Source organism: Stegodyphus dumicola, chromosome 7, assembly GCF_044657685.1.
Source record: "Stegodyphus dumicola isolate Sdum_Otavi_A_Nest chromosome 7, ASM4465768v1".
In the NCBI taxonomy this organism is placed as follows: Eukaryota; Metazoa; Arthropoda; class Arachnida; order Araneae; family Eresidae; genus Stegodyphus; species Stegodyphus dumicola.
Genome location: NC_140774.1, coordinates 9,494,785 through 9,566,873, shown reverse-complemented (window position 1 = coordinate 9,566,873; position 72,089 = coordinate 9,494,785). Strand labels below are relative to the sequence as shown.

General features: G+C 32.8%; 1 protein-coding gene across 1 annotated transcript; it reads left to right on the top strand.

Annotated features, from left to right (window-relative positions):
• The first annotated feature begins 30,042 nt into the window (after positions 1–30,042).
• LOC118204645 (elongin-B-like) lies at positions 30,043–63,296 on the top strand. Its single transcript, XM_035376949.2, has 5 exons — positions 30,043–30,164; positions 42,030–42,173; positions 49,968–50,067; positions 56,796–56,953; positions 60,876–63,296. Exons 1-4 carry the CDS (start codon positions 30,162–30,164, stop codon positions 56,903–56,905), a joined length of 357 nt encoding a protein of 118 aa, XP_035232840.1. The 5' UTR covers positions 30,043–30,161; the 3' UTR covers positions 56,906–56,953; positions 60,876–63,296.
• The last annotated feature ends 8,793 nt before the right edge of the window (positions 63,297–72,089 follow it).

The following is a 72,089-nucleotide window of genomic DNA, read 5'->3' as shown; positions in this document are numbered from 1 at the left end:
TTTTGTATACTTTTTTTTATTACTTTATGTATTTACAGGATCATTTTGAGGAATCTCAATTTGAGTCACTATGCAAAGATAGTTAAAAACTAAGAAAAACTGCAGTACCAACACTCTTTAGCATTCCAAATCCACCACCATCTGTAACTGACAAGAGGATAAGAGAAGTAAGATGTCCTAAGCCAAATACTGAAGTGGTAAATTATTTAATATTCTCCAAAAAAATTGTTGAAAAAATCATTGTTATTACAAATATATTAATTCAGTCAACCATTGTTTAAAAAAATAATCACAGCATAACATGTTTACTATTTCTTTTTGAATTTAGGAAACTCTACCTGCTTCAAATGAAGAGCTGTTAAAAAAAAATAGAATTCCTTGAGCAACAGCTTCAAGAAAAAGATGCAAAATTGACATCATTTTTGTCCGATGAGCAAGTAGGAACCCTTGCTGTGCAGTCAAAAAGGAACTGGTCAGAAAAGTCCATTATAAAAGGACTGAAGATGCGATTTGCTTTGAGCAAACATGGATATAATTACCTCAGAAGTACTGGATATCCAGCACCATCGTACAGTACCTTGAACAGGAGGATTAGGGACATAAAAATTAATTTCGGCATTTTAGAAAATTTGTTTTTTTTCCTCAAGACAAAAGTTCATTCATTGGATGCTCTTGATAGGAACTGCTGCCTTTTAGTTGACGAAATGGAAATAGCTTCATATCAAGATTTTGATACATCGTCTAAGTCATTCATTGGAAATGTTACGTTAGGAAGCTAAGCATTACACTATTGTAATGCTTAGAGGCCTTAAAACATCATGGAAACAGATTGTTGCCAATGAATTAACAGGGCCTTCAACATCAGGTTCTGACATGAAAGATCTAATTCATAGAACTGTAGTAGCAGCTACAGAAATAGGTTTAACTGTAAGAGCCTCTGTTTCAGATATGGGAAGCAATAACAGAGCAATGTGGTCGTCATTGGATGTGTCTGTCTCTAGGAGAGATAGGAAGACAAATTACAACATTGGAGGACCTGATGTTTTCATTCACAGTATTGCAGATGTACCACATCTCATTAAAAATATGAGAAATACATTTCTTTCAAGTATTATAATATTACCACAGGAATTTCGCCACCAGCATGCCTTGCCATCGAGGATAGTATCTTCAGTGTATGTGAAACGACTCTGGTCAAGTGAGATAGAAGCAGATGCTGCCCTGAGATCTCTACATCACTTGAACAGAGTTCATCTCTTCCCAACACACTTTTCCTCGATGAATGGGGCATCTGCTGTGCAATTGTTTTCTGTAAAAACAGCTGCTGCTATTGAAAAAGCAGGTATTTTACACCAAGTTGCAAAAGAAGCATTAACTTCTGCATGGTGGCTGAGACTTGTAGCAGAATGGTTTACAATTATGACTACAAGGCATCCAAAAAAAGGCATCACTATCAAAAATCAAGATGAGAAATTTAATATTTTATTGAAATTCATTCATGTGACTGAAACTGTTCAGTTTGGGAAAGCATGGAAGCCATTTCAAACTGGCATTATTATGAGCACATTGAGTGTTGTGAAACTCTCAAAAGAATTATTTTCCGAGGGGTTTACATTTTTCTTACCAGGCAGGTTCACACAAGATGCGCTGGAAAATGCCTTTTCACAGATTAGACGAAAGCTGGGTGCAAAGCCTACTGCTTTGCAAGCCAAGAGAGCACTGAAATTAGTGTGCCTATCACAGTTCATTTCAGATATCAATAATCCAAATTATTGTTCTGAAAGTGACCACAGCCTCTTTGATGCTTCTGAATTAGAGGTTGCTATCAGAAAGGAGGTCTTGCATCCTATCTCCAATTCTTTAGTGACATCTACCTCTTCTGCAGTGGCAGTGAAACGTCGCTTGCCCCCAGCTGTGGAAGAAAATGATATACATTACATCGCAGGAGCCATATATAATAAGGTGTTGAAAAAAAAAAGCATATGTGAAAATTGTAAAACAGCTATGACCATTTCAGAGGACATGCTGGAACCTGACATACCCGAGCATCGCACAATTCTTACAAAACATAGCAATAAAGGTGGACTGAAGGTCATCTCTTCAGGAATGTATCAAATATGTAGGGAAGCTGAACGAGAATTTCAAAAATGTAAAGATGTACTCCTTCGTTTACAATCAGCCATCACAAAAGAATTAGTTGAAAGAATAATTGATAAATGTACGCATGTGGCCATGCCAGAATGCTGTAATCTTAAGAAAGTAATTATTGATAATTTTTTTATTGCTAGATGCAAAGGCCTTACACAGCATCTTATCAACAAAAGAGCCCATAACGTTTCATATTCATCAGCATCGGCCAATAAGAAACAAAAAGTAAAATAATTTTAGAAGGTATGTATGTTTTATATTAAATAATTTATGTGTTTTATGTAATATGTATTACTTTTTCCTAGGCTACGAGTATATAAATTTCTGTGTTTGATGTTATATATGTTACTTTCTGCTAGGCTATGAGTATATTATTATGGTATTATTTTCTTGTTTCTAATATATAGAAATATAGCATATTTTCCAGTATAAAATTTCAGTTCAGTTTTACTTAAAAGTATGGGAAAGCAGATTTGTTTCATGCATGATCTTTATAATACTGGTATGAAATGAATGAATTTTAATCTGTAAACAATTTTTTGTTAATATTGAAATGTGTTTCCTTGGGTACATTTTTTTAGGCACTTGTGGATCATGTCAGACAACATGCAATAGAAAAAAGATGTCCGTGTGCATAAATTTTTCATTGTGTTACTTCATTTTATCTAAATTTCAAGGATAATTCTTTTCATTTTTATATGGCATGTTATTAGTATAAAGGCTAGTGAAAATAAATTGGTATGTGTATCTGTTTTTGAAGTGTAATGCTTAAATAAAAAGATGGTGTGTGTTTCTTCATTTAAATAAAATTTCAAAGATAGTATTTTTCAGCGTTGTACTGTTTGTTATTTCTCAATGTAAAGGGTAACAAGGGGAAAAAAACTGGTATGGTACATCTGTTTTTTAAGCATGATAATTTTATTTATTTCTTTAGTGATGCATATATATATAGAGAGAGAAGGTATTTGGTCCAACTGAAGTTATAATAAATCTAATTTTACTAGATCTCTCCCTCCCCTCAGGTGTAGAAAATTTTCAAATGCAGAAAGTTTATTTGCAGAATTAATTCATTTCTGAAAAACTTATTATCATTAATTTTTTATATACCATGTTATTAAGTTACACGTATGACTACTGTGTAATAAACTTGTATTTAGGGCAAAAAATTAACTGTTTTGCAGCTGGTGACTAATATCATATGCTTCTAAGAATATTACTTTAACTTTTTTCATAACTTTTGTATTTCAGGAACATGAAACTGTTATTTTGATATACTTAAATAATAAAAGTGTGTATCTGAATCAATTAATGGATACAAATATTTTACAGTTATTTTTAGAAGATATTTGCCATATCGCTTCTAATAATTCATAAAGTATATTAAAATATAGGTAAATAATTTGGTGCAGAATTCAAATTTAGGGTTTGAAATATAGTGAATCATGAGACTAAATGATTTTTATTGTCATGATTTGCCTGGGCTTAAGAATGTACTTTTCGCCCGGTGGAAATTGTCATCAAACTGTCCTGAACAGGCTTTTTGTTGATAATAACTTCCAGGCTTATCAGTACCTCCTTTTGAGTGGAGGGTATACAAATATAGTACCCAATTTAAATTACATTGTGATTGTAATAATATTGTGGTATTAAATAAGTGATTATAATTACAATTTAGATAATTGCTTTGTAATTATATTACATTGTATCTGTGAACTCTTAATTTCATTACTTTATGCAATTATGTTGTAAGTGCATAATCTAATTGCAATAATATAATCTATTCACAATTACAAAATAATTATAAATGCAGTTACATCTTAAATAGAGGCCATTTTAATACTTTTAAATTTTTGCAAGATAACTTCCCATTAAGGTTCATTTGGAGGAAACTATGCAAATACTAAAAAAGAAGTTATGTTAAATTTACATATTTTGTACAGTAGTTTCTTGTTATAATGCTGTTCAATATATCTTCAATACTTTTGTAAATTTAACGACATTCTTTGCAATTACTGTGGGGCTTTAAAAAGAAGTTTCTTAGTTATGCTTTCTAATAAGAATGTGTTAAAAATTAAGTATTACGTATAATAACTAACAATTAAAAAAACTTGACTGCATGAAAATGCTGTTGCTGTGTAAAATAAAAAATAAGCTTTCTTTTATGCTTTGAAATGAATTACATGTGGTTAAGTCGTCCTTTTACAATTTAAGAATGTGGTTAACACACATTCTTAAATTGGACAGGTTTTATCTAAATTATTAGTATAAAATATATAAACTATGAATTATTTTGTAACATAACTCAAATTACAAAATTCATTCTATATACGTTCAAATTTATTATCTTTTATGGAATAACTGTTTTTTAATTTAGGTAAAAATTGGATTTTTAGAAGTATTACAAATACAATGCAACACAAAGGTGATCTGATTGGAGAGGAAGGACTTTTTATTACGGTTTCTAGTTCGTATTTATATTACATTTGGTGAAAGTCATCCAAAACACAGAATGCTGTACTTTCTTCTTCCATATATGTTATGAAATATTTCACACATTTAAAAGAAAGTGTTTCTTCAGAGTCTTGCACAATTATTTCCATATACCTCAGACTAAAATGACAACATATTCTTAAGTTATTTTTTTAGTATGAATTTACAGTGTTTTTATGGAAATTTTTGTTAAAATGTCATTAAGATAAATTTATTTGCACACTCTACGCTTTAACTATTTCCCCATTTGACACTATTGAAAGTTTTTATTCATATCTTATTTATTTTAGTCTGCTAACGAAACTGAAACATCTAAAGAATAAGTTATTTTGAATATGTTTACAAAATATACGCGAAATTTTTATTTAAGTGAAAACGTCTATATACTATTCGAGAATTAATTAATTATCCGAAAAGTTTATGTGCGCTGAATGCCGCGCGTCTATAAAATAAATCTTTAAAAAAAAAAACAGCAGGCATTCAGCCAGCGTGTGCGATAAACGCGCCAAAATTGGTAGCGCGTTCCCTCCCTCGCCAAGAGAGAAAAGTTGGTGATTCAGCCTGGTTTAGAGGAGCCTTAAGCTAGCCCTTCTCTTCTAAGTCCTGAGCATGCCCCAAGGCGTTGTAGTGTGACTGCGGGATTACGTTTTATGCTAAGTTTGGTTCACTATTTGCATTCCTCTACCTCATATGTAAACTGTATGTTTTAATTGCACATTTTACATTCGAACCTTTTCTTTTAGCGTTTGTTGCTTATTTCTTTAGCACAAGTGTACGTGCTATTTTCACTACCATTCATAAAGCACGCGATTTTTTTTTTTTTTTTTTTTTTTTTTTTTCGCTATTCAGCCTGTCTGTGACGCCGCTCTTCATGCCTTTTATTTTTCATTACTAGCTGCGTTTATGAAATTTATTAAAATAAATTAAATTAATAGATTAATTAAAAAATAATAAAATCAAATTAATGGATTCATTGTATATTTTCTTTTTACCTGCCACCAACCTATATACAAAGGGAAGGGAAGTAATGTTTTCGGTGCAAAAATTCAATTGTGAGTTTCGAAAGAAAAAGCACGCGTCAGGAACCATCACAAGGAAAACACAACATGTTTTTACTATTTTTACTTTACAGTGATGTCTGTCTGTGTATCTACGCGTGAGAATTTTTTCATGCGTGATAGTTCTTATATCAGGTATTTCCCTATCAAGTATTTACTTCCAAATACTTCCCTTTCAAGTATTTAAGATATCTGCATTCATATAAAGAGCTGATTAAATTTTTGGTAAAATTGGGCAATCAAAAGTGGTACTTAAGCCCATAATAGTTTTTAATGAAAACCTATATTAAAATCTAAAACATTTTAAGTTTAGTATTTAAAACTTTTATATCAATGGGAACAACATATTAGATTTCAGTTAAAATTTATAAATCGGAAGTAGTACAGTACTTGAAGCTCATGTACATATTTGGTATCTAAAATTCGTATATGCGTATACAATCACGATTGAGAACAATGTGTGAGATTCTAACTATGTGAGACACATCGGAAGTAATCATTTCCTTGGGAGATTTAATAGATTTTCGTCGAAAAATATAAAATCACTATAAGTGATTAATCTAAAATAATGCAAGACATATTTCTATAGATATTTAGCTATAGAAATAAGTTTATTATTTAGATTTAAATATAGCTATTTCTATTATATCTAAATATATTTATCAATATCAAGCCGAAGAGGAAAATGATTTTTTATAACAGCGTTTCATTTACAGAACTTCAAAACTCTTGTAATGTAGGCATATTACCAAAAATGCGCACTTGTTATTAGCTTGCACTGTGGACGATGACGAGGCCCAGTAGCCAATTCGAAAACACCTATTTATTTACATTTTACTGATCGTGAAATACTCCTTAGCTATTACTCAACTGTAGTTATGAAAAACTAACGAGCATTTTTTATTGATAATATCGCGGAGATATATGTGCAGATCGAAATGAATTTAGATTTGTTGATACTGTAGAATTACTTGGAATAAAATTTTAAAATATGGTATTCTTTTCAAAGTATTTATTTAAAATATAGACTAAGATTTTAATTATCTTTAATTAAAAACGAATTAAATTATACGTTATTCAATTGCCCAATAAAATATAATTTTTAATAAAGAGAAATGAAGGAGAAGACTTGATTGAGAAGGATTTATTATGTTGATAAAAATTTAGAAAAACTGGTTTTTACGCACGGCCCATTATACTTAATAAAACATAATCAAAAACTCCGTATTACAACCCTTCCTATTTATTGGGACTACGAATTAATAGATTATGTTTTACAAGTCAGAAGTGATACTTTACTGTTGCTATTCGACATGGAATATGCTGCAAAACATGGAAACTGCGGGAAGTCACGTGCTGGCCACATCAGAATTTTATATTAACTCTTTCAAGCGGCTAGCCGCCATGTAGCTAGTTAATCAAATAATAAGTTTGAAAAATTGTTATATTTGAAGAATCAATCTTAGATTAAGTATCTGAATTGGTTTAGATTAATGAAATACTGTTTTTATCTATTCCAGTAATTTAGCAAGCTAAATTATCTAATTAATGAAGAATTATTTTGAAAAGCCATCATATTATTTTATTTTTTATAATATATAAATATATTTGTTGTGTGATTATTTTGACAGAAACAAGTGAAAAGGGTTAAAGTAATACTGCAGTTAAACGATGAAAAGTAAAAGTTTCATAATGCGTCGGAAATTTTCAGAAGGTTGAGCAAAATCTTCCACTTATCTTGTACGGTCGTTTTGTGAGGCCTCTCGAGGTATGAGCTTCGTAAGCCCGTAGGTTAAAAAGAGCACGTGCTATGTTTAAATCATAACGGAGGGTAACAAGGCTGGCTCCCTGAGACTTGCAGCAAGCAGCCAACCATTTCTGTGGCAGTTTGACGGATATGGAATCTCTTTCGGCAGCTATATCAAATTGCATTCGGGCTAAATTCACGATCATTCAGCTGATGCGTCAGAATTTGTTACAAAATGAAAAAAATTGTATCAGCAGAACAAAGACTATTTAAAACAAATTTAAAAATTTTCCCACTAAATATTTATCTAAACGTACGTAAACAATAATAAAATATCACAAAAGAATTCAAATTTATATTTATTTTCTGTCTGAAAACTGAAGTTTTTACCGCAAAATGTCCAGTCGGTAAAAACGATCCAATGGTCCGATGTGTTCGTGATTTAATTATTCTAGCATCTACGTATTAAATACTTAGACTGACATTTATTTCAAGTATTTTTTATATGTTAAATTAATCGTTAAATAACTTACTGAAATTAAATTAAAAATAAACAATTATGAAAACTAAGTTTTCAGAAAAAATTACTCGTTGGGCAAAACTTGAGAATAAATAATGACATCCTAGTCGTTTTCTCTCTTTATTAAATTTTACTTTGGCGCATAAATAAAAATACATATGTATGTAAGTAATTTTAAACTTCTTTACTCTTTACTGCGCTTGAATTTTAATGGCTTTTCGATTCTCATAAAACTAGTATCCTTAGAGAAAATGTACTAGAAATTATCTTCATCACGGATTATAAATATTAGTTGGTCAACTGGGTTCTTTTTTTTTATTCATTTTAAACTGTGTGGAGGGGGAGAAAGATTTTTCTCTTAAAAATGCATTTCGAAACAAAGCGATTATTCTTAGAGCGAAAGTTCATAATATTGCGGATTTATTTTTTGACAAGTACAAATAAAAATCAAATCAGTTCTGTATAATCTAACTTTTGACTAAGATTTATATCACGCTATTAAGTAATTAGCTCGATGTTATAGGCTTTCTAGTGCATTATTAACGTCCTTTTTTAAATATAATGAAAATACCGTTAACTCGAATTTCAAGTAACTAAAATCTTGAAATCTTTTGCAGTGCCATATTTACAACAAATACATAACAGAAATGTATTCACAGACGGCATGAAATTGCTGCGGGGTCCGTCAGTTTGAGATCACTGTTTTAAGCCAGCGGTTCCCAACATACCCTCTTTAGCTCACTCTTTAATAAAACTTTGCAATTTAGGGTACTCCCTTTCACAAATATGACCTCTCTTCCTCATCCTCTTACAGTATTTCCGCAATATATTACGCTACTGATTATTTTCATACCATAAAACTAATAGACTGCAATCAGTATGCGGTCCGAAAACATGACGAAACAAAGAATGGCTACTACGTTATTTATCTCAAATAAATACAGTGATGACACTTTCTTAAAATTAAAACCTATCGTTATTAAAGTACCATGTTTATACTAAATATCAGTTTTTTAAAAAGGAAATGAAAAAATTAATCAGTTGTTGAATTTATTGGGTATTGATGATATCTAAGTCTATATTAAAACTAAAAGCATTCTTCTAATGGTGTTGTAATTATCAGCAAATAATAAACCAGTCAGTAAAATAATAAACCAATAATTATTTTAAGTGAATTAATATATAATTCAAGTATTATGAAAACAAAAATTAAGACTGGATAACTAAAGGTTGTGATGTAGCCGTTCCTCAATAAACACTAATGCCGGCTAGCTTTAAAAGGATTTATTAACAGAGCACACAGGAACGGTTACAAACAAAAGAAATATACATAAAAATGAAACATATCAAATGGAACATCAAACATTTGAATAACATAGTAAACGATCATCATGGCGTTGAATAAAATAGTTCAGTTACACTTAAATAGTTCTGTTACATCCCCCCGTCTGACTTCGTAGACGTCTCGGCAAGAAGTCAGAAACTGACATTTGTCTACTTTGTGCAGCGGGCGGAGAATCAGATGAATGGGCTCCAGTTTGACGAGCACTAGATTTAGCGTCACCAGCATCTTGTGCAACAAGTGCAGATTCGGGTGGTATTACATGTTTTGGGCGTCATCTTTTCTTTAAGGGAACCACTGGAGTTGCATGAGCTGAGTTCTGAAACTTATTTCGATCTTGATATTGTTTCAAGGCTGAAACATGATACTTGCCGAGAATTTTGTCTGGTTCGTGAGGATCGGCAATATCGTAAGTGGTTGGAGATCTTGTAGTCACTATCACATAAGGATCATCTCTCTTTGGTATGAATTTGGCAGTTTTCTTCAGTGGACCTTTGCTGATTGGGTGGAGGGTAACCCAAACTTTATCTCCAGGAACGAATTTCGGTGTTTCTCTTCGTTTTTTGCCAGCATAACGTTTCTGTTTATCTTGATGCAATTCGACTCTTTCTCGTACCTGTTGTACATTTCTTGCAAAACGTTTCAAATATGGAGTAATTTCGGGAACAAAATTATCGTTCTCAATTATGGCTTTTATATCATGCTTTACATCATCTAAAGTTCGTAACTCTCGTGCAAATTGAAGAAAAGCAGCAGAATGTCTAGTTGAATCACATTTGGCTGTATTCAAAGCAAACCTTATTAATGGCAGTTTATCCTTCCATGACTGATGATCGTTACCAACAAGTATTGCTAAACATGGTTTCAGATCTCTATTCTTCCTTTCAACTGAGTTAGATTGTGGGTGATAGACAGGAGTAAGACTTTGATCAATGTTCAAAATATAGCATAGTTGTTGCATAACAGCACTAGTAAACTTGGTACCATTATCACTTATTATTTTCCTGGGTAACCCAAATCGAAGGGCGACTTCCTCCAAAAGAATAGTGGCACATTCTCTGGCCGTGGCTTCCTTTAAAGCAAATAGTTCTGTCCACTTCGTGGCACAGTCCTGCACAATAAAAATCCATTTTTCACCAGACGGTGTTTCAGGAAGGGGACCGAAAAGATCAATTGACAAGGTCTCAAAATGTTGAGCATAGACTGGAGTTTGAAGTAAGCCAGATTGCTTTTGATTAGTGGCTTCTCCCCCTACTTTGAAGACAGTGTGATATTTGTTAAGCAATGCATCAGTTGCAAGCCGTTGGGCTGTAGTTAATTGTTGTCCTTATTTTCTCGTAGTCGGCAGTTGTTTACAACAACTGGGGTTTCTTCCAGTACTTGGGATTGATGAGGTTTCACGAAGCTATATTTTCTTTGAGGTTCATCAGAAAAGTTCCACTTATTTTTAGCAAGATTTAAAACAATTTTAGCTTTTTGAAGAAAGTCAATTCCTAACAGAGTCGAGTTATTTTTGGCGTCAGGCAACACAAGAAGCGGAGTTTTGAACTCTCTGCTTTCGAAAAGAATAATTTGTTCGGTGCGAAGTACCTCTTTTTCAGACACCAAACCATCAGCGAAAGACACCTGTAGTGTTGTCTTTTCAAATACTGCATCTTGTTTCTGCAAAATATGATAGAGGGATTCACTTGCGATTGAGTGACTAGCACCACTGTCGGCGAAAGCTGTACCGGAAGCACCACCAATACTAATTGGAAATACAGCAGTCCGAGTGAAAGATAAACAGGATCGGATTTGAATAGTGTCAAAATTTGATGAATTTGAAGTCTTTGGGGGGTTACAGTCTGGACATTTAGACTTGATAAAGCCAGTTTTTCCGCACCCATAGCATGTTAAAGGAGGTCGCTTTTCCTCTGTTTGTTGCTGACTACGATTTAGAAAGGTTTTATGAGTTCCCTGTACGTCACTTGTTCGATTTTCCACTTTGTGTTTGGATGGATTAGTCGGTTTGTAAGAATAGTTCCGCCTGGCAGGAAGTGGAGTTTTGTAGTTCGTATTTTTAACACGAACAGCTTCATAATCATCCAATTTCTGTACTAATTCAGATGAACTCTTTATTTTTCCCTAAGTATCAATAAAATGCTCCTTAACGTCACTGCTGACTCTTCTTTTAAGCTGATCCGTCAGGACCGAGTCTTTGAGAGATTCAAAGTGTGTAACATCGAGACTATGAAGCCACTCTTCGAGATAATTGTTTAATTCGTAAGCAAAATCTTTCCATAAGGACCCAGGGTGTTTTTGGTGTGTGGTAAGTTTAATTCGAAATGATTCAGCATTTAATTGGAATATTTGTAGCAGATTCTTCTTGATGTAAGAATAATCTTCTAATTTGTCTTTTGGTTCTCTTAAAATAATTTGAGAAATGTCTATAGGCAGAAGAGGTAGGAGATGAGTGATGTAATCTATTTGTTTTACATTAACTTTCTCACATTGTCTTTCAAAAATTTGCAGGTAGGCTGCAATGTCAGAAGTTCCTGTAAATAAAACCGAAATAACAACAAATTCAACTTCATCTTTTCCCTCCCCCCTGACCTCTCATATAATTATGGCTTACCTTGCCAAAGCACGAAGAGAGGATTTAAAAACTCTCGCTACAGAACTGGGTTTCACTGTAAAAGACACTATGCGAGTAATAGATCTTAAAGATCTTATCGTCAATTCTGACACTTATGATGAGGCTTTTACCAGGAATCTTTTGGAAACTTTAATCGAAACTAGACAACGAAAACAACGTGAAAGCAACGATCTAGAGACACGTCAAAGAAAAGAACAAGAACTTTTATTAGAATTGGAACGTTTAAAATTAAACCTGGCAGCTGCTAGCTCAAATCCTAACTATGCCGCCTTTGCTTCAAATTCCTGTAAATAATGTAAACGAAACTTATCTTTTCCGTTGAAAGTGTCCAGTTGATGATTCGATGTGCTAGCACCACGGCACAACAATTTTAATTCCAGAATTGGTTTCCAGAATTTTTTACCAGCAGTCCACACCTGAAAAGAAACTGAGCCGATCTCCAGCAACTAAAAGTTAAATTCGGGAGTAAGGGCTTGTTAAAGCCAAACAGAAATTCTAAACATTTTGTTGCGCCATTTTGGATTCAAATTTAGGGATTAGGTGTTGAATATTTGTTTCAATAGCTGCATTTGAAGCAAAGGCGGCATAGTTAGGATTTGAGCTAGCAGCTGCCAGGTTTAATTTTAAACGTTCCAATTCTAATAAAAGTTCTTGTTCTTTTCTTTGACGTGTCTCTATATCCTTGCTTTCACGTTGTTTTTGTTGTCTAGTTTCGATTAAAGTTTCCAGAAGATTCCTGGTAAAAGCCTCATCATAAGTGTCAGAATTGACGATAAGATCTTTAAGATCTATTACTCGCATAGTGTCTTTTACAGTGAAACCCAGTTCTGTAGCGAGAGTTTTTAAATCCTCTCTTCGTGCTTTGGCAAGGTAAGCCATAATTATATGAGAGGTCAGGGGGGAGGGAAAAGATGAAGTTGAATTTGTTGTTATTTCGGTTTTATTCGCAATACAGTATTTTAGAATTAATAATTATACCTTTAAGTAAAATGTATATAACCCTATTAAACAGCTTGTATAAATGTAAAAAATGTTACTCGTACATTTACATACCACTATTAAACAACATTTATAAATGTAAACAATAATACTATCAAAGTTTATTATTTCTGAGTCGTAAAAATATCATAAAATGCCCTCATAAATTCAACTTGTATCAAGAAAATAACGTATAATAAATTGCTCAAAAATTGTTTACTACTTAGCAAAGCATACAAAAACATACATAAATGTCTTACTATAAACTTTTATATTCAATCTGAATACTTCGAAATCTTAATCTTAACAAAATATTAAGCTAATTAAGCAACACACATTTAGTAACTCTTTTACTTTAATTAAATAGTCATTCGATTTTATTCATAAATATTTTCTTTCTCTTCAAGAAATATTTTTCAAGACATGCATTCATTAAAGGAAAACAATCGTATTTTCGTAAAGTATTATACTATAATCATTTTCTCAAAATATTCGTCGAAAGATAAATCAACAAGTGTATTTTGTTTTATGTAGAATAAAACATTTAATGAGGAACAACAGCACTCAAAGGAAATAAAAATAATAAAAGATTTGGCGTAAACACATCATAAATCATCTCTAGTCTAAATATTCCGCTGGGGAAAAACATCTGCTGCTGTAAATCAGAAGCGAAACTAATAAATTCTAATGAACAACGTCCATGAATATATTCAAACTTGAACATCAAAACATGTATTCAGTGAAACAATATTATCCACAAATTAATTTAATTTGCGCATTAACATTTTAAAATAACAAATTACAATTCAAGAAATAACGTTTGGTTAACAGAAAGCCGTTTACTTTCGTTTAATACTCTTATGTAGTATCAATAAATCAGATTTCAGTAAGGAATTTACATTTGCTTTAAGAAGCAGCTTATAATAAATAATCAGTTTAAAAGAACTTTAAACTGAGATTAAACGATAATGTAAACGAAACTTATCTTTTCCGTTGAAAGTGTCCAGTTGATGATTCGATGTGCTAGCACCACGGCATAACAATTTTAATTCCAGAATTGGTTTCCAGAATTTTTTACCAGCAGTCCAAACCTGAAAAGAAACTGAGCCGATCTCCAGCAACTAAAAGTTAAATTCGGGAGTAAGGGCTTGTTAAAGCCAAACAGAAATTCTAAACATTTTGTTGCGCCATTTTGGATTGAAATTTAGTTGGGCGCCAATGTGATGTAGCCGTTCCTCAATAAACACTAATGCCGGCTAGCTTTAAAAAGATTTATTAACAGAGCACACAGGAACGGTTACAAACAAAAGAAATGTACATAAAAATGAAACATATCAAATGGAACATCAAACATTTGAATAACATAGTAAACGATCATCATGGCGTTGAATAAAATAGTTCAATTACACTTAAATAGTTCTGTTACAAGGTTCAATATATCGGTGCTTTCATTAACAGAAAGATAAGAAGGGGAAGAAGTATACTGTTTTTTCATTCTCATTTACTGTCGGTCCAAAAATCATCAGATACGTCTTTTTTTCTACAAGAAACTATATTGTTTGAGAAAAGAATGCTGTTAATTTTTCGAATGTTTTTCTCCAAACATGCATTAAACAACATCAAATTTTCAGCAATTGTATGGTTTTTACTACTTTTAGTATACGTTAGCTTATTGTTAGGACGTTTCAATGGCATTTCGTCTTCTGTCTTAGATGATAATATTGTAGATCAGTTTTTAGATTAGGTATTGTGTATAGTTTTGAAACAGTTTATTCATTTTTGTTTGGTTTCTAAATGATGCAACAGTAACAGGGTTTCATACTTTCATTTAATAAAGCAACACAAACACAAAGACATATACAAAGTCCTTAGAGGATATACAAAAAGAAACATACACAAAGGAGACACTTTGTAAAAACACAGTAGTTTACACAAAGAGGATTCAGCTTGAATCCTCTTTGTCTAAACTACACAATGTATAAAGACTGAGATTATCCTCGTCTGTTATCAATGAAAATCCAAATACACATTCACCAGAATATTTTCTTTTCTTCTAAGAAGGATCGCTGTTTAGAATTTCTTTCTACTAATCAGTTTATCTCGCATACCTGACATACAACTCTTTAGGTTGGTTGGTTTGGGTTTGGTTTATTTAGTTGTAGCAAAGCACTCGAAGGCTATCTGCCTAAGGGGAAGGATGCCTTCGCGGAGGACTTTCAAAGGAAAGCTGGCTCGTAACACGTTACACTAGGAAAAACCAAGAAAACGTCCATGCAGCCGGCAGGTTTGCTAGAGTTTGAACCCGGAACCGAGGTATCAGTGTTCAAACCCTCTACTGCTGGGCCACTGGTGGAAGACAGCTCTTTAGGATAAACGCCTTCGTGGAGAAATTTCTAACAAATTAATTTGTATTCACATATTATAGGTGGAGAAAAGCGAGCCGTTCTGCCCGCATTCTTCAAATGGGCTAGTTTTCAAAGTTTAATATGGTCTATCAGTAGAGATTATCGACAGAGATGGCCCAGATGGAATATTAAAACATTTTGTAGGATATCAGCTGAATATGCATTTAAATAACATGGGAACGTTATTTATCTTCTGTATATTTAAAATGTGAAAAAATATGCAATGTAATTCTATAAAAACATTAAATGTTTTAAATTAGTTAGATCATGAAATAAATGCTTTTAATTAAATCAACCAGCTCAAAAAGCAAAAAAGTGCTAATCATAAGAACTGCATCTACTGTTTTTAAATAATTTAGTTTGTTAATTAGGCTTGATTTGGTTTATTTAACTATGACGAAGCACTAGGAAGTATGTGGCTAAGGGAAGAGATGCCTTTGTTGAGGGCTTTCTAAGGGTAAACTGGCTCGTATACAAGTTATTAACGTGAGTATATCACGAATTAAATGCATTTTAATTTAAATCAATCCAATTAAAAATGTAAACAAATAATATTTTTAAGAACTGAATATATTGTTTTTTAATAATTTAGACTGTAAATTACTAATAGACGGATTTAAAATGAAAGAATAATATATTACGCTTACCCGAATGTAAGTATTTTTATAATAGAAAAGTTCCTTTTCCTTGCTTTGCACGTGACGCTGTCATTTCGTCTGTTACTTATTTAAAATTTTCACATTGTTCTATGTCTTAAAAATTAGAAATTAAATTTAATGACCTAAAACTGCAATAGTATATTACAGTACAAGTGAAAAATTGGCAATTTCACTCACGCGTGCGTCGGATTTGCGCAATACTTATGGGGTTCCACAAAATTTTTGTCAATATTATGAGGTCCTGGGGGATTGTGAATTGTCGATTGACGAAGTAAGCGCAAATAATTTTTTGCTGCATATACTTGCAAAGCACAAATTCAGATCGACCTTGAACCCACTGTAATGGTGAATCTCCTAAGCGGTAACTCACTGATAATTTAAAGCAGCTTTTTTTTTTTTTTTTTTTTTTTTTCCCAACATTGTACAGACGTCGAAGCAAATTCAGTATTCCTTTTCACTAGATATTCGAAATTCTGGATTTTATCTGGAGATAAATTAGCACTTAACAAAACACCACAGCAGAAGGATGATACGTTATTTTTTTAATTTAAGTTGTCGCTACTCAAACAAATTTTGATATCGTTGTTTCAGTCGTTTCTCTGTATTTGCCTCCAAATGAGTACATTGATCAGCAAGTTTAAATGGTCTTATAGAGCAGCTGCCTGAGCCATTTGTCTTAATAGTAGATTTTAACGGCCTTTGTCTCCTGAATAATGGGCAGGATACTTACTTCCACGAGCCTTCAAGGACATTCCACGCATTCGACCTTGCTATCTGTTCACCATCGCTATTGCCATTTTGCACTTTTAGTGTGGGAAATGATCTTTACAACAGCGATCACTATCCCATTTTTATATCTCTTACACGAAGAGGAGCAAACCCCATGTCGAGATCCCCTCGGTTCATATTCGATAGGGCAGACTGGGAACTTTTCTCTTCCATTGCAGAGCTCACAGATGAAATGGTAGAAGATGTGCATATCGATGATGCTGTTGAAGCTGTTACTAATACCATTACTCAAGCAGCTATGCTTTCCATTCCTAGAACATCAGGAAAACTACTAAAATATTCGAAACCATGGTGGAATCGCGACTGTCATGAATCACTGAAAAAACAGAAAAAAGCATGGGGAATTTTTCGTAGATACCCAACTCTGCGAAACCTGATGGCATTTAAAAGAGCCAAAGCAAATGCACGAAAAGTAAATAGGCAGAGCCAGAGGGATTCCTGGATTTCGTATGTGTCATCAATAACATCATCTACGCCTAGTAAGCGGGTTTGGTAGAGAGTCAGAAAAGCATGCGGGATATATAAAGACCACTCACTTTCCTTTTTGGAAAAAGATGGCCGAGTGATTAGCTCTATAGAAGAAATTGCGAATACTATTGGTGAGACATTTGCTGCCGTTTCTTCCAGCAGAAATTACTCACCTGCATTTCTTTCTATCAAGCAACGCTCTGAGAAAAATCCCATCGCTTTTCACTCTTCCAACTTTGAGCCTTATAATAGAGATTTTACTGTGCTAGAGTTAAAGAGAGCTTTTTTACAGACACATCGGTCATCTCCGGTTCTAGATGGCGTGAATTACGAAATGAAGCATCTGTCCTATAAATCACTGACTGCCCTCCTCACTCTTTACAATAGAGTGTGGAAGGAGCGTATTTTTCCAAGTGCATGGAGGAGAGCTGTTGTAATTCCTATTGCTAAGCCAGGGAAAGAACCAAGGAATCCCTCGAACTATCGGCCAATTGCCCTTACGAGTTGTGTACGCAAACTGTTTGAAAAAAGTGTAAACAGCCGCCTAGTCTACTTCTTGGAAAAGAATAATATTATATCGCCTTATCAAAGCGTTTTCGAAAGGGGAGAACTACCGTAAATAATATGCTCCTCTTAGAGACATCCATTCGAAAAACTTTTGTAAGAAGAAGTCACCTTGTCTCGGGATTCTTTGGATATTGAGAAAGCTTATGATAAGGCATGGAGATACGGTATACTTCGGGATCTCCACGAGAGTGGCTTGCGCGGCAACCTACCAATTTTCATTCAGAATTTCTTGAACACTAGAACTTTTCAAGTAACGATTGGCTATATTTTGTCGGATGTTTTTCAACAGGAAGAGGGTGTGCCTCAAGGCTGTGTGCTAAGTGTAACCCTGTTTAGTTTAAAAATAAACTCTGTGTTAAAAGAACTTCCTCCCACCATCTTGGGATCTCTATATGTTGATGATTTACAGATTAGCTGTCGAGGGGCAGACATGAGATACAGGCAATCGCAGATGGTTCTGAATAAGATCCAAGAATGGTCAGACAAACAGGGATTTACTTTTTCGAAATAGAAAACATTGTGCGTGCACTTTTGTAGGAAGCGAAGTCTCCATCCTAAATCTGAGCTATATCTGAATGGTACATTTATTCCAGTTGTGCCCGAAGTAAAATTTTTAGGAGTCACGTTCGACCGAAAATTAACTTTCCTTTCTCATTTTTTAAACCTGAGAAAAAAGTGTTTAAAAACACTAAATATTTTAAAAGTGTTGGCGAACACCTCCTGGGCTGCAGAATGTTGCTCTATGCTTTGCATTTACAGAACGCTTGTCCGCTCTAAGCTGGACTATGGTCAGTTGTTTACGGATCCGCTCGGACATCAGTATTGTTAAAACTGAATCCTGTTCACCATCAAGCTCTGCGGATTTGTTCAGGAGCTTTCAGGACTTCTCCTGTCCAGAGCCTGTATGTTGACTCTAGTGAACCATCACTTTATCTGAGGCGTGAGCAATTGTCCCTTTTACAATATTTTAATTTTATTCCAACCTGAACATCCCAATAAGCTGTGCTTACTCGATAATGTGTATAACACTTTATTTGAAACACGTCCATCCTGTGTTCCTACTTTTCCTTTAAGAGTTCGCCCTGTCATTGAGGAACTTTCCCTCTCTGATATGCGCCCCCAAGCAGTATAGAATTTTTAAATTCCACCTTGGGAAAACTCACGGATTCAGCTTCTTGATGTTTTCAAACATCACGTTAAGGCAAGCACTAACGAGATCGTTTACAGACAACTCTTCGCTGAGCACAGGCACAAATATAGCAGTTATCCGATATATACAGATGGATCAAAGTCAAATGATCATCATGTCGGGATGGCTTTTGTATTTAAAGATTACATAGAGAGCAGATGCCTGCACCATGTTTTCTCAGTCCTAACATCTGAACTAACTGCAATATATTATGGTCTTTTCTATATCTCGAAGCTCTGCCACTAAAAGTTCATAGTTTATACAGACTCGTATAGTGCTCTTAAATATCTGGGAGCTTTTCCCAACACTCAGAATCCTGTGGTAGTGGATGTTTTCAAAATTCATATAAACTTAAGGATTCGAGGATATGAAGTCCTTTACTGCTGTGTTCCTGGACATGCTGGAATAAAGGAAAATGAGCTTGCAGATATCGCAGCAAAATCTGCTGTTGAACTGTCCAGTCGCTTTATCCCTTTTAGAGATATCTGCTGTGTCATCAAGGGAAAGGTCCGAAAAAAAATGGCAGTAAATTTGGGATGTTCAGCATCACAACAAGTTGAGAAATGTCAAACCTAGAATTGAGCATTGGGATTTTGCTGGAAATCGTAAGGAGAATTGACTCGCCTCAGAATTGGTCACACTAGAGTGACACATAACTATCTTCTCAAAGCTGAAAATGAGCCTGTTTGTTTTAATTGTAATGCTTGTTTATCTGTTCGTCATATTTTAATTGAGTGTTCATGTTTTAATAGTCATCGCCAGAAATATTTTAATAGCTGTGACTTACCTCTCGACCGTTTAATCGGAAGAGAGGTCAATTGTAATTTATTTTATTATTTAAAAGAGACTGGCTTTTACTACGTAATGTAATTTGTTTTGAAGATTGTGTCATGAATTTTAAATGTGTGCTTTTAACTTGTTTTTATATGACTTCATCCTCTTGATTTGGTGCATTTATCTACTTGTTTTTATTTATTGTATTTTAATATCATCAATTGTAATCACCCCATCTCGTGTTTGGCGAGCTATAATCATCTTTGGTTTTGCGCCATATTCTCTCACTCACTCTGTTTTTTAAATTTAAAAACAAATTTGATGATTTACTTCTTTCACATTATCTTGGATTTATCACAAAACGATGATTTGAAGAGCTGAACTAAATTTTCCATTGAGGTCTCAGGTTGCAGGAAACTATCCTGTCGACTAATTGTCATAATAAAAGCATGGAAAAGACGGAGCACTATTTGATATGTAGTTATCCTATATTGAAGAGGAAGTATTGTGATTGTGTCCTAAGCTAATGTGTTGACTTCGTAAATAAAACTTGGCAGTCGAAGCGATTTTAATTCCATTTTTATTTCCAATTGGCATTATGTGGCCACAGATCACTTAGCACCCCTAATCGTGCCTGTTCAAGAACATTTACTTTACTGATATTATTGCAATAGGAAACAGGCTAGCGAAATTGCGTCCAAGCGCAGCAAAGACAGAAGCTGAAGTTTGTAGTTATGAAAGATGGCACCAGGCGAAGAGGAAAATTTTAGTTTACAATGGTAATCTCAGTTCCCAATTATTACGTCATCAGAGCTGCGCAGGCCATAGAATGATCTAGAAATGACACTATCTAGAGAAGTTATTGCGATTTTTAGAATAGAGAGAGAGAATTAATGTTTTACAGTTAATTTAAATTATAATTTTGATTCACATATTTTTTTTATCTTACATGTATATTGAATTTAAATATTAAAAATTAGACACATTTATTTTACTTCTTTTGGTAATTCTTTAAAATTTGGTGAATAATTAGTGACAGCACTTCTCAGTAATTCTTTGAGATTCTTGTTAGTTAATACTGATCGGTGTTTGGATTTCACGAGTTTTAAAGCGGAATAAAATGATTCACGTAAGTACGTTGTTCCGAATATTGAAATAATTCGACAAGCAGCCCTTTTTAATTCAGGATACTTCTATTCTGGTACAAATTTCCAAAATTCAGTAATCGGCGTCGGGTTATATTTTAATTGTAGATCTTGATCTTCTTGCATCTCTATTAATCCTAATTCTCGAGATGCTTTTTGGGTCACAATTATATTGGAAATTGAAAACTCACCTTGAATTATGTTAATTTCAATGGATTCAGAAAAAAATCAAGAGACGATTTAAAATATTTCAAGTCTTGAAATCTATTTTGGAATTCCGTCAATATTATAGCTTTTTTAAATACTCGTTGAGTTTTTCTTGTTTAATATTGGAACAAATTTTTTTAATTCGAGGAAAATGACAAAACGTTTTATTTTTAATGTCCTTTTGAAAAATTAACAATTTAGTTTGTAAACTAAATATACACTGTGAGAGGTCAGATATTATTTTATCTTTCCCCTGCAATTGTAAATTCAGTGTTTGCAAGTGTTCCATGACATCAGTCAAAAACATTAAATCTTGTAACCACGCGTCATCGTCTTATTCTGAATAGGTTATTTCCTTTTCTTTTAGAAATGCAGTTATCGGATGAAACAAATCTACAAATCGGTTTAATACGTTGTAGCTAGATAACCATCTATGCATTGTTATGCAAAAGAAATTAATGTCATATGGAAGTTATTCGTCCTTTAATTCTTCAAGGAAATTCTTGAAATGTCGATGATTTTTTGCATTGGTGCGAATGTAATTTATAATGTGTAACACTGTGTTCAACACTGATTTCATAACATCAGGATATTTTAAATATTTTGTAAAGAGATGTTCTCGGTGAATTAAACAGTGAGGTTAGGTTAGGTTATTTAATTACGACAAAGCCTCGAGGGCTATCTGCCTAAGGGAAGGGATGCCTTCGTGAAGGACTTTCTAAGGGAAACTGGCTCGTATACACGTTAAGTCCCAATCACATTATGTTTCGGCTACGCGGGACTTGACATCAAAAGCGACAATTCTTAGAACCCGCACAATTCCAGGTAACACACGTAGCTAGGTTACCATTCTCTCTTACTACAAAGACTTGAACGCCAAATAGTAATCGATTATCGCTCGAATTGAAATCACGTGATCCTTCAGAAGCAGAACTTTCGTCTGATTGGTTATCTCTATCCGGGACCCGAGACATTTTCGGTGAGGTTTGAAAAAATCCCTCGTAGCCGCAACACCGCTTCCGTAGCTAGGCGGGACTTCGCTTCAGGCACGGCTCTTTTTTTAGGAATCCTCCCGGTTAAATCAGTGCCTCCAGAATCTCCTTTCTCAGAAAAGTCCCGTCTAGCCGGGACTGTAGCCAAGTGTGATAATGGTTTTACACATGGGAAAAACCACGAAAACACCCATGCAGCCCGTTCGCGAGATTCGAACCTCGGACCGAAACTCAGGTTATCCTGTTCACAAAAAAGAAGAAATTCACCAAAAACCTGCAGTTCTATGGAGTGTCAATTCCCTGGTCCAGGCAAGTCCTTTATCTTGGGGTGATCCTCAGTAAAACTCTCTCATGGGCCTCACACATTACATCCAAAGAAAGTCTATGTACTTTTACAACAATACATGTTCTTTGTTACATCTATTAACAGAAAGTTTCGAGTACATAAACATACACTATTCCCCTTAATTGCTCGAAACAGCGTTCTTTCTGTAGATAACAAGTTACTCATTTACAAGTCCCTTCTACGTCTATTATTGTGTTATGCTTGCCTTGTGTGGGCTTTTTCTAGTAGATCCTTAAGGAAAAGCCTGCAAACTGCACAGAAGGGTTTTTGAGACAAATTGCCAGTGTCCCATGGTATGTTCGAAATCGCAGACTACATACTGAACTATTAACATATTAGAACTTTTTACTATTGACCTGGCCAAAAAATTTCACGAAGACCTGGAGTCCATTGGTAACCCCGTGATTAAAATTTATGATTATGATGTCAATGATCAATGCAACATCAAAAGGCATATGGCCATTCTTAGCGATGCTGTTGACTAACTTCTGTATGGCATGTTTTGTGTTGTGCATTAATGTTACTTCTTACCTGTACTTTATTTGTAAATTATTCTATGCATGTATTCATGTTTTCTTTTAATATTGCACACTGGGTCTTGCACTTACCAATATTTTTGCATTATGTTTTGCTATGTACTGTTGTTTCTGTTCCTGCTAGTGGCTTTCCTGGACAACATTTTCTCTATGTGAGCATGTACGCTCTCATTGTTCATTATTAATCATCCTAATTTCATTATTAAGTCCATATATATATATATATATATATAAAGAATTCTTATAAAAATCTAAAAAAATAATTAATAAAAATAAAAAAATAATAAATAAATACAAATTTAAAAAAAAAGAAAGAAAAAAATGTGTATTAGAAATCTTGGGCATATTTTTAGTTTGCATTCTGCCCGAACTAGCATATTTTAGATTGGGGGTAGGGTCCTTTGACCCAGGCACCCCGGTGGTACACCATCACTCGTTGCGTACATTGCTCATTGCTTTCAGGTGTTGTTAAATGACATGTCAATCATTCTTTTGAAGCGACTAAAAATTTTAATGCATCTTCTCTTTCCTATGTTTACCTGTCAATGTTTAGCTTTTGATGCCCGAAGTTGCAATCCGGTCCCAAGGGGAAAGTTCACACAGGGTAAAAGCATCCAAGAAGGAAGTTCTGTCTTATTCTGGTTAAGTTATTGTTAGCGCTGTAAGTGTTCAATTTGCCATAGGAGAAGGAAAAGCATTCCAGGAGAAATTCGTAGTTACAGGCATTTTCGATGTTTAGGGAAAAGAGATTTTGCCCTCTCTCGATGCGAAAGGGTTAATTTGGACGGAAATGAAATTTGTTACAACGTTGCACTTAGTCTTTCATATTTGTTGTCAGTAATTTAAAAGACATTTTGAAACATATACCGAACGATAATAATTTTTAAAAATATAATAATACAAAAATGAAAAGGGAACTCGGGTACATTTATCGAGAGCCATAAATAATCCTTCAAAGAGCCGCAGGTTGGTCACCCCTGTGATATAGAATAATTTTTCAGCTATTTTAGAAAGGTAACTGAGAACTAATTGGGCGGTAATTCTGTGGAAATGTGGAATTTTGATTCGGTTTGGGGAAGACGACGACGATGGCATGTTTCCATATATTAGGAAAGTAAGAGAACTTGATGATAGAGTTGATTATCTTAGTAAGCATTGATAATTTTGATAGGAAGATGTCCCAGCGCTTTGGTAGAAATACCATGGACACCTGTAGCGTTTTAGTGTTTTAAGGAGCTAATATAATCGGCAACCAGCTTAGACGTAGCGAGGAATGTAAAGTTCAAAGGACCTGGGATTTTTAAGAAGATATTAACAGTATCATTAACTTTAGAAATATGATTGTATTATTATTATTATTATTATTAGGATCAGTATTAGGAAAAACTGGCAAATTACAAAAAAACCCAAGATTCAAAACTCAACTGAATGCTCTTCAACGTGACATCAAAAAGAACGTTAGTAACTTCAAGACGCTGGCGAAACTTCCTCAACTCTCTTGCAACAGAAGATAATTCTCTTTTTGACATTGCAAAGAAGTTTAAAAAACCCTTTAAAGCAAATTCTGCCACTCCATGGCACCAATGTAATGATTTATTCAGAAGAAGACAAATGTAACACCTTTGCTGACATACTATAAGAAACATTTACTCCCAATACTACCCCTTACGACAACAATCATATTTCTAAAGTTAATGATACTGTTAATATCTTCTTAAAAATCCCAGGTCCTTTGAACTTTACATTCCTCGCTACGTCTAAGCTGGTTGTCGATTATATTAGCTCCTTAAAACCCTAAAACGCTACAGGTGTCCATGGTATTTCTACCAAAGCGCTGGGACATCTTCCTATCAAAACTATCAATGCTTACTAAGATAATCAACTCTATCATCAAGTTCTCTTACTTTCCTAATATATGGAAACATGCCATCGTCGTCGTCTTCCCCAAACCGAATCAAAATTGCATTTGATTGATTGCATTGAATTGCAAAATTGCATTGAATCAAAATTGCATTTGATTTTTTATTCTTGTGCTGGCAGGAAGAGGAAGAAAAGGATGGGTATGAATTGATTTGTAGAGAAATTGATTGCATGCTGAATATATGTGGTAAATTTCTTGATTTCAGACTCAATAACGTCTTCATTGATGATGCTTGGATTTCCAGGACTGGTACCTGAAATTATTTTTGTGAACTGACAGAAATTTGGCAAGTATAGTCTAAGTAGCTGGACAGAAAAAAAGCCAATAATAGAAAAGCTATTATAGCCATAATGCGTAGGCTTATCAGTGGCATGAATAGTATAATTTTTATTTTGAATCATGGCTAAAAATTTCTCGTCCTTTTCTATTGCTAGCTCCTTGATTCCAGTATTGATGCTTAGCGTTGAAATCTCACCCACTTAAAGCAGGTGAGTTCAAATCCAGTAGTTGTTCAATTTCAGAAATGATGGGATTATTATTAGGAGATGTATAGATATTAGAGATAATGATGTTTTTATGTTCAATTTTGATTTCGATAGTATTGTTTTCAAAAGACGTAGAAAAGTTTTGTTTGATTTCATGTTGGATGCTCCTTTTAACAAAAGTGATGATTCCATTATAAGGTATTTCTCCCGCTTTCCTAGCGTGCCTTCTTGGTGTAGTGGTTCTGCACGCTTGGCCGGTGTTCCAGAGGTCCGTGGTTCGATTCCCAGGGAAGGCAGTTGCTAATTTTTATCTCTCCGGCCTCCAAAAAAAAATCGTAATGTCTCTACATAGGCTCCCGAACTAAAAGGGGGTGTGATGAGGATTCTCCATACTCAGGATTTGGCGATTGGGTCCCCTAAAAACCCCAGTCACCCTTTAAAAAGGGAAGTATAAAAGGTATTTCTCACGCTTTCCTAGCTTGCCTTCGTGGTGTAGTAGATCTGCACTCTGAGCCGGTATTCAAGAGGTCCCTGGTTCAATTCCCGGAAAAGGCAGTTGCTAATTTTTCATCTCTCCGGCTTAGAATATTAACCTAATGTCTCTACACCACCTCCGCGCCCGGTTTCTCGATCCGCACTGTAAGTAGAATAGTTCGCATAATTCACTTACAGTGCAGGTTTCGAATGTGTTTCCAGTATAAAATTGTAGTCTAATCCGTATGCCTGTATTCAGCCACCCACACCCCAAACATACACGGAATTTTTGCTTACAGGTGCAGTTCAGGTTTTCCCTTTACAGACAGCACTGCAATTTTTGTTGATATTTTAATTACATTGTGATGTGATTTGAATTTATAATATATCCATACATTTTATAGTTATCAGCGGTGCATTAGATAAGTATTCAACGGTGCGTAACATACGTTAGTATGTATCATCCCCTTACACACTAGGACACGGCATCCAAAAATAATTCTTTCGACATTTGCTGAAATTTCATTGTAGATATATAATTCTTAAATCATCTTTGTTTTGCCTCGTTTAGATCGTAAAATCTTTACTCATTGTCATTTTTATTTTGTATAAGTGCTTAAAGAAATTACCCCCCCCCCCAAAAAAAAAATCTGCCGAAAAATTGCCCCGTAATATTTTTATTTTGGCAACATATGTTTTTCATTTATCAGCGGTGCATTACACAAGTGCTAGGGATTTTATTACAGTTTATTATTTTTTAACCATTGATTTTTTAGTAATGTTTTTGAAAAACTAGAAAGTGTACATTTAACGAAGGAATACCCGTTTATTAAAAAAATGTAAGCGATTCCGATGTGCAGTGCAATACATGTTCATCAAAATCTTCAAAATGCCATCGTGAACGAAATGATATTAAACGTCATATAAATAGTAAAAAACATAAAATATCAGACTCTGCTGCTGTATCCAGTTTGTTATTAAGGAATTTCTTCGAAGAAAATGGGTGATAAGAAAGAAGATAAGCTCCAGCATAAGGTACTTTTCCGTACCACGCTATTTGCCACAACCACAGCTTTAGGTCAACAGACTGTATGTTTAAGCTTCTTTAAGTGGCATTTGAGCCTAAATGCAAGAACCAAGGCCGAAGCAATAACACTAAATGTTTTCATGCCTTACGCTTTAAGAGCTTTGCAAAATGATTTGTAAAAATGTACATTTGTTTCATTCTTAACTGATGCTTCCAATCAGAAGGAAATAAAACGTTTTTCAATACTTGTTAGATTTATAGATTGGAGTTATCCAGTTTGAGTAAAAATTTTAGAATTTAAATCTCTACCTGGGTCTACTATGGGAATTAATGCTAAATTTTTGCTGACAATATCAAATCAAGCATCCGATATTTTCAGCAAGAATTTAGCATAAATTCCCGCCATTAAAAGATATTTTATCACTGAGGGTTTATTTTCAATCTCAAAAGTGTCTCATGCCTATTTTAAAATTCTTTGAAAATCCAGTGGCTTGGCTACATTTTATTAACACTCAGACTTCAATATTTTCTAAAATTATTACAACTGAAAATCAAACTGCATCTGTATTTTATGTATTGCTTCAATGGTTGCTCTGAAAGCTCCAATATTGAGCAAGATAGAAGCAGGGGCATAGCTAGAGTATGCAGCGCCCGGGGACAACATCAGTTGGATGCCGCGCCCCTTGGATGACGCGCCCGGGGACAGATGTCCCCCCTTGCCCCACCCTAGCTACGCCACTGGATAGAAGATAACTTTATTCCATTAAATATTAAAAACAATCTCTTAACATATTTGAAGATGCTGGAGACATGTCACAATACGAAGTTATTGAATTTCGAAAAGCTATTGTTTCATTTTATCACACTGCTCTCATTTTGAGAAATGGACAAAAAATGTATTTCAGGAGATGGAAACGTACAGGTGGATCATATTAAATGAAATACCTTCTTGCAGTCAAGTTGAGTCACATTTTTTTCTAAAATTAATAAAATGGTACCAAATAAGAAACTATTGGAAATTGATATATGTGAGAAATATCTGTACCTGAAGGAAAAGGAAAAGCATTGGAATGATAAAAAAATAAGATGTGCTCAGTTCAGAAGTGCAGTTCAATGATACATTTAGTTAGTTCATTAAAATAATTTAGAAAGATTACGAATTTATTATTTTGTTTAAAAATGACAATGCCGTAGATGAATCTACACACATATATATATATTGATGTATATAAACTTAAAGCATCTAATGTTAAAAGTAAATTGGAGTCAAAACAAGGCGATTCCTCAATAATATTATTAATTGCATCCTTGTAAAGGGGATAAACATAACGTCAAAACACTTACACACACACACACACACATATATATATATATTGATGTATATAAATCTGGTAACCTTAATTTATTTCAAAAGTTACTTTCATTGTTGTCGATAGATGGCGTTTTTCCTTACCGAGTCCCATCCGTACCATGTGACAAAGAAAGTCTATTACAGATTATTAAGAACAATACATATTCTTTGCCATGTGATGCCTCCAAAAGACACCATTCGCCAAAAAGCCTCACACCTCACACGACGCATCTAGTGGATAATATATTTGTTTAAGCGTATTGCTTGCTGTTGTTGAGCGAGTACGGTCGTGTTACCGAAGTGTTTGTTTTTTTCCTTCAGGGATTTTATCAGGAAGAATTTAATATGGTAAGTTATTTTGATGGAATTTATTTTGTTATGATTGAAGATTCGAAAATGTTTCAAGTTACCACATTGAATTTAGGTACGATGAACTAACTATCGACATGGTCGTGAATAATTTAATTAATTAATATTCTAGCAAAGCACCTTTTTTTCAAAAATCTGTATGCCATGTATTAATATATAAAATTTTTTAGTATTCATATATGTTTATATTGACATGATAAAAGAGTATTTAAAGATGATTGTGCCTCGAGAAATTATGCAGTTTCATACTGCAATATTATACTAGCCTTGCTAACATATACTGGTAGCAGTGGAGTTTCAAGATCACTCCGAAAGGACCTATTTCTGCTGCAGAATCTACATTTCATATAAAATTCATGTACGAACAGGTTTACGAAGGTTTTTATCGTGTATTAAATCACGTGCTACTGTTTTCACTATATGAATTCGTGCGTCAGCAAATTAGTAAACTGTTGTTACTTCAGTTGTTGGAAATGTTTTTAATTATAAAATATGTTCTTTATTAAACAGGCAAAAATATTCGTTTGTCTAATTTACGATAGAATAGCCCCCTTCCGTTGTTTGGCATTTATTTTAAACAGTTTGTTTTAAATATATAGCAGTTTATGATTTTATGTTCTGTATCCTAAATTTTTCAGAATTAATTTCTTATGGCATTGTTGCAACAAAAAACATAGCACAAAAAGTCTTGAATCTGAATGCGAAAGTACGAATACGATCAAAAGAAAAAAATTATATTTTTAAAATTTTGAATTGTAAACTTTTCTTTGCGATATTAAACCGTAATCATATTTTCAGGTGCAAATTTGTTTAAACATGTTGGAATGTAACGTGAAGCAAACAAAATTAACATAAATTGGGAATATATAGATAGCCTAGCATAATTTTGTAAATGAGCATATAAAGGAGATTTAGTTTGTAACTTATAAGGTATATAATATATCATATAATTTTGAGCACCACTGGGAAGACAAGGCATGCTAATTACCGGTATTTAATTACAAATTTTATGACTCCAATTAGCTTTTTATTAGTCAAACTGCAGAAAAACTAAAACCCTATCTTTGGCTAATGTTTATTTACCAGAAATAATTGATTAGATATTTTCATGAAATTAAATAAGTTTGGAATCTTTTTCATCTGTGTTTAGTGTCAATAGATTTTAAATTGTTTTGAAGTGTACATTAAATATAAAGGTTGGTACTCATGATCATTCCATGTGTTATCCTTAATATTTACAAATATGTCATCAAGTATTTAATAAATTATAGCAAAGTTTAAATAAATTTATTTTCAAATCATTTTGAACGTACACAAAATAAAAATTATCATTGAGTATAAAAGCATGGAAAAGAATATTTTCAGTGTGTTATGCATGGTTTTAACTTATAATTATTGGCATTGGCATTTCATTGTTTTAAAGAGTTTGTAAATCTGGCAACGGATTGAATGTACTGTAGTTTGGAGAAAGGAGGATAAATTTTTGTTCTTACAAAGAAAGGGCTGTTGGAAAAAAAATTCAATCGAAGAAATTTTAACATGGTATGTATTATATTGTTATATACTTGATTTTTTATTTGAATGTGGCAGTTTGATATGGCTTTATAAAGCATTTCAATTGTTTTTCTTTTGAATTCAAAGTGGCGGCATCTTTTTTGTATTTTGATGTACGCATAAAGCTTCTTTGTAGTATTCATGTGATTTTAAGTAAATTATACTGTAATGTATTAATTGTTAAAGAGTAGGATCTTTCTTTTAAGCTCTTTGCTTGTATTTTTTGAAGTAATAACTGATTGCCTCTCAGTTTTGAAGTCCAGCTTGTTGTGCCAACTTGCCAAGTCTATGAAAGCCGAATATAAATTTTGGCGAGTATCAGTTTTTTCATTTATATCTGAATTAATTTTATTAAGGAAAGAGTATTATTCCAGGAAGATTCGATCTAGAATGGAGCAATTTTTTCCCCCCGTTATATATTTTTGCTGATATTCAATATCATCAGGAGAATGAACTGACAAGTCTGGATATTCTTCATTTCTCACGTGTCCATGTTTTTTGCTTAAAAGTCAATATTTTTTGAATTGAAAGAATATTTAGTGTTATTTTCTTAATTACATTGAAATTACCCCACTTAGTTTTATATGAAGTCATTTCATAGCTAATAGCGTTATTACAATATTTATGTAAAGTCACCAGATTTTCTGTGTACAAAAATTTGTTTTCCACCGTATTTTAGCAATTTAAAAAAACTCATATTAACTGCCCACACTTTGTTTTTCATATATTCTAGTATCTTAGTAAATTCTTAAATCTTCCACTATTTAATTTTTCCATCCATAAATTAAATTCATTGAGTAAATGAAAATTAAAACTACAAGTTCCATTCATTCATACTTGGTGATTTTTCAGTATCTTTTTGTAATTATTATTTTACTGGAATTGTCTTAATTTAATCTATTACAAATATTTGTAGAACATTTAAGATTTAACCCTTGTTTAAACAGGCAGTATTTGTATTTAATTTTGCTTTACATCATATGGTATATTCATAACTTCAGCCAGAGTATAATACATATATTGGCTCCATGTAATTATTTTATATTCATCATATTTAAGAGTACTATTTCAATAAATGAAAGTTTCATACTCAAGACTGTCATTATAAAAGTGAAACAGCATAAAATTTAAAATATTTAATTAAATATTAATGTACTTACACCAGAATCATTTAAAACAATTCAGTAATCTGAATCTGGTGTCGTGAAAGTGAATTTAAGTCAATTTATTTTCTGTAGTGTCTCTTAGTTATTTTAGATTAATTAAAGTTCAGTTAAAAGTCGATTTCTTAGTTTCCCTTATGTAGAGTTTTTTTTTAAACTGCATTGCTGTGCAGAACAAGATTTACCTGGGTATTTCAGTCCTTTATATTTCAAGCTTGGCAATTATGTCTTAGGAAAATACTCTGTGAAAAACATTTCTAGAATGCACCTATTTATATAACATATTTGCTTTTCATGCTAACCATCATTTGAAAATCCATCATAAAGTGCAATTAAAAAAAATTTTAATCTAAAATTTTACATGCAACTTAGATTTTTGTATTCTGTAACATTTTATTTAATTTGATTAAAAATGGGTTATTTTAAGTCTGAGGATGTGTATGAAAAAATAGTGTTTTTATAGTTAGGAAGGTCTTTGCCATTGTTTAAAGTAGTTTTCAGGTAAAGCTTTGTAAAAAGTTATAAATGTGTGGAAAGATTTTTAACCAATTTTTGTTAATTAAAAAGTAATGAATGAATCATTTATGCTGTAGTCCTAATATAGAATTTAACATAAAACTAATGTTCTTGATTTGGAAGATTTAAAGAAAATAGGGTATTTAACTTTTAAAGAAATTCTTTGAATTCTGTATGGGGGAAGTACTCAATTTTTTATACAGTGCAGTTTGAAAATTTAATTAATGTAGTATATTGAAGTTGGAAGTCGAGCTGTAATGATAAACAGTGTTTCTTTGGAAAGTTCTCAGTATTCTAGGGAAGTTTTTGAAAGTAAAGATAGCAAACTTTGCTTACCTTTTATTCGTGGATCCCGCAGCGCAAGTTAAATCTTCGAAATAAAATCTTATAGCGAGGAAAGTTTCATCATGTATACATTAATAAGAGGAATGAAGTAATAAATAATTAAGAATAGAAAAAAGGGACCATGGGATATCGTTTTTTGGCTGTGGGTGAAACGTGCATTATTATTGCTACAATTACTAGAAGTGAGTGAAAAATATTTTTCAAAATTCTTGATTAATTTGCAACAGCTTTGGCCTCATAGTAATGGGCCTGAACATGCACCTTTTAGGCCTAGTTAATAACCATGACCAAAAAGCACTATTTTTGTATTGATAAAGTAAAAACCCATAATTACCATAGTGTTGATAAAAATTCCAAGAACTTTTGATGAACCTTCGCCAGATTTTGAAGTTCAAAATTTGGGATGCTATAGGTATATAATTGAAAAAATTTTTTTTTTTTTTTAGAAATTATTTGTTTTTTGTGGTGGAGGTTGTATATAAGTTTATATATGGGGCAAATCTATTGAGACTTTTGTTAGTTTTAGTTTGAAAAGAAAATAGATTACGATTAATACTGTTTGAAGTCTCGATGTATTTGCTCAACGAAACATGTTTGCATGCTCTCAGTTAACCATCTAAAACCTCGGTTAAATTCTCAAAATATAACCTTTAGGATGTTGCGATCGAAAACACTTCCCTTTTTTTTTTTTACTGTTCACTAACGAGAAAAGTCATTAGGGTGGTCATTTGTCCCCTCCATAGATGAAGTAAAAGTTACTTGTTTGTCGACGCTGACAATAGTTTAAAATAGGTTAGTATATTTGCAACTTTTTCAAGGTTTATTTTGATTTAATTTAAACTAAACTATTTATTTATTAAGAGCAAAATGTGTACAGTGTGTGTGTATAATATTTACTATTTCTGATCAATCTCTGTAATAATTTGTGAGTTTTGTGTCTTTGTTTCTACTAGAAATTAGGAAACAAGAACAGAACTTGACAAAATATAAGAAATATGAACTAGCTTTATGTGCCTGCAGGTCGGAATACAATATTTGATCATCTATTTTTATTAATAAAATAATAGTAATGAATAATTTAATGAAATGATAAGGAATTCATAATAATAATTTTTTTAGGTGATTAGAACATGATTTGGTAAAAGTGTAGAATTTGATACCCCCTTCTTTTTTGGTGCTGATATCGGCCAAGAAAGTGCAATATTAAGATGGCCGCTACGCAAAGCCAAAATAAGAACAGAAGACACCATCACTTTTGAAATTATTCCTAACGATATATCACATTTTACACATTTTATAAGAATGTTAATATTTTTAAGAATAATAACATGCAACACTTACTTGAATATATTAAAACAAGTTTTTACATTATGGAAAAGAATAAAATTCACATAATATTAATGATGGGTAAAAGCTTAGAATACACTGCATAAACAAAGTTACGAAGGCGGAGCTACGTGACGTCCATAAATGGGTGGGACTAAGCTTGTGACATCACAGTGTATTCTTTATATATATAAGCGGCTAAAGTGTGTGTCGCCGATAGTTTGTTGTCACTCGGAAAGATGAGAGTGGAAATTAACGTTTCTGCAGTTTTTAATTAATATCTCAACCGATTAAAGTACTACAAAGATTAGAACGGTATCGATGGATTCAGAGAACTTTTTGGAATAAGAAGATACGCGTCTCGAATTTCAACTTGTCGCAGTTCCGTAGATATTCAAGAAAAAAGAAATTGGTACTTAACCAAATTCCTCTAATAGGGAAAACCCAAGAAAGAAAGTGGAAAATGTAGGAGAAAATTAGTTTTTAATTAATATCTCGGCTAATTAAAGTCCCAAGAAGACGTAAATAGTCATAATGGCGTGCCACGGACTTGCAGAATCCAATGGTGTGCTTCGCTAAGCCCAGGAGCCAGCCGTTTCGGAGAACATGATGTTACTTCACCCCATATATGTATGCGGCTTAAGTGTCTGTTTGTCGCCGATAGTTTATTGGTTGCAGTTGTCTGTGTAACTGTACTAGCCAATGGGGTGAAGTTGCCACGGCACAGGGTTGCCGCTTCAATCGAGACGTAGACAATTTCCTGTAAAACTTGCCTTTGCTATGACCATCCATAAGTCTCAGGGCCAAACGTTTAAGTGTGTTGGCATTTTTTTACCTGAGCCTGCATTTGGATACGGTCATCTTTATGTTGCCTGTTCAAGAGTTTGTGAAAGAATGGACGTAAAATTAAAAGTAATTGATGGTCCTCTGCAAGGTGAGCTTAAAAATGATGGAAAGATCTACACAAGAAATGTGTACAAAGAGATGTTTGACATGTGAATTAACATTTTATTAAATCATCTTTATTTATTGAGCTAGCGGTGGCTCTTAAGAAATGTACCGCCAGTGGTTTCTTTCATTGCACTCTACTTTAAGCAATTAAGCAAGTAGAAGGAGGAAACCCCGTGGGGCAGTAAGCAAAGTGAGGTTCTTGCCACCTGCCCTGGGTAATTCAGTTTGAATTAGCAGAGACCGTTGCACAAATCATTTTAATTACAATTTATAATATCTAGAACAGTGGTCATTTCGTATGACTGCCGGGCCTTTTTAGTGTCTCATAGCCAGAGTCTGTTGTGGTATTCTCTATAGATATAGAAATAAGTATAAAAATTGTGTATACAGTCAAAAGTCGTTAATTCGAACACCCATAATCCGGAATGATCTATAATCCGGACCTCAAAGCTTCAAACTTTCTGCGCATGCGTCAATGGCTGAGAATATGCTTGTGCGCGTGAGCAAAATACGTTTACGAATGCGCGTTTAATGTATAACGAACTGCATAAGCTAAAATTATTTAATTATCTATTTCAGTTAATGTTGCAGATTGCGTTGTTCCTTAATCTTCGAATTGGATCCAGCTTATTATTTTTTGCAGACTGTTAGAGCAATTTTAAGAATACTCTGATATGCGCCCTCAAGTCGCCAAATATTTTGGCGAGAAACTTCACGCTGCCATATTACTATCTAAATTTCAACATTTTGAACTTTTAGCCTAAAATGTCTCCAAAAACGCGGTTTTCGCACATGCAAAAACTACGTTTTGAACACACAATTTAGCTAAAAATCCAAAACAAAAACAAAAAATTTAGATAGCAAAAACGTAAAGTTTCTAACCAAAAATATTTGACAAGAATCCATATACACAGCGACATGTTTTAACTTAAAAAAACATCTACGAATTGCACAATGTAGGCAACGAACGAATCTACAAACTACGCACACCTCGCTTTAATAAATTAACATAACAACAACAAATTTCAAAGAATACCATGTACACAGCATCCTGTTTAAACTTTAAAAAAATTCTACGAATTGCACAATTTAGGCAAGGAAGGAATCTACGATCTACGCACTCCTCGCTTTAATAAAATAACATAACAATAAATTTCAAATAATACCATGTACACAGCATTCTGTTTCAACTTTAAAAAACATCTACGAACTAAACAACAAAATAAACTAAAATAAATTTCAAACAATTTAAAAAAACAACAATAACGACAGAAATTCATACTAAAGAACCAATGAACATAGCATTCCACAAAATAAGAACAAGAATAAAATAAAATGCACTTACCATGAATTAATGCGTTTTCGAATAGCAGAAATATAAATTTCATACCGCCTTTAACATGCCGCCACGTAATCACTATCGTATTTACATGACAGCCAGACACACTATCCAGAAAATTTATACTATGGTTCACAAATAAATAAAATTACAAATCCCTACTTCTATCATGCACTGCCATTAAAAATAATCTCCCAGATCCTCTTTCCACACTTCCAAATATCCACTACCCCTCAACAGGATAGCCACAATCATATTTCCTTTTGCCGAACTTCAATTCAACAACTACCATTTTATCTTTCCCTCCCATCTTCTCAGACACAGAGGCGAACCAACGAGCTCCAGCGAAAGATTTTTCAATGTCAACAGGGTTGCCATAGAACATGCAATCGCGCCAAAAACCAGCGCAGAACACATATCGCCACATTTGGTGAAATTAGGGCGTATATTAGAGTTGTACCCAATTTTATAAAAGTAAGCTTAACTTTCATTTATGTCAAACAGAATTTCTGATATATATTTATTAATATGTAAATGATGTACAAAGCGAAAGTATGTTTCGAAGTTCATTAAACAAAAAGTGGAATTGCTACAAAAAATGGATAAAGGCATATCCTTTGTTTATCTAAACTTTAACGTTTGTTTATCTAAACTTTGTTTATTTTTAACGCTGCGCTATGAATTAGAAGTTGATCTGTCAGCACTATCCTTATCTTCAGGGCAGATGTTTTTATTTTATTTGGCTTACAATTCCTTATTAAATGTAGTATTTCATCTCAATGTACTCCATCTTTGATATGATTTAAATCAAATTCCTCGTCATTATAATTCGCTTCCAATAGCGAAGAAAGTGACAGAGGTTATTGAAAACGAAAAAATTTCAATTGACAAATTAGTCGGTATTCTCGACACAGCAATTATAGGACTTGAACAGCAGAACTTTGTAACTGAACAAGAAATTATGTCTGTTTAAAGAATTAAAGAGAATGTATTATCACATAAAAAACGAAGCAACTTAAACAACTTAACATTGAAAGAAATGTTTAATAAAGTAAACAAATAAATATTAAGCTTTTTTTTTTTGTAAATTTTGATACCCTTTAGATCATAATTTTTCTTTATTTCATAAATTACGGTTTCATATTTTTAATTTTATAATTTCTGCATGCCATCTTACCAGATTTAAACTGATGATCTATAATCCGGAATCGCCAAAGTCCCGACGAGTCCGGATTAACGACTTTTGACTGTATTTTAAATTACCATGATACAGTAAGTGAATTCTACCAATTATTAAAATTGTAAACAATGTCCCAGTCCAGGTTTTTAAGCATTAGCATTTATATAAATAAAAAAAAGTTTTTTAAAATTTAAATTAATATTATGAAGCATTTTAATTTTATCATTTTTACATTTTACCTTATTGCTACATAACGGCACAATCTTCTAACAGTTTTAAACTTTACATTAATGAAAATAAGAAAATTATATTTATTGCATATCGGAATCATACACAGCTTTCATATCACTGTTTCTTAAATTCCTAAATCTCATCATATTCTCTGTAGGGAGCCTGGAATTCCAAATATTAGTAAATAAAAAAAATCTATTTGCTTACAATGAAGAGGAAATAAGAAGATCGCACAATGAAGAAGAAAATAAATACTACAAATTTGGAATACTAAGCAATGTTTCTCACTCACAGAATCAATGAATTCAAATTATCGAGTGCAATTACGATAATACTACGTATTAAAATAATAAGTTACTTTTAGGGTCAAAGTTTAGTTTTGCTACTGTTGAGTAAATCGTTGGACTATCAACATTTATCGTAAGTCGGAAAATATTATTAACATATCAAAACCATGGAATTAAAAATACAAAGAAAAGTTATCTAAAGTATAATTCACAATTAACTATTTGTGACCAAAAAATGAAAAAAAAAAAAAAAAAAAATTGGGACTGTCCCAGGAAATTTGGGACATATGGTCACTTTAGCTTATGTTACTTGGGCAATTTTAATGCCATTTGTTTCCTGTTTTGATTGTCAGACGAATTGAATTTCTGCTAGAATTTTCTCATTTTTTTACTGTTCTGGCTGAACAAAAGTGTGTTACACTATTTCAATGCTACGTGATCTCGTGGTTAGTATATTTCTTTCAGTGGGTGTAATTTGGTGAAGATTGTTAGTTGCATTACATTCTTTAATAACTTAGTCTTTCATGATTACATTTATTTCCTTCAGACAAAACTTAGAATCTTTTTTCTTTTATTTTTTAATTGAAATTAGATTTGTTTTTAATACAGGAACATGTAATCTCTTCTGATTAAAATATTTCAGTTATTTTCTGTTAAGGATTTAGTGATTTTGATTGTAAAACTTCTGATATCGTAACTTCAAATGAGACTTTGTCCATTTGCAAATGTAATGCCTTAAGTATACATTGATTCACATTCTTTGAAATACTTTTGATTATCTACCTCGTTGTCAAAAGCAAAACTTTGTGACAATTGGAATACAATGTTGGTAGGCAGCAGTCTCCTTTTCTTTAGAAGTGCAATTGTGTTTCAGGAATACTTAGGATTTGCCACAGTTTGGTGGTTATGCATTTTAAGATATATAGATATAATTCCGTTATAGGGTTTGTACGAAACCACAGTCATCTTTGCTTCAGATCTAGCGAACATGCCCATTTAAACATGAGAAGATTTACATAATTCTACATTTTTAAGTCACATTTGAGTTGCTGGTTTAATATTGAGTTCTTATTTGATAATGGTATAGATATAGCAATTTGGGAATATATCTATACCATTATCAAATAACCTTGGCAACATAACAATATACCTTGGCAACCTCTACAGAAAAGGCTCTAACTGGCATCAAAGATTCCAAAGCGAGACTAACAATTTTAGCATGCGCAAATGCTGTAGGAATGCACAGGTGCAAACTTTTCGTAATCAGAAAACATGCACGACCTTGAGCATTTAAAGGAATAACGATTTTCCCCATTATATATCGTGCAAATAAAAGAACAATGGATGACACAAGCGTTGATGAATGATTGGTTTTGAAATCATTTTATACCTGAGGCTCGGCGACATTTGAATTTGGTTGGTTTACCTGATGACTCAAAAATAGTCCTGATTGTTGCCAACTGTTCGGCGCATATTTCATAAAGTTTTAGTGAAAGATATTGTATTCGTATTATTTTTCCCTTCAAATTGTACATCTATCATTCAGCCTATGGATATGGGAAAAGTGCACGTTTTGAAATGCAAATATAAAGTAGCATTTAAAAAAATATATGTTAAATTTTTTTTAACAATGGCGAGACTTTTTGAAATTTTTTAGCATAAAATCTACTGTGTGGAGCATCACAAGATCGTGGGAGGATGTGTCTCCAAGATACGTTAAAAAATGCTTGGCATAATTTATGGCCAGCTCATATTTCATGGTGAGGAAGATGAAGATGATAGCCGCGAATTTGAAGGTTTTCGGAAAACTAAAGGGGAAATTTTCCAGTTATTGGATTTTGTAAAGAAATGTGGAGAAGCAGTAATAAATAAAGATGATATAAAAAATTTTCATTGCGACGACAATGCCCCAACATCAATCAATTAACGGACTGCAAAATCTGTAGTATGGTTCTAAATCCAGAAAATACTGCTTCTGATAGTGAAGAAAGTGACAGAGAGGTTATTGAAAACGAAAAAATTTCGATTGACAAGTTAGTCGGTATTCTCAATACAGCAATTGCAGGATTTGAATAGTGGAACTTTGTTACTGAACAAGAAATTATGTCTGCTTATAGAATTAAAGAGAAAGTATTCTCACATAAAACGAAGCAACTTAAACAACTTACATTGAAAGAAATGCTTAATAAAGTAAACAAATAAATATTAAGCTTTTTTTTTTTTTTGTAAATTTTGATACCCTTTAGATCATAATTGTTCTTTTTTTCATAAATTATGGTTTCATATTTTTAATTGTATAATTTCTGCATGCCATCTTGCCAGATTTAAATTGATGATCTATAATCCAGAATCGGCGAGTCCGGATTGCGGACTTTGTACTGTATATATTTTTTACTAAACCTCCACTTAAAAACTTCTTTGCAGTTGTGTTATATTACTGTGGTGGTATAGAAATTTTACTGCCTATGCAGTGGGCAGTAGGTATGAAGTTGACTATCTCTAGCTTAGATGGATCACTGCTTGCTGCTTTCTTACTGCAAAGCTATAAAACATGTAAACGTGTGAAATAAGCACCAATTATAGGTGGCATGTAATTTGTGGCCGTAATATGTTTTTCTTGAAATAAAGATAAATATTTTATCTGCCTTGGCTGCCAAGCTTCCTCTTCATTACGAGTACACATCTTCAGTGTCTAGGAAAGACAATATTTTATGCATCATAATCTCTAAGTTGGCTTTGAGCTAAAACCCCTCACCTATGGTTTAGTAGTAGAAGAGGGATAAGAAACTGTCGCCCTAGGTGCTCTTTCTGAAAATTGGAATGTAACTGAGCAGATGTCACCTGTATGGTCAAATGTGCCATGATTCATGAATTTATTCAGAATGTGACATCAATTCAAAGATTAATAATTTTCTTTTTAATTACTCAAGCTTGAAACTTAAGTAGTACAAAATGCATTACATCATCATTTTGAATCTTGTTGGGCAGAATTTTCCTTCTCAAAGTTTTTCAAAATATTTCAACTATTGGCTTTCTAAATAAGAAGTTATTTGTGTAAAAATTGATAAATTACGTTATTTGTGCTTTTAAGTCATGAAAATAAATAAAAACCATGGATGAGATTTGTAAATCATATTTGCTATGAGTATTCTTGTAACAGGCAACGTACCTGGTTGTATCTGTAACAAGTAATTTACCCTGAATTTGCCTTTGGTTATCAATCACGTTATATACTCATCTGAAGGCAAATTATTAGACAAATTATGTTGATCCAGTTTGCTCACGACACTCATACCATAGAGAGTTGGGGGGGGGGAGGTCATCTTAAGCAAATAATTGTGCAGATATAAGAACAAGACCCGTGATACTGCCGTGGCACCTTACCAAATTGTGGTGATTCCAATTGTGGCCTGTCAATAGTGAGAGCAAATTTCTGGCCATGTTGACAGACATCAGAACAAAATATGAAAAAGCGAAAAGTAGGGTTGGCTGTATTGTTTTTTATCTGATTATTTCAGTAAAATGATGATTGTTGACAAATGTGAAATAGAATTGCTTTAATTGACATATTCCAAGTATGATCACTTAAACTGCTTTTTAATATTTTTAAAGAACAATGGCAATTATTGAGAGAGATGATGGGGGCCACTTCAGGACCCCATCAGTTTGTTCTTCTGGTAATGTCTAATTTAATATAATAATCATTTAATGTAATAAAAGTATATATAATACCTGTTGTAATAATGCCAAAGCATGATCATCTAAACTAATTGTATATCACTAAAAAAGTAGCAAATCCTGATCTAAATTGGGATTTAAGTAGTCCAAGGGGTACCAGATGGTCACATTCATCCTCTTTGTTACAGTCTCTATCTGGGGATGTAATTTCAACTTCTTTGACCCTGATATTGAGAATATTTTGTGTGATTTTCGTGCGCTTATATCATATGTAATAATTTAACAACCTTAATATGTATTCTTAATTATTTGCATTGATCTTGGTATTGTAATTATAATCAGTACTTATCAGTGAAGGGCAGCAACGATTGCTGAGTGATTAAGACTGCTGAATATTAGCAGTTTGTTCCATGTTTGAAACCAGTTAAATTGGCCAGCTGTATGATTGCCTTTTTTTTGTGTGTGTGTGTGTGTGTGTGTGTGTCGCATATCTATGAGCCAGTTTTCTTTAGGAAGACTTCAATGAAGGCATGCCCTTATGTGGCAGATTTTAGGCACATATCCCTCATACGCTTTAATGTATTCCAGTAACCTAAGCTCTGCTAGTTAAGAAAAAAAATTCAATTCACCTATGTAAAATAACAAATTTGTTTTATGCTGGCCGTCTCATGATCACAATATTAGTTCTCTGTATTAATTTGATTGTTCTGGAACTTCAAATTTGAACTTTCAAAATTGTATTGAATCGGTTAAATTGAAACTTATTGAATTTGTAAAAGTTCAGGTTCAATAACTTTTTCCAATGAATCTAAATATTATTATTATTTTTTAATTTAGGACGTGTTTTTAATGGTTAGGCGTAAGAAAACTACAATTTTCTTGGATGCAAAAGAAACCACTACAGTTCAAGAGTTGAAGAAGATGGTGGAGGGCATTACAAAAGTTCCTCCTGATGATCAGATGCTGTACAAAGATGATCAGGTATTTTACTTTTATTCATACTTATCATTCAGAAGTGATTAAATCTGATTTTAGATACGATGGCAGATCTGAAAGAAAATGGTAATTTCATGTTATCTGCACTACTCCCTTTGAATATATGTGATCATAACACAAGAGTGTTTTGGATTCACAGACTTAATAGCAGCAAAATTTTTAAAAACAGCATATTTAAAATTCCTAATAAGTGTCAAATATTGTCATACATTTATACATTTGGTACATTAATTATATTATTTCTTTAAAAATAACACATAGCAATAACATTTGGTGGCAGTATATTTTTTAATTTCAAAAGTGATTTAAACGTTGAGAATTAGGGCTACACATTAAACTGCTCCAATGAGAGATTGCCTTCAAAATGTGCTTATTTTCATAGCATTTAGCATAATTTCAGAATTCTTTTAATGCTTATAAATGTAATAGGTTGGTAACAATTATATACATTTTTAAAAATTATATTTGAGAAGTTTTGGATTACCTTGTAATTTTTTTTACAAAAGTCTCAGAGCTTCAAGAGCTTCTCAAATCACGTCCTATTTATTCATTTTAGCCCACATCTAATATTTCATTCCCATAAATGTGTCTTAAATGCTAAAATTAAAAAGTTTTGGATTATATTTTATAGTTTTTCATTAAAAATTATTATGAGCTTCAAGGAAAATCGCTTCCAGTTTTTCGCTTTACCCTAGAATCCAAATAATACGGAAAATAGAAAAAGTTTAGAAGTTTCCTACGAATGTTGTTATGGATGAAAAAATCATCACACCTGCATACAGACAGACATAATTGTAAAAATAGTAAAATCATGTGGGGACTCTTAATTTATGCTTGTTCACTGAAAGCATACCTCCTTTCTTTGTTTTTATGGGAGCTAATAATATGTGTAAGTTAAGTTTAGTGATTGATTTTCTGGATAAAGTGTATGTAATAAATAATTCTTTGCAACTGTAGTCTGTAGTAATTGTTTTTTGCCTTCTGTAAAATATCATCGATTTGGTGACAATATGCAAGCTCTCATTTTCGTATAGTTTGATGCTTTCCATTGGTTTTTAGTGTTTTCGTTTATTAATTGATCATAATTACTGTACTAAAAAGGTATGACTTTTGCCCATATTTTTCTCTTAAAACTCGATAGTCTTACATTTGGGTAAATAAAATAGCAGAATGAGAGGAAGATGTTTCATTATGATCATATAAAAAATTTAAAAAAATTAAAAATACTAAATAAACTACACAAGCAATTATGATGTGCATAAACTGCATAACTCGCAATTATAATTGTTATCTGTAGGCCATGCTTGGATTCTCTACATTGATTACTGAAATATGCTTGTATTTAATTGTATTATTACAAATTTTGTATATATGTAAATTGTAGTATCTTTTGTATATTGTAACATTAAAGACGTCACAATGCGAATGTGGAGAGTCTTCACTGTGATAACCTGAAGGCTGGTTTACTAATTGTTTCAGCTTGTTTATTGTAGTTTTCTGGCAGCTGTAAACATGTCTTTGGAACTCTCCTGTGTAACACTGGTTAATAAATTGTGTTTTGATTCTTTGTCAAATTTTGTCATCGATCACTCCAAATCCATGAACCCATGAAACGCAACAGCTGGTGCCAAGAATGGGGTGTGTGCATGAATGCCGGTGACCTCTACAGAAAAAAGCCATCGCAAAGGAAATGAAGTTGATGAACTTCCTAGCAGCTGTTGCTGGACTGGAAGAGATGACAATTGGACAAGAAAAGTTAGTTGAGAGAAATAAAAGCTGGTCAAGAGATGCTGCTAGAGCCACTCCAACAGATGAAAATGGAGCTTACAGAAGAAACTGGAGCCATAAAAGATGTCAAAATGACAGAAGTGGTATCTAAAGAATCAAAGGATGAAGAAATGTATGAAGTAGCTGGTGAAGTATCTGAGAAAGATCAGGAAATGATGGATAAAACATCTAACATGGATTAAAGGAAAAAAACAAAAACATGAAGAAATAGAAGACAGGACAGAAGCTTTTGATTTTCAAGTGCCTGAAGTAGAAGTGGAAGAAAGTGAAAATGTGACTGTTAAGTTGGTAGAAACTGGTAGTGGAGTTAAAGTCGCAGTCAGCAAGTATTGAACCATCTGAAAATGCATATGAACCAGAGATGGGAGAAGCTGATGTACAGCTTAAGCAGAGTGTGTCAGTATTGCAAGAAAATACACCTATTTCACAAACTGGGTGTGTGTCTCATAGTGCAGGTTGTGCAGACATGGACTGAATTTTAAATCAGGATAGTTATGTTTGTAAACAATTGGATTCTATTCATAACTCTATTGCAAAATTTGGAACTGGTTCCCAAAAATAAAGGAAAATAATCATACATCAACTGCTAAAAATACCAAGGTGAACTGTGTGCATGGTGTGAATAAACTAGAGTGGTGAACAAACTGTTTCAGATCTTCCTGTGGGTGAAAAATCTGAAAGCACTGAATCTTCAAGCTATGATATGCAAAACAGAAATGCATCTGAGAACTGCATTGAAAAGCTATTTAACTCTGGTATAGCGTAATGAAAAGCCTGACACTAAAATTCATTCTTAATTTTGTAAAATTTAAAATTGTTATTTGATTAATTTTTGTATTATTTATTTATCTTATTTGTTTTATCTTTTTGTTTATATAAAATTTGGTTGCTGACCAAGTACAATCCTTGGGAAGGGGCAGTGTTACGAAATGCCCAGCTTTGGTAAGATAGCTTCCCCCCAAATTGCTTGAAAATAGCAAGGAGAAGCAGGGTTGCCATACTTGTCATGGAATCGCCCATTTGGCGATTTACCATAGACAAAGCGAGAACCTTCTAGAATGAAGTCTTACTGTCTTACCCCAGAATGTTCTCGAAGGCAGGTCAAAAGCTATATAAACCCTGCCCATATGCAGAGTAGCAGTTTATCATGAGTTTATTACCAGTGTATCTTGAGTTGTATCATGGAAAGTATCCAGAATACGTTAAGTTTAGTAGTAGTGTCTTGAGCTTCGAGAACGACCAGACAAAGATGGGAGCTGTACTTTAGTGCTTTGCTGTGTAGCTTGCCTTCACCATTATATCCTCAAGGCTGTGTTCCTGATTTGTTTCAGCATGTTTTTCGTAGTTTTTTTGACAACTGTAAACATGTCTTTGGAACTCCTCTGTGTAATGGCTGCGTTTTCATTCTTTTTCAAGTGTCGTCATCAGTCGCTCCAAATCCACAAATCTGTAGAACTAACAATATAGAATATGTAAATTGCATGGATAAATGATAGCAATACAAATAGATAGATAGTCAGATGGTTTGCCAAGAACACTGCATACCATGAAGGAATATGCAAAGTTCCTTATGAAGCCATGTTTGGCATTAAACCAGAAAAAGGCGTAACATTGTCATCTTTGCCTGGGGAACCAATCTCAGTGTAGAAACTGAAGAACAGATTAAAGAAAGTGAATATTTGAAGAAAGTCTGAGCAGTGGCCATACTACCAAAAACCGTATTCCTAAGGAAGATATTGAAGAAATGCTGCAGCTTACCACATTTTCATATCAAGTCATGACTGAGCAAACATGTCTTTATTTCTTTAAAAAAGTGGCTGTGAAAGAGAATCTTCAGTTGCAAGTCATGACAGTGATGCAAACCTCAAAATGAAAATTTCCTCTTGTTCAAATCGCTGATACTGTTCATATAAATCCCTGATGTCAACTTTGGTCATACAGATGCCCGAAATTTGCTGGCGGCTATTATTGGATTAGAAGACTGACTGTTATAAATTAGCAAACAAAAATGGTACTCCCAAGCAGCTTTATACACACAATCAGTTCATCTATTTAACTTTTATACCAGATCAAGTAAACCCTTATAGGTACTTTGTGGAGAGGTTTACAATTTAAGAGATAAGCATGCAGAAACTAGCGAGAGCATTCGTTTGCATATTGAGACAAATCTCTAATTGTTAGAAAAGATGCATAAAGAGAAGGAAATCGATATAAACTAGTCAAAATGTTTGGAAAGGCTTCAAGTTAAAATGAAATTATAAATATTTTGTTGAGTGTTTATCTAAATATCATTTTAGAATCAACATCACAAATTATATGTATTTTAAACTGTGAAATTTTATTAGATTTTGATTTTAATAGGCTTTTTTAACAAATATTGTTAAAAAATAAAATTTAATAGTGGTCATGTAAATCCATAATGACTGAGGTTATCTAATTACCTAATTTTTAATTATTTATAACTAATTCTTTATACATATTAAAGCGAGTTATTGCCTTTCATTAACACTTACTGTGGTCACAAAATAAAACAAAAATTTAAAAATTCAAGTAAAACTTATTCTTTGCATCTAGTGAAACTCAAAAATAATACAAAACAACTTACCTCTGGTACTTTAATCGCTTATTGGAACATTATAGTATATTAACTGGGCTACAATCCCTTGGAACACTGCACAAAGCTATGACATTAACTGCATCAAACAGAGCCTGACTAACTTTCAACACTTGCTTTCTACATCAGGCCTTTCAGGTTTGTTCTAATGAGCAGGTCTCTCTCTAGACAAGCAACAGCGGTGACAACATTCAGTCTTTTGTTATGAATCATGCTGATTATGATCTTACTTCTCATTTTAAAATATGCCCTTTGACATAAAATCTACCTGCCGCTACTAAACCTCTAGACCAGGGGTCGCCAAAGTGGTCTATATAGACTCCTAGAGGTCTATTTAACAACAGTAGGGGTCTATCTGACCCAAGGGGTCGAATGGAGGTCTATTGGGACTCTAAGGAAAAACAGTTCTTAATACGCAAATCACACATATCTAACTGCGTACATAAAAATTTAAAATACTTTTATAATTGACTTAATATTAATATTGTCCGATCTTGAAGCAAAAACGCTTATTAAAAGTTTGACAATACATAAATTTTGGACTAATATAAATATAAGCAAAAATATGTGAAACTTTACGAAATAGCTCAGCCATTTATGCTGGCGTTTCCAAGTTCGTATATGGTTGGAGCCAGTTTCAGTCACGTTAATTCAATTTTAACTAAAAACAGAAATAAATTAAATGTGGAGCTTCGAGGGAATTTACGGTTAAAATTTCTAATTTCGAACCCAATATAGCGAACCTTGCCAAGAAACACCAGGCACACTCATCTCATTAAGAAGTAAAAAATCTGTAGCTACTTTACTTACTGTTTCTGATTTATTAAATATTTAGACTAATATATAGTTTTATTTTTTAATTACCTGAAAATTACTTTTGTGGGGGGTCTATGGAGATTTCGAAAAATTATATAGGGGGCGATGATCAAAAAAGTTTGGCAACCCCTGCTCTAGACTAAGTATGTGACAAAATGAGACATAAAAAAATCAACATGAAGCATTAGTAAAACATAAGTAAATGTCACTTATCTTCTTTCAAATATGTCCAACTATTATAAGTGTAAAATATTTAATGCTACTTGATAAATTGTATAAGTTTTATTTTATTCTCAAACTTATTAATAATTATGTTAATTGATGTTTAGTAATAATGCATACTACTCAGGGATCTATTTTATTTTTAGGATGGTGTTACAAAAGTAAAATTCAGACATAAGAATAATATTTTTAATTGAATTTATTCAGTTGCCATTTGCTCATAGGGCGTTAATTTTTTCATTAATGGTCCTTAAAAGTACTTAATTTCCGTGTGCAGAAATGTGTACGAACCCTGTTTAGAATGTTGTACTGTTAATTTTAAGTTTGTTTATTTACATATGCTGTTGTATAAGCTTTCTCATATTTGATAATATTTTAATAAAAGTATGACTTAAAAATGTAGAAAAATATTTTTATTCAATATTCACCATCAGTGCATAGTGAATATCAATATTTGTTAGCGTAAGTGATAAATAAAGATATTTAGTAGATATTTTAGACCAGGTGACTCTGTGAATGTTGACTTTCCCAGATTTTGGTCTTCTGGTAACATATACATAATGCTACATTGTATACGTATGCAATATTAAAACTTTTGCTTTCTACTGGCTCAAAGCAGTGTTATTATCAACATTTGTAATAAATGAAATCAATTTTTATGCCTGATGTGGAATATTTTTATTGGTGAATCATCTTACATATTTAAAAGATGGAAGTTAATCCTCAGGCAAACTGATTTTAGGGCACATTATGGAGTAAAAGTTTGTCTTATAGGCCCAGAAATAGTCTTGTTTCGCAGAGCTGAATTTGGCAACTTATCATCGTTTTTGCAATTTTAATATAAATTTGTATTTAAAATTTTTTACTTGCAGATATGGAAATTTGCTGTTTGCAAACATAGCGTTGATAAATATCATTAAAAATGACAATCTGCTAAAATTGTATTTAAGAAATAACATTAACATAATGCATTTTTTTTTCTGCTGCCATATTTTACTAGTACAGATTTGGCAGTAGTAATTTTTGTTTCAAATTTTGGTCCTTGCAACTCGAAAGGTTTAGAAGAATTTGAAACAAGATTTATACACCTACAATTTCTTAAAAATATTAAAATTGTGTTCATGGTATTAAAACATAATACATGTGTTTTACAGGAAATTTGTAATGAATTTCTAATCATTAATTAATTAATGATAAAATTTAATTTCTAATCATTTATTTAAAAAAGTGGTTAATTTCTAATCATTAAGCATATATATTTGAGTTTTTCTATTCCAAGAAATCTTTCCCTTAATGTGTTTATCTTTTTATTTTCTGAAATTGAGTAAACAATGTATTCTGTATTGCTGTATGAAGAATATACAGTCAAAAGTCGTTAATTCGGACACCCATAATCCGGAATGATGGAACGCTGCGGCGCGTAGTGAGATGGAAGTTGATTCGTCAGCACTATCCTTATCTTCAGGGCAGATTTTTTTTTTTATTATTATTTGGCTTATAATTTCTTACTAAATGTAGTATTTCATCTTGATGTACTCCGTCTTTGATATGATTTAAATCAAATTCCTCGTCATTATAATTCGCTTCCGATAGTGAAGAAAGTGACACAGAGGTTATTGAAAACGAAAAAATTTCGATTGACAAATTAGTCTGTATTTTCGACACAGCAATTATAGGACTTGAACAGTGGAACTTTGTAACTGAACAAGAAATTATGTCTGTTTATAGAATTAAGGAGAAAGTATTATCACATAAAACGAAGCAATTTAAACAACTTACGTTGAAAGAAATGTTTAATAAAGTACACAAATAAATATTAAGCCTTTTTTTTTTTGTAAATTTTGATACCCTTTAGATCATAATTGTTCTTTATTTCATAAATTACGGTTTCATATTTTTAATTTTATAATTTCTGCATGCTATCTTACCAGATTTAAACTGATGATCTATAATCCGGAATCGCCAAAGTCCCGACGAGTCCGGATTAACGACTTTTGACTATATATATAATACTTATGTTTTATGTCATGATGTAATACTTTATTCTATAATATTCTTGAGAACTTTTTGTTGACTGTTTTTGGCAGTGTTACCAACTATAAAAATTTTTTGGCCAATAATGATAAACAAGGCATGAATAAGAGTCATAAAAACTTTGGTTGTCTGAAATGGAAATGTTGCAAAATTTCTTCGAATTCAACATTTTTAGTATCTGAGAATATTGTTTCACAGAGCTATTTTTTTATTATCTGCCACCTAATTAGCATGGAATTTTTCATTATTTGGCATATTTCATGCATTTGATTTTTAACATCTAACAAATTTATACTTTTTAACAGGTGATGGAACCTAATAAGGTGTTAGGAGATTATGGATTAAACTGTTCCACAGCAAAAGCCCAGGCACCAGCTCAAGTAGGATTGGCATATAAAGACAATGGTAAGTGTTTCTCTTTTAGTTCTTTTAAATTTTGCTTTTATAAGGGTGTTTGTGCAATTTGGGTTTAGGAAAATGATTTGTTGATAAAGTCGTATGGAAACAAAACTGACTTTGGTAAATGACAAATTAGCAACGCATTCAATATCTGTGCAAAACAAGGTATTTAATAGATAGATATATAGAGAGGAGCAGTTGAATATAAATTTTTAGTTATCATAGTGTTTAATACAATACCATCAGCAAAAATAGCACAATTTAACAGAACTTATACATTATCTTATTTAATGCAATTATGTAATCAGTTCATTAAATATAACAACAGGGAACCAGTTTTTAGATATCTCAGCAGTGGCTGAACTTTGACCTTAAATATAAACTATGGATCCTTTTTTCGTTGATAGAAGATAAAAAATAGCTTAATGTGTATTTTAAACTGTTATATTGGCACAGTAATATTAGAAAGAACGAAATGTTACCTCTTTGTTCTTTACACGTGCATAGATCAGTAACTGTTCATTTCTTGTCAGTCTTAAAACATGCAAAAATACATGAGTATTTTAAGTGTTGTGTTCTTGTGATAGCTAGGTATTTATCTGATGTTATGTAAATGTAATGTATGACTTTATTTAACTTAATATAACATAAGTTATTACAAGCTTGAGTAAATATAATTAGATTTTTCCCCACCGATTACATACCAAAAACAGTAATAAAAAGGACTTTGCATATGTAATTTTCACTGTGAAAATGCTTATGTCAGTTTCTTCTAATGAGGACAGCTTCATTTTCTAAGTGATTGCATTAAATTCTTTTGTAATATTTATTTGTTTTCATAGTTATTTTGAAATTAGCTATGGAAGTGCTGCTGAATTTTCTGTAGACAAATATCTAATTTATTACTTTCTTAATTTTATCTATCTTTACTAGTTTGTATCTAATTTTTACATGCAGAGTTAAATTTCTTGTTCAATTGTATCAATTTGTACATATGCCTGTGGTCATGTAGGAACATTCAGAGGACAGTTTCAGCATAAACAAAGTCCTTTTTTGCCTTGACGTATCCATTTCAGTTATATTAAGCAATCGGACATTTGATGAATACAGCAGTTTGTTGTGGGATAGTAATTAAGTGATAGGAAAAAAAGAGCTAGCAGCCATATTTTCAAGTAAATCTGAGTCTTCTTCAGTGGTCAGAGGATTAAAAAAAAAAAAAAAAAATTCACATATTTTTTTAGATAAAATATTAGAATTGAGATAGATTTATTGGATTATTTAATTATGTTAAAGCACACGAGGGCTATCTGCCTAAAGGGAGGGATGCTTTTTTGGAGGACTTTATAAGGGAAACTGGCTCGTATACATGTTACACATGGGGAAAGCCTGTTCACGGGATTCGGACTGAACTACCAGTGTTCAGCTTCTTTACCACTTGGCTGCTGGTGGGCCTGAGATAGATTTATTGGTTATTAAAGTTTTGATAAGTGAAGATTTGGTAAGAGTACTGCTCGATAAAGATTTTTTTTATAAGTATACAATATGTTGACAACTATAAATAGTTACCTGTTAAGTGCAAATTATGTTTATAAACATTAACAATTATGTTCATTACTGTTTATAAGCATACAATTTATTATTTACAACTATAAATAGTTACCTATTAAGTGCAATCAATGGTATTCCTGCAACAGATCTCCTATCTTGTATTTCCCTTTAGTTATCAGAACGAATTGTGTGATCTAACCTTGCCAATATCAGAGTGACTCGCCAGAATTCTGCCCCCTTATGAGAGAAATAAGTGAGATCTGTCAGATTTGCTAATTTTGAATACTGCCATCAAGATAAGAGCTTCTAAATTATATTGTATTATTATAACTGAGTAATCTGCAATACAGTAGTTTTGTGTTCAAAGCTTATTCAGTAATATTTATTGCTGAATTGTGAGAGTGACAGTGTTCCTTGAACATTGAATTTGACCTGGGTTCGATTCTAGGCAAACAGGTCGGCTGCTATATGTGTTTTTAAGTTTTCCGTGTGTAACATGGATATCAGCCAGTTTTCCTTAGAAGGCACCTTTGCTTTAAGTAGATAGGCCTAGTGTGCTTTGTTGTAATCATATATAAACCTAGCTAAAGCTTTCAACAGTGGGAATAAATTTCTGGAAAAAAAGTCAGAGCAGCCGATTCTTTATTGAAGTATTCTTAATCTTATCGAAGTTTGTCTTACTGCAGACATTTGTAGATTTTTATATGAAGATTCAATGTTTAATTAATATTTGTATTTTGCTTCAGTATTTATCAAGTTTATTCAGGTAAATATTATCTACACTTGTTATGAATTTTATTTTTATCATACAGTAGAGTTTCAAAAACTCGGTACTCGATAGCCTGGCAATCCGGATAGCTCGGCCATACCCTGGCAGGGTGAAAAAAAAAACATGCACAGACTTGTTTAAGGTCATTGACTGAGGACGCCCCCCTCTTCCCACATTTCTCTGTCTCTTGTCACACTCTCACTCCTCCACTATGTGACTGGCATCAACACATGGTCATTTGGTTCAGTCTACCTGCGGTCTTTGCCAGGGTTAGCCGATTTCTTAACTGCATTGCATACCTCGATGTGAGTAACTGTATTATATTGTTCAGAGCTATTTCAAAGTTAGGTTTTAGTGTCGGTGCAGTGGCTAAGGACTTCTGAGTCAACAAAAATATGATTGGAAACTGAAAGAAGAATCGGACAGAAATCAAGTCGTGGTGTGTTAAGAGAACGTGCACAGAAACATTGAAAGGAAATATATAGAGGGAAGTGAGCTTAATGAGGGAAGTGAATCACTTTACATTTGGTTTCACCAAGCAAGAGAAAAGGGCATCCCAGTTAGTTTGCTGATTAATGCAGTTTTATGAAAAATTTAAAAAAAAGACAACAATCCTAAATTTTTCGCAATCACTGGCTGCTGTGATCGTTGGAAGAAACGATATGGAGTGTGACAGCTTAATATTTGTGGATGAAAACTATCTGGGGACAATGGAGCGCATCAGTGTAAGGAAATCTTTCAGAAATTTATCTACGAGGTTTGACTGCAGAGCATTGTACAGTATCGACAAAGTCTTCTTTTCAAGGAAGAATAGTCAGCCCCAGATTTTAAAAGGAGCAGGGAGAGGGTAACAATCTTAGAATGCAGTAATGCAACAGATGACCACAAATTAAAATTTGGTGTTTTAAGAAAATCAAAGAAACCACGTGCGTTCAAGCACATCGAAATGGATAAATTTTCTGTACCTAAACCTGTCAAATGCATGGTTGAGCTGTGCAATTTTCAAACAGTGGTTCCTTGAAGTATTTGTTCCATCGGTTGAGCGGTTTTTAAAATCTAAAAACTTGCCAAGGGAGGCTATTCTGATTTTGGACAACACGTCATCGCATCCATTAAAGATTTAAAATGGGGACATATGAGCAATGTTTTTTACCATCCAGTATCACAGTGTTATGCCAGCCAATGAACCAAGGCGTTTTGGTTAGTCTCAAGAGAAGATATAGATATAAGCTACACAAGATATAGACACTATCCTCTCATCTTTCTGCAAACGATGATGGTCAAGGTCTTATCCAGAATGTAAAGAAAATTAACGTATTGGATATCGTTGGATGGGTGGCCAATACCTAGAATGAGTCATTTACACTAGTTCATTCCTGATGCCTTGATCAAGGGAGAAATGTGTTCATTGAACATGATGATGCAGGAAATGTAAACTTACTTGACCTCCTGAAGAGAGTTTCTGGGTGTGCAGAAGCCAATGAAAGTGACGTCGAACAGTGGTTCTAGAATGGTACCAAGCAAGACGTATGCCCGATGCAGAAATTATTGCTAATATCACATTTAATGAAGAAATGCAAAAAAATGATATTGATGATTCGTTCATACAAGCCCCTAAAATATCGTAGTGTAGGATTGAAAGCTGTCGAAACCACCCTTCAGGATGTTGAACAACTAGTTGCGTTGGTAAATAGTATTACTATTCCTTCGTTGTCTTTGTGATGAAGCAACAAAACACGAAGTGCAGTGCGGAAAACAGTGCATTTCTTTAAAAAAAAGTAGCTAGTTTTTGCAAAGTCTGCTAGTTAATTTTTACTATAGACAGCTTTATGCATTCATAAAGTATTTTTCTGATGTCTGTCTTATTAGGTAAAATAACTGTACATGTGTATTCATCAATTTTCATTAGTAAAGGCTCTATGCGTTAATATTTACTTTTCCTTTGTTTAAGGATATTTGCCGAGTTTAAGTTTGAGTTACAGTAATGCATCTTTTTTAAACTATTGTATTCTCAAGCAACCAATGCATACAAGTACTGTATTTTCTAAGGAAACACTCATGCTTATTTTTTTTTTTAAACCTTTTCTAATAACCTGGCATTTTCACAAACCCAGCCACTCTTTGGTCCACTTAGTTTTCGGAGCTCTACTCTATATAAAAGTACTTCAGTAAATAATAGCTTTTCTTCCCTATTCAAATTTTCTGAATATGAAAGTGTAAGAAAAAATAAAATTAGCCAAAGATCATAAATTTTACAATATTTAATTAAATACTAATATATTTTACATTATTATAAGTAGCTCAGTAACTTGAATTATGCATTATAAAGTAAATTTAAACCCGTTTGTAGTTCTTTTGAAGTGGCTTTGCTGTACTGCAAGAAAACATGCCAGTTTTCACACAAAAATTCTCTTAGTGTTTCAGATTTCAAGTTTGGCAGCTGTGCCATGTTTAAAGAACCAGGACAGTGTTTGTGCTAATGAAACATAAGAATAGTTTTCCGTGTTGTTTTGTATCTGATTACAGTAGTAAAATGGTGACTGTTGATTGCTTCAGTTCACAGATGCCAAATAGGATGGCTTTTTGCATTTAAAGTAATATACAGGGTGTCTGAAAAGGTCGTTGCCAAACTCAATGTGCTGTCTGTCATACCATGGCAAACAAGATTTACGTAGGAACTTGGTTCCAAAAATGCAAAGGGCTAGAGGGCAGTGTTTGCTGGCTTATGGGGAGTGGGAAGCATGCTCCTATCAGGCAGGGACATTGCAGGAGAAGGATAAATTGGTTTACTAACTCAGAGTTGGCCAATATACAATACATATATGGTGCTTCAGGTGGAAATGGACAAGCTGCAATATGTATGTACGGATTCCCAACAGCCAAGTCGTGCTTTAGTTGGATATTGGCATTGCAGCTTGTATGAAGCAAAAACTTTCCAAGTAAGTAGCCACATCATTTGAGAACACACCTGTTGTAGAAGAAGCTGTGCTATGGGACTTTTGAGGCGAACCCTTAAGCAAGTCTCCCAGCTGCCAAACAGGTTTTGTTTGAATGTCATTCCACTGTTATGCACGTACTGCATGAGGATGCTTTACATTCCATCTATGTCCATTTGGACATAGATGGGGTACAGGCATTGTGCAATGATGCTGCATTTGCACGCTGGTATTTGCACAATTGGGTCATACAACCAGATTTCCCATCGTTTATTTTGTTTTCCGGTTAAGCATCTTTTGCATGAGACATTGTTTTGAGCCTGCAGAACATACATGTGTGTTCACATGAGCACCCTAGTGTGTACATGTACCCATGGAAGTCAACAATATTGCACCACAAACATTTTGCCTGGTATTATCAGTGACATGTTAACTGGCCCTTACCTCAAAAACAAGACCTATGGCACTTTTTTTAGAAAACGTGTTACCGGGTCTTATGATTGACATTCTAGCAGCTAGAACTCCATTATGCTATGCTAAATTCTAGCAAATATCTGTTTTTAGCATAGCATAATGGAATGCCTGCATATTTTAGCAGCACTGTGCGAGAATACCTCGATAGTGCATCCCTGGAATGGCAAAAGTAGACTAGTCGCGTAGCTACCACTATCCCCTGAATTTCTACTGGACATGGATCTCATTGCCAGGATTGTGGAAATGGTGGTATGTGTCCACAATGCACCTGTGCATTTTGGACAGGTGCGTGTATTCATGCATCGATGTTGTGAAGCATGCATTGTGGTGAATGGAAGGAATTTTGAATATCTTCTGTGATTTAACCGTGTTCTTTAATAAAAGCCACTTAACACCTCTTTTGACATCATTTCCCCTCCTCTGTGCTTGTGAACATTTCCCTTTAGCATTTGCCGTTCACATTTTCAAACATTTCCTATGTAAATCTTGATTGTAATGGTATTTATTACACACTAGCATATAAATTTTGGCAATGACCTTTTGAGACACCCTGTTAATGTAGTAAAAGTATGTGTCATTTCTATTTACTGCTGCTTTTCATGGTCTATTGTGGTAATGTTATCATTCTCTTTGGTTTTTATCACGGCTCACTGGAGATGGATCATCGACACCAGGTTATGAGAACACCCATCACTGGGAGAGGGTCGATTTTAGACTGGTAAATTCTGGCTTGCAAGCATATTGTGTCTAATTTGTTGTTTTAATAGAGTGACATGATGTGGAGAGTTGGTAGTTATGCTAACCATAATACATCAAGGTGATACTGCATTATGTCAATATAATGTGCTTAATGAGAAGTTTGTGTAAAAATGCAAGTTGAAGCTGTGTTGAAAAAATTGTTACTACTTTTACAATTCTTTAAATTATTTTTAGCATTATATTAAGTATTGATATACCGATAGCATACTATGCTCTATTAATCCTTTTTTTTTTTTTTTCCATTTTAGAAACTCTTGGCTTTGAACTTCTAGAAATAACGCCTTTGTCGAGCCCACCGGAGTTACCAGATGTAATGAAGCCTCCGGAAACACAGAGTCACGAGCAGACAATTGCTTAAAATTTTGTCATTTTCGAAGTTCACAGCTGTTTTAATTTTTTTTTATAAGTAAGTAATCACATATATTATAATTATTGTTTTGTAAGATATACTTTTTTGGAGATAAAATAACACTATTGCAACTTTTTATTTTTCAGATTTATAGTAAATATGCTATAAATTTTTAATTTAATATTTAACAAAGAATTACAAACAGAATAGGGAGTAATAAACAGCTTATTTAAAATGGAAAATTAAAATTTCATTTTGAAAATCCTGCATTTAAAAATTTTGATATTTTTATTCTAAATACTTTTTGTGCATTCCTTAAGATACACAAAACTGTGGATGAAATTTTAGGTCCTTCTATTATGAGATTTAATAAAACAATTTTTTTAGGGGGGGAAGGAGTGTCATGTTTTGTGAGAATCTTAACTGGCGCATAAATAAATTTAAGACTAAGTAAAAAATAAAAAAGGGAAGTTAAAGTGAATTCTTATATTAATTCTGTGCAAAGTTTCATCAAAAATATGATCATATTGATATGCCAAAAACTCTTAATAATTATAAGAAATGCCTTAGCATTTTTAAACAATGTGTGCCAACAAAAATGGACATTAAGAAAAATCTCATTTGTGCAATTAATCCATTTAATAGCAGATCTATCTAAATGTTATCTACAGTTTTATCCAACTGATAAATCATATATAAAAGTACATCATACTTGGTGATTGTTATAAATATGAGAGATGACGGCACTTGTTCGAAATAAAACAACACAAATATTTAATTATTTAAATAATGCAAATTAGGTGCTGTAAATAGAACAGACGAGGGGGGATGAGCGAAGGGCACTATATTAACATGTTGACTACCGTGGGGTTCACCGGGGTGGCCAGCACTCGACTTTGCTACGGCGCCGTGGGGGCCAACATTAAAAATTTATAATTAGAGTAAATATCGATACAGATAAATTTTTAGATAATGACCATTGTTACTATAACGTTTTGAAGAGTAATAAATAAATGGTCTGCAGCTTCTCGGGGGTGAGCAGTGACCCACACCACAAAAAATGCATTAAACATGATTACATAACTCACCCTATCTTCTGTAGATAATATTTCATAGAATAATAAAAAATTAATGTTGGTGTCATGAGCAAACCACATAAAGTGCGCAAGGCAGTCAACGTGTTAAACAATACTAACACTTTTAAAACACGAGTCCCCGCCCTAAAAATATTCTCCCCCCACAGTTGTAAAAATTACCAGTTTAATGGAAAACTTGTCAATACCTTTCTCTTCTATCGTACTATACTTCACTTGCATTTTTCTCTTACCGCATTTACTTTAGTAGAAGTTCCCAAATTTTAAGAATATTCCCAAACTCTGGCAGCCAAAGAATGTAAAACTTTGAATATCTATTTAATTATTTAGAATATTATTTATAATATAAAAAATATATCAGTCACTTGAATATGCATTTTAAAATGTTTAAATCAGTTTGGAGTTCTTTTAAAATTGTGTCACTATGCAGTGTTAAAACTTTCTCGAAATTCCTGGTTTTCATTCTAGAATCTTCTAGGTTTTCATAATTCAGGGTTGAGAAGTGTGAAAATATATAACCCACACATAGTAACCCTTTAATTATAAAGTTGTTTTCTTTCATTAATTTTCAACATCAGCCTGAATTTAAAAACTTGGCTCATCAAAAGTGACTATTCTGGCATTTCTTATATTGTTCTGAGCATATGTATTTCAAACTACTGCAATAAAAGCCCAGTCACGTAGCAACCTTTTTTCTGACGTTTCTTCTGTTAAGTGGCCAAATTTAGTAAAGTGTTAAGTGGCTGCTACCTGTTTGCATCTCTATGCCACTTTTCAATGTCTTTTCTTCAAAATTTTGCTTTTAAATATAGTTAATTTTTATTTGGCATATTTTCAAGGTTTGATAAAATTGTCGATGAGGGGATAAAAAATGTAAATTTTGTCAAAAAAAAATGTAAATTTTGTCAATCATTTTTTCTTCAGAATTAGTATATGCTGCATAATTTTTCCACTTTTTAATTTTCGAGGAGCAAAATTAGAGGGAAATGGGCGAGTGAATATATTATTTTATATAATTTGCCTTTATGTTTAAATTTATATGGGCTTATTTCTTTTCTTGTTCGATGGTACAGGACAAAGTCTGAAATCTGACCATCCAGTATCTGAACCTTTTATCACTAGCCAATAAATAAAAAATTCCTCAAAAAGTCTAGGACCGAGGAATATATATTTCTGCATGTCACTTTAAAATGCCTGCTGGCTAGAGAGTTCTTCAATAATAATATAACATTGTACACTGGTGAAATAAATTAAGAGAATTTTCATATTTTATATCAAATTGCATGAAAAGAGAACTGAAGGAAAAACCACTGCTTCTAGATAAAAAATGCAAATCTTGTACGGCAAATACGTATTATGTACAGGTGTGGGCAGAAAAACATGTTTTATAAGCGCGTGGAAGGGTAAGACAAATTGCATTCGCTGGCACACCTCGGCAAATGTCTTGGTGTTATCTTGCAATCGGTAATTCACATCAGAACAGTAAAAATGAGTAACCACCAACGTTTAAAGATGATGGAATGAGGTGGCGAATTGTGAGGAGGTTAGAGGCAGGCCAGTGGCAAGTCCGCATATGCAGAGAGTTTAACGCCCAGCGCCGTGTGTAACCTACGGAAACAGTTTCAGGATACCGAATCCATCGAGAGAAAGCCTGGGCAAGGTCGTCCAAGAACCGTGAAGGCCAGAGAAGATCGCTGTTTGTCCATTTTAGCGAGGCATAACAGAGGGGCTACAGCTTCTCAGTCTCAAAAAGGCAATGAAAGAGGTTTGTTTGCCAGAAGACTGGCTATTTGCATCCCACTCACGTCTAAGGACAGGAGAGTCCGATTAGCATGGTGCATGCAGCATAGTGATTAGAGTATGTAGCAACAGGCGAACGTTCTGTTCACTGACGAGTCCCGTTTTAGCCCAAACACCGATTCTCGCCGTATGTACATATGGAGAGAGCCAGGGATGTGCTACCCACCCTCTAATGTCCACAAAATCAACAATTATGGTGAGGGCAATGTAATGGTCTGGGCAAGCATCATGCTGGATGTCCACACACTTCATCCATGTCTTTGACAGAGGCTCTGTGACTGCTGTCCTTCAGCCATCTAGGAACTGAAAACAGCATTGCTGAATGAGTAGGACCAGTTGCCACAGGCCCTGCTAAACTGCCTTATTTCCAGTATGACATCATGCTGCGAGGCCTGTATGGCTGTAAGAGGGCACCATATCCCCTTTTTAACCCATTTCTTTTGTGTCTTCTGCAACCACTGTTTCAGACCTTCAAACTCCCATGAGTGTTGCACACGAACATGTGTGTCTATTATAACTATTGAATGTTTATTTTGTTTGTATTATATTAACCTATGTTCACACCAAATTTTATTAAAATCTGTCCAGTAGTTCTGGAGATCGTAGATCAAATAAGAAAATTCTCTTAATTTATTTCACCAGTGTATTAATTTTGGCTACGATCACATAGATCAAATATGAAAATTCTCTATTTCACCAGTGCATTAATTTTGGCTACGATCACATTTTTGATCATTTAGTGGTTTGGAGGCAGTACTGCCAGTATACATTTTGATGCTGTGTATTTCCCTAATTTCTATAAATTTTGCCACCTTTAAATTCTGCCGCCAAGTGCCTTTCCTAAATTCAAAAAATTTTGTTATCTGTAATATATCTGCTAGGTGAACCACTAAATTTAAAAAAATTTTATCCTACCCTGGCACTTGATTTATGCTCCTAAAATCATATTTAATTATATGCAAATTTAGACATTAACTTCAGTCCCACCTATTGCATAACTTTGGCCATTACTATATTCTGTTGGCATTTTTGTAAGTATTATATGTAGAATTCTGAATTTAAAATTTTTTAATACTGTTTTATAGATTTTTCTCACATGGCATACATGTTCTGGATACTACACAGCTGTTATTTAAGCCATCAAGATACGAGCAAGTGGTCAACATGTGTTTAATTTTTCAAACTGGATAGTTACAATTCCATAGTTATATCCTTTTGTTATTTCTGTGATATGCCTTTGTGAGATTGAAAACCATTCAGTAAGGCTTCTCTTAACACAAGAAGACTTGTCATACATAAATTTCAGTTTTTGTAAAGATATGTATTAAAATTCATTTAAATTACATTTAAGGTATTGTAATGTGTATTTCCTGTTGTGAATTTCTTCAATTGTACCTATTTATTTTTAGCAGTGATGTATGATTTTTTAATAGCAATAAAAAAAAATTTCTTTTAGAGTACTTATTGTTAAGAAACAGAAACAGAAAAAAAAAAAAAAAAAAGTTATGTGAACTTAACTGTGTCAATTAAACTGTGCTGCACTTGTTGTATTTTTGTTGTTGTTAATTTGAATATTGTGGTGAACAAATTTGTATGGGTGTATTTTTGTTTATAAATATACTAAAAATGTGCATTTCAAGTAACTTTTGTGCCTAAAATTTTTAAAAGGTATAGTTAAACAAGGTTTCATACTGAATGTTTTAAATTTCAAATAATGTTTATTCTCTATCTGTAAAATGATTTTAAATGTATTAACTCTTGGTCAATGTTTGAAAAGTGAACATAAAATTGAATGATATTGAAACTTGCCTCTTTCATTCATAATAGCTGTAGCTTTTCTTCTTCACATGTTAAATCCAGATCTGATGTTTCAAAGATTTCTTTGAATAAATTTTTTTTTTTTTTTTTTTTTTTGAAAAGTTTATTTTAAGTATCTCGGCTTTTTTATAATTTTAAGTTAGTAAGCCATAAATTAGCAATTCCTGATTTCAAGAGTTAAGGCGTTTTTTTATAAAATAGTTTTCTTAAGACTTACCTATTAAAATAAAATTCTATTTGTAATGTAATGAATTGCCTATTAAAAAAAGTGCCATCATTGGATGAAACTTGGGTAAAGATTCATTGATGATGGGGACAGATTTCTTCATTTTATGAGATACCAAGTGATGATGTAGTCTAAATTATATTTAAAATATTAGTATAGGTAACTGCCATTGTAATATGGCCTAAACTATATAAATATTGGAAAAATTTTGTTCTAAAGTTTGTAAAGTTTTGTTGAAAGGAATTTTTATTTAAACTAGTTCATAGTTAAGTAGCCCTTCCACATATTTGCGATGTTTAGATATATTTACAGTTTTTTTGATTTGTCAAAATAAAGTATTTTTGCGACTCCTTTCTTTGCTTTTCTTTTCATTTTAAATGCATCAGGTTTGAATATCAGCTGGTAAAATGTTTTATTCAAGTATGTTTTCCCACTGCTTTTAGTTCAAAATATGAGTATTTTAAATCAATGTTTAATAAGTAATTAAAGCATTTGATGTGTAAATTTTTGAAATTTTTTTGTTTTTAAAGGAAATTTCCTTTGGTGAATCTTTGGTATACGGTAATTTGGTGACCCCACGGTGCCTACCCATTCTTTCTTTTTTTATGCCCTTTTCCCCCCATCCTTTTCTTATTTTAAACTGCATTACTTTTCCACCATAATTTTTAAATTTTCTTGTATTTTTTTTCATCTTGGCAAAAAGGCTCTACCTTTGAAATGTTATGGAAAATATGTGTTAAAAAGTTTCAAAATCCCTGTTAGTTGAAATTTTCATTGAAATAAACTAGCTTTAGCGTCAGTTGGGAGAATTTTGTGCAAAAATACATCGAAATTACAGTGAATCTTTGGAGGAAAAAGCATGTTCAAAAAATGCCCAGTTGCTAAATATATATGTAATCTATGCATATTTATACATATTTGTTGTGCAAGATTAAATATATATATGCATATAAAATTACAAGTTTAATATTAATTTAAATATTACTGCAAATGAAATTTGACTACGAATTAATCTTTTTGTAACAGGTGGCCTGTCATTGTCAGCTGAGCAATTTGTACTGCTAAGCTTAATTTTGGGAAAATTAAAATTGTGGTGTAATTGTTCTAATTTTTGGCATATTATGAGAGCAATCTTCATCACCACAAAAACTCACCAAATTATCCATTACCATGTTCCAAAGATTAACCTCCCCTCCTTTTTTGAGAAACCCCATCAAAATTGTTATAATTTATTTGATAGTACAGCCAGAATATAGGGCAGTAGTTTCAGTATTTGTTAAAAACTAGTTTTCTTGTATCATATAAAATAAAGCTTAATATTTTGGCAAGTGTACAGTAATGCTTTTCACTAAATGTTTGCATGAATCCATTATGGTGCTTTAAATAAAGCATTGAGTGTAATGATCATTTAGTCTTTTGTACATTGTATTTCAAAATAAAAAAACAAATTCTAAAATTAAAATGACTGCTGTTCCTTTAGTATTTTTAATTGCAAAGTTGGTAATATGCGAGTGTAAGATCTGAATTTATTCAGTGGAATAAGCTTCCTTTTGTATTAATGTTACTAGCAATTCATAACAATGGGAAAAAAAAAAAAGTGGTAGTTGGTTTACTTTAGTATAACTTTCACTTGAAATTATTTTTAAGTTTAATAACAAGTGCATATTTTTTAATATAAATATAGGAAACTGGGAAAGCATAAAAAAGTAGCTTTCATATTTTATACAAATTTAGCGTTTTAAACTTAAAAATACAAGTAGCCTTCGTATAAGACAGTAGATAGGTTCCTAGAAAATGCTGTTGTATGAGACCAAGAGGTAGTACAAAAAGGGGGTATGTTCTGAAAACTTACTAAAAAGAATTTTTTTAAAATTCTACATAAACAATGCAAAACAAAAAATATTACATATTTTAATTTAACGCAACTTTAGTTTAAAAAAATTTTCGTTTTCACTGCTCAGTATAATTACTGAGAATATTTTTTTGGGTGGAATGAGATGGCTTTCATTTTCAAAATTTCTTTCTTCATTTAAAGTTCTGGCATTTTCTCCCCTCTTTAAAAATTATGTAATTTTATTTGCTTACTGGGTCAGTGTAAATTTCTCGATTATGGAGCTAGACAGTTTTGCAGCTCCCTTTTGAATTTTCAGCAGAAAAGTCTGTAATCAAGAAAAATGATTTGAGATTTTCAGCTAAGCTTAGGCCTTCTTTTAATTTTTTTAATGTTAAATTATTAACTGCGCTGTCTTTAGTGCTAGCGATTTGATCTACGGCTTCAGATGCCATTTCTGTTCAATCTGCTTCGTCAATTTCTTCCGCTAATAAACCTTGAACGTCTTCAATAGCCATGTCGACAAATCCTTCGCCTCCAATTGATTTAACAAGTTTTAATAAGCTAACAATTTCATTTTCTGACGATTCACACACGTTTTCTATTGCTCCTAAAAAGGGACATATCTTCTAACATGCATTTAACGTTGATGCTTTTAGTTCTTTCAGAGACAAAGATACGATGTCGATACAGTACTTGATTGAAAATGTCTTCCAAACTTCCATTACCTTGATTGATTTTGAATCGGTTACCTCTAAAATGCACTGTAATGCTCTTCTTATATATTATGGTTTAAAGGTAAAGTAATACTTTGATTCAGTGGTTGGAGTAACGAAGTAGTGTTAAGCCCGTCTACACATAGCGATTTCCTCGGCTGACAATATCTGAGATAGCTCACCTGTCCTCGTGGAACAATTTTCTCATTAATACAGGAATTCACTCAGCCAATCACTCTGAAAGGAAGTGTTCCCACCCTCTACAGCATCACACTGTGTACGATTTGTAAACAAAGCTTACGGTGTTGTCAAAATAATGGATGATTATTTTACTTCAAATTACTACTATAGATACAGCTACAATTTTGAACTTAGCTACTGCTACAGCAGGGGGAAAAAAAAGAAAATGCGTTTGGACCAGAAATTGGGTCAAACGACGAGAAATTCATGGTGCTTTCGTAATACCCTGCTTCGGGAGTTGCCTATTGAAGACACAGTACAATTCAGAAAGTATTTACGAATGATACCATGTGATTTTGATTTTTCGCTAAATTTAGTTTGCAGCAAAATTAAAAAAATATGCTTTTCCTTTGTGTAACGTACACATATTACTCCCTATTTTATTTTTTAATTTCATTTTCTGGCACTCCTGTTTGTGCACTTAAATCTTGAAATAATAAAGTAACCATGTTTCAGGAAAAATAAGTAACTATTGTGCTTTAAATCAAAACCTTTATTAATGAATAAATAGACAATGTCATGAAAAACAAACCAGTATGAGTGAAAAGTAGTAATAAAGAATATAGATTACTACATTACTATAGATTACAAAGCAACAGTGTAATTTCAGTGCAAAAATTTCAAATAAGAAGTACCATAAAAAGTCTTTATTATATATATTGAACATTAAATAACTTATACAGTCTGAAAACTATGATCATATGACTCTATCAGTTAATCAGCTAATAAAATTTAGCAATATTGTATTACATTGGGCTGTAAATTGTTTTTGCAAAACTCGACACAAAACTGAGTTTGTGACTTGTGACTGACTTTTGAGTTGGTAGGCAACAACTAAAGTTTTTACCAGTAGATCTAAAACACATGCCAACGGCCATTCGAAAAATAAAGTATAAACAAAGACTCACTTGGCCTTTTTAAATAGTTTTAATTAACAAAATGCAATTAAGATAAAACATTACAATTAAGGGCGTTATTACACATTTAAGTTACAAGTAAATCTCGGGGAAACAGCATTCTTAAGTCCAGCACATCGACTGACTGCTATAGTCTAGTAGCGTCTCGCCCTAGCATTGAAATTGCTTCACGCATGCACAATAGGCATATTTTCAACATGGTAACCTTCGTTGCTTGGTCGAAGAACATCTATGTACAGTGGATGGACAAAAATATGGAAACACCTTGTGAAATGCATGTTTGAAAAGAAAGATTGATTTTAATGAAATATGTAGGTGGCGCTGGCGTTTTTCACTACTGACGCCACCTATACAACTTCGTCCAGTTGTTCTCGGAGTACTGTTATGTGAGGATGTCATTGCATTATGTCAGAGTTAACAGACTTCGAACGTGGGCAAATTGTTGGAGCACGTATGGTGGGTGCTTAGTGTTTCAAGAGGTACTGTATCGAAGATTTATTCCGCATATTTGAAAAGCGGAAAAACATCATCTGCTAAATCACAGCGCAGACGAAAGTGTGTCCTGAGTGATCGTGACAGACGATCATTAAGGGCAATTGTGACGAAAAATAAGAAGACCACAGCTGCAAAAATTACTGCTGAAATGAATGTTGTGTTACGAACCCTGTGAGTACCAAAACAATTAGAAGGGAGCTTCATAAACAGGGAATTGCTGGCCGTGCTGCAATTGAGAAGCCACTCATCAGTGATGCTAATGCCTGTAACAGGAAAAGGTTGTGTTTAAGTCATAAAAGCCTGGACTATAGAGCAGTGGAAGCGAGTAATATGGTCTGACGAGTCTTCTTTTACATTGTTTCCCACTTCTGGCCGAGTTTACGTCTGGAGAACTCCATCTCAAGCCTATAATACATACTGCTTGTTGCCAAGAGTGAAACATGGCGGGGTTTCTGTTATGGTTTGGGCAGCCATATCGTGGTTCTCTGCCAGCCCCATAACTGTGTCAGGGCACATGACTGCCAAGACTTATGTGAACATTTTGACCGATTAAGTTCATCCCATGGTACAAACTTTGTTTCCCGATGGTGATGGTGTCTTCCAAGACGACAAAGCCCCTGTTCACACAGCTCACATTGTCCAGGACTGGTTTTCTGAGCACGAGGATGAGTTGTCCCATCTCCCCTGGCCACCACACCTGAATATTATCGAACCTTTGTGGTCTACATTGGAACGGAAAGTGCGTTCTCGTTATCCTCTGCCAACTTCGTTATCTGAACTTGCCACCATTTTGCAGGAAGAATGGTATAACGTTCCCTTGGCAAACATACAGGAACTGTATTTATCCATTCCGAGAAGACTGAAAGCTGTTTTGGATGCCAACGGGTTTCCTACACCATATTAAGCAAAGAAATATGTTTTTTTAAAGGGGTTTCCATATTTTTGTCCAACCCCTGTATGTTTGGCTTGGCGATGAATTCAAATTTCTGCAATTCGTAAGCAAAGTGCTCCAATTATGCAAGCAATTATTTGCCAGGTACTTAGAGAAGCATATGGTTTGAGCTTTGTGTTCAAATATACGAGAATTTATTTACTTGGGACTTGAAAAGCATATAGGGAAATATACGTTATCTTTTTTTTTTTTTGCTCGTGTTGATGTTTCTGAGTTTAATGCTGTAGGTTTTCGTAACATGCAGCAATCAGTTAACCATATTTTACATTTATTTCCAAATGTATTTTTGTTTGATATTTCATCTCATATTTACTGTTATCATAAAATTTCTTAAATTCATGCTTTCCACAAAGGCATGTTTCATCCCAGACAAATAACTCTTCAGTGCTTTGACATAATCAATTAATTTAACTTCTTTTTGCAATTTTGTTTCATATTTACAGGTATCATAAAAGATCTTGGCAAATAATTCTTGAGGGCTTAACATAATTAATTTAGCCTCATTATCATATAAAAGTTAATCTTTTAACAGGCATTCAGCAAAATAACATACTGTGGTCGTTTCTTTTCATATTTTTGATTACATTATCTTACCTTAGTAGTAAACCAAAAAGTAAACCATTTTATTTTTCATCAATCCTCTAAAAACTCTGATTAGGCATACCATATTTTTTGCTCAAACTGAGACAATTATGAGAAAATACTTGCGACAGAAAATGAAACTTGAGAAAGTTACTGTTATGACTGAAAAGGTACTACTATAGTAAAGAAGTTGTTAAAAAAAACAGCAATGAGTTAAAAATAATTTCTGATGATTCTCCTGTTTATGTGCAACGCTTTCCCAAGTAAAACGGCATCCAAAACATAATAATAAAAAAAAACTATAATTTCAACAACTTGCATCTTAAATCAAAATAAAACATGGAAATGACATACAAAAGAAATATGTTATCTAACCTGCGCAATACGAAAAGGAAATATCAGCTTACCTTATTTAGAAATTTCTGTGTCTTCGGTGCATGGCATACAGAATTCTCCTTAACAGCATACAAAAACTGTTTAAAATTATCTGAACTAGAATCTATATACTGCTATCACCACATAAATTCACAAAAGTAAAGACGAAAAATATTCTCCGAAGTGTCGACGGCATTTCTTTTAAAAATCTAAAAATCTATTTTTATTACACGCCACATACCTTCCATTGCGTTGATATAAGCTACGGTTTCCAGATCTTTAAATCTCACTGTGTAATTTACCAAGAGGTGAACGAAGCCATTTAAATCTTCATTTATACACCAGTCAATCGGTGTTTTCTTTCCCAATCATTCTAAAGTGTACAGGAATTTCAGGTTAATCGTACCAGGAGCAGGCATTTTATGGCATAAAGCATAAACTGAGGAATGTACATCCTAACCAACATCCAACACATAAATAAGCTGTTACAAATATTTTCCCATCAGTCAAATTCACCACAATCACACTATAACAGTGTTTTCATAACATTCAACTACTCAGGTTACCATAAATGAAACAACTTGTTAATAATCCAAGGGATACCCTAAAATATACACTTATCCTAGAAAATACTTTCAAAACAATGAAGCATATCTTCTCTTGTGCATGTTTTGAGAGTTATTACACAAAAAAACTCCTCTATTATTTCATCTTGGCAAATTTAAATGGCCAACAGGAGTGAAAGAATAGCTGTAAATTTTGCTATGGTGCATTAAGTTTAGTCATTCATTGTATTTTTTGTCTTTTATTCTTTTATGTATTATATAGCATTTAATGCATAAAAAATTACATTATTCATTTTAAAAAATAGATCAAAATAAATTTTGGTATTTTCTGTATATATTTGTTTTACAGGATTTCTTTCTCATTATTACACAAAATAGCTTTTTTATCAACAAATTATTATCAGTTTTATTAATATATTTTTTTCAGTCAATGAGATTTTGATTATGCTGATCAGTTGCCAGTGCGCATGCGTGAAGCAAATGCAGTGCTAGAATAAGAAGCTACTCATATTCAGTTATCAACCCCTTAATTATCAATGACCCTCTTCATAATTTCATCAAACTCTGGGGAGTCACTACCAACCCTGCTGGGAACCAGTGGATTAAAGAATAGTGCCGTTTTTATCCTTTTCTGATTCATAATTTATCTTCAGCTCAAAACAGTGCCATTTTTATTCTTTTCTTATTCATCTTCAGCTCAATGCCAATTCATCCGTTCCCTTCTCCCATCGATTTCCTTCTTGGGAAACTACTTTCTGATACCATAAACATCAGCTTTTGTTAATTAAAACAGTTTAGAAGAGGTTCCCGTTACTACTTTTGCATAGTTTAGCTTTGATTTGCAATATTATTCATTAAATATTTTGGTACTGTTCTGTTATAATAATCAGATCCAGAAATGTATGTATGTATGTGCATATACACACACACATGTACATACATACATATATATTTCTGAATCCGGTCCAGAAAATTGCCAGTATTTCTTTTAGACAATTTACTCTCAGCAGAATAATGAATTTTACGTTCCAATTATGTATATCTGAAACTAGTTTTGATTTCATTACAATTATACTCCCTCTTTTTATGTTTTATTGTGCCTTTTATTTTTTTTTCAGTACTAGTGCTTATGTTCTCAAAAATAGTGACTTTCTTTTTTGAGAAGTGCTACTTTGATAGACGGTTGCCACTATAATTATTTACTAATAGGTAATGCAATTATTTAATCCAGTATTAATTTTTAAAATGGTTGTTTATTGTAAAAGAAATGCAAGAACAATATAACTGACGTCCTTCTTCTACAATCAGCTATTACATAAGTTTAAATGTTTTCTCCATATTTTTCATTGTACATAACTGATTATGATACAGTCAAATACCGAAAATCCGCTGACCTGAAATTAGCGTTGCCTCTCAAAATATAAACATTCAATTTATAACTTCCGGAAAACACAACATGGAGAATGAAATATCAAAGAAAAAATACTTACTGAATAATAATATCATAATTACTGTATAATAATGACAAACGGAAATACCAAATTATTGACATCATGGTAAAAGATTTTCCCCTCCAATCTGTATCGAGGTAAAAATAAGTCAGAGTTTCTGAAAAAAATTCTTTCATGTGATCATTCTATTTGAGTTTGTGATTATAAAAAAAATCATCATCAAAGACTGTATTTATTTGTTAGCTGAATCGTGGAATTATGTTTCCCAAACAACATTAGTATAGCTATCTTCTCTGCTTATTGAAACTGATAGTGATGACAGTGAATTTTTTGGTTTTAGGGTAAAGCAAGAGAATTGCTTTTATATTCGAAAGAAAGAGTAAATGAGGAAGGCTTTGCAAGAAGAAGATATCGTTGAATGCATGTGTTCAGATGAGCCAACACTGGCATATCAGATGACCGATGATAAAATCATTGGCTCTGTTTTGAACTCACCAGAGCAAGAAAACAATTTTGACACAAATACTGAATTTGACAGGAATCGGAAAATATATTTTAATGAGGGTTTGGAACATGGTGATAAATACCTAAAATTTTTAGAACAGAGCTGTGTCACAGAGCAAGAGATTCTAACTATATAATTTATACAATACAACTTACTCTGGAGCACCTTAACATTTTAAAACAAACCTTTACCAGAAAAATGTTTTAAACATGTAAAACAAAATTATGATTTATTAATATCCCTTATTTTTTATGATTTTACTGTATATGTCTTTTATGCTTTTAAATATCCCTGTAATCACTAATATAAATGAATAATATATATATATAATAATAACGCATATAATAAATTAATGTAATAATGTACATGTATATTATTATTATAATAATGTATATAATAATTTAATTAAATGTATCTAATATGTTTTATTTATTTCAAACTTATCTAATATGTCTTATTTATTTCACACTTATAGTCTAATATTATGATTTATCTATTTCTGTCTTGAAATCCGTAGAACTTTTGGTCCCAAGCATTGTGAATTTCTGGACTTCTACTGTACAACAAAATCCAAATCTCGTACTAGTGATAAAGTACTTTAAAAATTTCCTGAACTGGAGTAAGTTCCCTGCAAAATGTCTTTCTTTAAACTTTCTAATATGTTCCTCTGGGCTTAGGACTTTAAGCCATCACCATTTCACTGTGGCCGTTTCGCTGTTAGGACGTTTCGCCGTCAAGACATTTTCTTTACATAACTGTATTATATTTTGTCATATTATACTCGTATTTAATTTATTTAGTTTATTAATCCTGTTTACCCTTCGTATACTTAATAAAGGTTGCTTGTAATGTATATAGTTGTTTACTTTATGAGATGTAAAGCAATTACACATAATTATGACACAATAACACGCCGAACAAATACTAATTCAGAAGTCAAACAACAAAAATCAGCGATATATTTTCAAATTTTCACAGGACTAGTTTCGATGGTTTTACCGAACCACCATCCTCAGCTGCAGAAACGCAAATGAACAAGATAGGATAAAATGATCAGATAAGATAAGAAAGCCTGAACAGAAAATAACGTGGTGCCACTAAGATGTCTAGAAACCAGACTTTGCGAATTTCTCTTGCATCGAAATTGATGAGCTAATTTCTCTCACTCAACTCTGTTTGAAACAAACACATTTTGTTTTCCAAAATAAATATTACAAGCAAACTGAGGGATTAGCCATGGGAAACCCCCTCAGTCCTATCCTGGCTGATATCTACATGCATTATTATTAATCAAAATCATTTGAAACTTTAAACTTCCCGGCATGGTTCCGCTACGTAGACGATACTTTTACCCTGTTTGAAGGCAATAAAGATGATTTAAATAAAGTTCTTTCAACAATGAATTCTATTGATCCTGCTATTCAATTCTGTTTTGAACTTGAGACTTTCTTCCATTTCTTCCATTTCAGATTCTCTTCCATTTCTCGACATTCTCGTCACATCCAACTTCAGTACTACGGTTTACCGTAAACCTTCATCGGTTTGTCTTCCACCACCCTTTAAATCATATCATCCGACTAAACAAAAGTTAGCTTTATTTTATTCTTATGTTTTCCGTGCTTTTC

Bases quoted from the DNA above. Each gene is read 5' to 3' on its own strand.
- LOC118204645 (XM_035376949.2), top strand. The intron at 42,174-49,967 runs GTATTTTACTTT...ACTTTTTAACAG, and splicing joins TGCTGTACAAAGATGATCAG to GTGATGGAACCTAATAAGGT. The intron at 50,068-56,795 runs GTAAGTGTTTCT...TTTCCATTTTAG, and splicing joins ATTGGCATATAAAGACAATG to AAACTCTTGGCTTTGAACTT.